Raw genomic sequence first — 66402 nt, 5'->3', positions numbered from 1 at the left:
AAATCTGGGAATGTCCTCAGGTTCCCACAACTTGCGGCAGGGACTGTGGCTGAGATCCTGGCAGAGTTCCATCCAAGAAGGGCACACCAACAAGTGCAACCCAGAGGTGGGTTTAAGCCTGCCCCTTTTCCTGAGACGGGGACCCAACCGACCTGTACTGCTGGCAGCTTTTGGCTGGCAAGGGCATGACAGAGCTAGAAATTTACCCCAACTCCCAGCCATCTTTCACGGGTACTCACCAATGAGATTGGCTTTAGGTGCTCCTGGCCAGGAGAAGGCTGAGACCTCTACCCCCGCCTTGTGGCAGGGAGTGTGGCCGAGACCCAGGCAGGGTTTTAGCTGGCAGGGGCGACACTGACAGGGTCCCACTTGTGATCGGATTAAGCCTGCCCCTTGCCTAGAGACTGAGACACACCCGGCCTTGTTTAGGAAACCTGCAGCTGTTGGATTTCTGGGGGAAGGGCAGAGGGAGGAATTTACCCCAGCTCCCAGTCATCCTTCATGGGTACTCACGCAGGAGAGGGCCTTTAGGTGCTCCTGGGCCACGAGAAGGCCAAGGCCTATGACCCCGCCTTGCTGCAGGGACTGTGGGGGAGACACACTGTGTTCCGTCCAGGAGGTGCGCCCCGACAAGTACCACCTTGAGGGTGTTCTTCCTGCCAGTTGCCCTGAGACTGGGACCCTCCCTACCTGTCCTGCTGGCAGCTTTTGGCTGGCATGGGCAGGGCAGAGCTAGGAAATTACCCCAGTTCCCAGCCATCTCTCAGGTGCACTCACCCATGAGAGGGGCTTTAGGTGCTCCTGGCCAGAAGAAGGCCGAGGCCTCTGCCACCGCCTTGCGGCAGGGACTATGGCCGAGACCCCAGCGGTGTTCTGCCCAGGTGGGGCGCCCCCGAAAATTGCCACCTTGAGGTAGATTAAGCCTGCCGCTTGCCCTGAGGCTGGGCCACAGTAGACCTGTCCTGCTGCCAGCTTTTGGCTGAAAGGGGCAGCAAAGAACGAGAAATTTACCCCAGCTCCCAGCCATCTCTCACGGGCACTCACGAATCAGAGGGGCTTTAGGTGCTCCTGGCCAGGAGATGGCCGAGGCATCAGCACCCGCCTTTCTGCAGGGACTGTGGCCAAGAACCCGGCGGTGTTCTGTCAGGCAAGTGTGCCCCAGACAAGTGCCACCTTGACGGGGGTTAAGCCTGCCCCTTGCCCTGAGACTGGGACCCACCCAACGTGTCCTCCTGGTAGCTTTTGAGTGGCCGGATGCTGGGCAGAGATAGGAATTTACCCCAGCTCCCTGCTCTATCTCACGGGCACTCACCCATGAGAGCGGCTTTAGGTGCTCCTGGCCAGGAGAAGGCCGAGGCCATTGCCCCCGCCTTGCAGCAGGGACTGTGGCCGAGACCCCAGCAGCGGTGTTCAGGCTGTCAGCGTTGTCCCCGAAAAGTGCCACCTTGAGGGTGGGTAATGCCTGACACTTGCCCTGAGACTGGGACCCACCAGACCTGTACTGCTGCCGCTTTTGGCTGGCAGGGGCAGGACAGAGCTAGGAATTTACCCCAGCTCCCAGCCATCTCTCACGGGTACTCACCCATGAGAGGGGCTTTAGGTGCTCCTGGCCAGGAGACGGCCGAGGCCTTTGCCCCTGCCTTGCGGCAGGGACTGTGGCCGAGACCCCAGCAGGGTTCCGTCCAGGAGGGGCGCTTCCGACAAGTGCCACCTTGAGGGGGGTTCTTCCTGCCCCTTGCCCTGAGACTGGGACCCAGCAGACCTGTCCTGCTGGCAGCTTTTGGCTGGCATGAGAAGGACAGAGCTAGGAAATTACCCCAGCTCCCAGCCATCTCTCACTTGCACTCACCCATGAGAGGGGCTTTAGGTGCTCCTGGCCAGGAGAAGGCCGAGGCCTCTGCCCCGGCTTTTCTGCAGGGACTGTGGCCGAGACCGTGGCGCTGTTCCGTCCAGGAGGGGCGGCCCCGACAAGTGCCACCTTGAGGCGGGGTTCTTCCTGCCCCTTGCCCTGAGACGGGGCCACCGCAGACCTGTCCTGCTAGCCGCTTTTCGCCAGCAAGAGCATGACAGAGCTAGAAATTTACCCCAGCTCCCAGCCATCTCTCATGGGCACTCACCCATGAGAGGGGCTTTAGGTGCTCCTGGCCAGGAGAAGGCCGAGGCCTCAACCCACGCCTTACAACAGGTACTGTGGCCGAGACCCCAGCAGGGTTCCGTCCAGGAGGGGCACCCCCGACAAGTGCCACCTTGAGGGGGGTTCTTCCGGACCCTTGCCCTGAGACTGGGACCCTCCCGACCTGTCCTGCTGGCAGCTTTTGGCTGGCAAGTGCAGGACAGAGCTAGGAAATTACCCCAGCTCCCAGCCATCTCTCACATGTTTGCACCCATGAGAGGGGCTTTAGGTGCTCCTGGCCAGGAGAAGGCCGAGGCCTCAGCCCCCGCCTTGCGGCAGGGACTGTGGCCAACACCCTGGCAGGGTTCTGTCCGGCAGGTGCGCCCCCGACAAGTGCCACCTTGAGGGGGGTTCTTCCTGCCCCTTGCCCTGAGACTGGGCCCCACCAGACCTGTCCTGCTGGCAGCTTTTGGCTGGCAGGCGCAGGGCAGAGCTAGGAATTTACCCCAGCTCCCAGCCATCTCTCACAGGTACACACCCATGAGAGGGGCTTTAGGTGCTCCTGGCCAGGAGAAGGCCGAGGCCTCTGCCCCAGCCTTGCGGCAGGGACTGTGGCCGAGACCCCAGCAGGGTTCCGTCCAGGAGGAGCGCCCCCGACAAGTGCCACCTTGAGGGGTTTTCATCCTGCCCCTTGCCCTGAGACTGGGACCCACCAGACCTGTCCTGCTGGCAGCTTTTGGCTGGCAGGGGCAGGGCAGAGCTAGGAATTTACCCCAGCTCCCAGCCATCTCTCACGAGTTTGTACCCATGAGAGGGGCTTTAGGTGCTCCTGGCCAGGAGAAGGCCTAGGACTCCGCCCCCGCCATGAGGCAGGGACTGTGGTAGAGACCCCAGCAGGGTTCTATCCAGGAGGGGGGCCCCCGACTAGTGCCACCTTGAGGGGGTTAGGCCTGCCCCTTGCCCTGAGACTGGGGCCTAGCAGACCTGTCCTGCTGGCAGCTTTTTCCTGGCGGGAAGCAGTGCTAAGCTAGGAATTTACCCCAGCTCCCAGCCATCTCTCACGGGTACTCACCCATGAGAGGGGCTTTAGGTGCTCCTGGCCAGGAGAAGGCCGAGGCCTCTGCCCACACCTTGCAGCAGGGACTGTGGCAGAGACCCCAGCAGGGTTCCATCCAGTAGGGGTGCCCATGAGATGTGCCACCTTGAGGGGGGTTAAGCCTGCCCCTTGCCCTGAGACTGGGACCCACCAGACCTGTCCTGCTGGCAGCTTCTGGATTGGAAGGGCAGGACAGAGCTAGGAAATTACACCAGCTCCCAGCCATCTCTCACGGGTTTGCACCCATGAGATGGGCTTTAGGTGCTCCTGGCCAGGAGAAGGCCAAGGCCTCAGTCCCTGCCTTGTGACACGCACTGTAGCCCAGACCGCAGCAGTGTTCCGTCCAGTTCGGTGGCCCCCGAAAGGGCTAACTTGAGGTGGGTTGTGTCTGCCCCTTGCCCTAAGACTGGGACCCACCAGACCCGTCCTGTTGGCAGCTTTTGGCTGGCATAGGCAGGGCAGAGCTAGGAAATTACCCAAGCTTCCAGCCATCTTTCACGGGATTGAGGGGGGTTAAACCTGCCCCTTGCCCTGAGACTGCAATCCACCACCTCTCCTGCTAGCAGGTTTTGGCTGGCAGAGGCAGGGTAGAGCTAGGAATTTACCCCAGCTCCCAGCCATCTCTCATGAATACTCACCCATGAGAGGGGCTTTAGGTGCCATTGGGCCAAGAGAAGGCGAAGTACTCTGCCCCAGCCTTTCGGCAGGGACTGTGGCCGAGACCCCAGCATGGTTCTGTCCAGGAGGGGCGCCCCGACAAGTGCCACCTTGAGGGGGGTTCTTCCTGCCCCTTGCCCTGAGACTGGGACCCACCCGACCTGTCCTGCTGGCAGCTTTTGGCTGGCAGGATGCAAGGCAGAGAAAGGTAATTACCCCAGCTCCCAGCCATCTCTCAAGGGCACTCACCCATGAGAGGGGCTTTGGTGCTACTGGCCAGGAGAAGGCCGACGCCTTTGCACACCCCTTGCAGCAGGGACTGTGGCCAAGACGGTAGCAGCGGTGTTCCGGCTGTCATGGTTATACCCGACAGGTGCCACCTTGAGGGGTGGCTATGCCTGCCCCTTGCCCTGAGACTGGGACCCTCCCGACCTGTCTGCGACCACCTTTTGGCTGGCAGGGGCAGCGCAGAGCTAGGAATTTACCCCAGCTCCCAGCCATCTCTCACGGGCACTCACCAATGAGAGGGGCTTTAGGTGCTCCTGGCCAGGAGAAGGCCGAGGCCTCTGCCCCAGCATTTCTGCAGGAACAGTGGCCGAGAGACAGGCGTTGTTCAATCCAGGAGTGGCGTAACCGACAAATGCCACCTTGACGGGGGGTTTTAGCCTGCCCCTTGCCCTGAGACTGGGACCCACCAGACCTGTCCTGCTGGCAGCTTTTGGCTGGCATGGACATGGCAGAGCTAGGAAATTACCCCAGCTCCCAGCCATCTCTCACGGGTTTGCACCCATGAGAGGGGCTTTAGGTGCTCCTGGCCAGGAGAAGGCCGAGGCCTCTGCCCCCGCCTTGCGGCAGGGAGTGTGGCAGAGACCCCAGCAGGGTTCCGTCCAGGAGGGGCACCCCAGAAAAGTGCCACCTTGAGGGGGTTCTTCCTGCCCCTTGACCTGAGCCTGAGACCCACCAGAACTCTCCTGCTGATAGCTTTTTGATGGCAGGGGCAGGTCAGAGCTAGGAATTAACCCCAGCTCCCAGGATTCTCTCACACGTATTAACCATGAGAGTGGCTTTAGGTGCTCCTGGGATAGGAGAAGGCCCAGGCTTCAGCATCCGACTTGCTAAAGGGACTGTGGCCGAGACTCCGGCGGGGTTCGGTCCAGGAGGGGCGCCCCGACATGTGCCACTTTGAGGCGGGTCCTTACTGCCAGTTGCCCTGAGACTGAGACCCTCCCGACCTGTCCTGCTGGTAGCTTTTGGCTGCTTTTGTCTGGCAAGGGCAGGACAGAGCTAGGAAATTACCCCAGCTCCCAGCCATCTCTCACGGGCACTCACAAATCAGAGGGGCTTTAGGTGCTCCTGGCCAGGAGAAGGCCGAGGCCTCTGCCCCCGCCTTGCGGCGGGGATTGTGGCCGAGACCCTAGCGAGGTTCTGCCCAGGTGGTGTGCCCTCGACAATTGCCACCTTGAGGTGGATTAAGCCTGCTCCTTGCCCTGACACTGGGCCCCAGTAGACCTGTCGTGCTGGCAGCTTTTTGCTGGCAGGAGCAGTGCAGAGCGAGGAATTTACCCCAGCTCCGAGCCATCTCTCACGGGTTTGCACCATGAGAGGGCTTTGGCCAAGAACCCGGCAGGGTTCCGTTCAGGAGGGGTGCCTCTGACAAGTCCCACCTTGAGTGGGGTTAAGCCTGCCCCTTGCCCTGAGACTGGGACCCACCCGACCTGTCCTCCTGGTAGCATTGGGCTGGCCGGATGCAGGGCAGAGATAGGAATTTACCCCAGCTCCCAGCCATCTCTCACGGGCACTCACCCATGAGAGGGGCTTTAGGTGCTACTGGCCAGGAGAAGGCCGAGGCCTTTGCACCTGCCTTGCAGCAGGGACTGTGGCCGAGACCCCAGCGGTGGTGTTCCGGCTGTCAGGATTGTCCCCGACAAGTGCCACCTTGAGGGTGTTGTTCCTGCCCCTTGCCCTGAGACTGGAACCCACTAGACCTGTACTCCTGACGCTTTTGGCTGCTAGAGGCAGGACAGAGCTAGGAATTTACCCCAGCTCCCAGCCATCTCTCACGTGGGTCACCCATGAGAGGGGCTTTAGGTGCTCCTGGCCAGGAGAAGGCCGAGGCCTCTGCCCCCACCTTGCAGCAGGGACTGTGGCCGAGACCCCAGAGGGATTCCGTCCAGGAGGGGTGCCCCGACAAGTGCCAACTTGAGGGGGGTTCTTCCTGCCCCTTGCCCTGAGACTGGGCCCCAGTAGACCTGTCCTGCTGGCAGCTTTTGCTGGCAGGGGCAGGACAGAGCCAGGAAATTACACGAGCTCCCACCCATCTCTCACAGGTTTGCCCCCATGAGAGGGGCTTTCGGTGCTAATGGCCAGGAGACGACCAATGCCTCTGCCCCCTCATTACGACAGGGACTGTGCCCAAGACCCCAGCAGGGTTCCGTCCAGGAGGGGCGCCCCCGAAAAGTGCAATCTTGAGGATGGGTTCTTCCGGACCCTTGCACTGAGTCTGGGCCCCTGCAAGCCTGTCCTGCTGGCAGCTTTTACTGGCAGGGGCAGGACAGTGCTAGGAATTTACCCTAGCTCCCAGCCATCTCTCACGTGTTTGCACCCATGAAAGGCGCTTTAGGTGCGACTGGACAGGATAAGGCCGAGTCTACTGCCCCCGTCTTTCTGCAAGGACTGTGGCAGAGACCAGAGAGGGGTTCCATCCAGGAGGGGTGCTCCCGACAAGTGCCACCTTGAGGCGGGGTTGTTTCTGCCCCTTGCCCTGAGACTGGGACCCACCAGACCTGTCCTGCTGCCAGCTTTTGGCAGGTAGGGGCAGGACAGAGCTAGGAATTTACCCCAGCTCCCAGCCATCTCTCACGTGGGTCACCCATGAGAGGGGCTTTAGGTGCTCCTGGCCAGGAGACAGCCAAGGCCTCTGCCCCCACCTTGCCGAAGGTGCTATGGCCAATACCTCAGCAAGGTTCAGTCCAGGAGTGGCAGCCCCGACAAGTGCCACCTTGATTGGGGTTGTTTCTGCCCCTTGCCCTTAGTCTGGGAACCACCAGACCTCTCATGCTGGCAGCATTTGGGTAGCTGGATGCTGGGGAGAGTTAGGAAGTTACCCCAGCTCCCAGCCATCGCTCATGGGTTTGCACCCATGAGAGGGGCTTTAGGTGCTCCTGGACAGAAGAAGGCCGAGGCCTCAGCCCCTGCCTTTCGACAGGGACTGTGGCCGAGACCCCGGCGGTGTTCTGTGCAGGAGGGGCGCCCCTGACAAGTGCCACCTTGAGGGGGGTTAAGCCTGCCCCTTGCCCTGAGACTGGGACCCTCCCGACCTGTCCTGCCACCAGCTTTTGGCTGGCAAGGGCAGGACAGAGCTAGGAAATTACACGAACTCCCAGCCATCTCTCACGGTTTGCACCCATGAGAGGGAATTTAGGTGCTAATGGCCAGGAGAAGGCCCAGCCCTAAGCCCCCGCCTTGCGGCAGGGACTGTGCCCGAGACCCCAGTAAGTTTCCCTAGGAGGGGCACACTCGACAATTGCCACCTTTAGGGAGGTGCTTCCGGACCCTTGCACTGAGTCTGGGCCCCAGCAGACCTGTCCTGCCGCCAGCTTTTGGCTGTCCTGGGCAGCGCAGAGCGAGGAATTTACCCCAGCCCACAGCCATCTCTCACGTGGGTCACCCATGAGAGTAACATTAGGTGCTCCTGGTCAGGAGACGGCCAAGGCCTCTGCCCCCACCTTGCAGCATGGACTATGGCCGAGACCCCAGAGGGGTTCCATCTAGAAGGGGCGCCCCCGACAAGTGCCACCTTGAGGCGGGGTTCTTCCTGCCCCTTGCCCAGAGACTAGGACTCATGCGACATGTCCTGCTGGCAGCTTTTGGCTCACAAGGGCAGGACAGAGCTAGAAAATTACACCAGCTCCCAGCCATCTTTCTCTGGTTCGTCCCCATGAGAGGGGCTTTAGTTGCTCCTGGCCAGGAGACGGCCAAGGCCTCTGCCCCCACCTTGCAGCAGGTACTGTGCGCAAGACCCCAGAGGGGTTCCGTCTTGTAGGGGTGCCCCCGAAAAGTGCCACCTTGTGGTGGGTTGTTTCTGCCCCTTGCCCTGAGACTGGGCCCCAAAAAAGCTGTCCTGCCACAAACTTTTGTCTGGCAGGTAAGGACAGAGCTAGGAATTGACCCCAGCTCCCAGCCATCTCTCACGTGGGTCACCCATGAGAGGGGCTTTAGGTGCTCCTGGCCAGGAGACGGCCGAGGCCTCTGCCCCCACCTTGAAGCCTGGACTATGGCCCGAACCCCAGAGGAGTTCCATCTAGGAGGGGCACCCCCAACATGTGCTACCTTGAGGGTGGTTTTTCTTGCCCCTTGCCCTGAGACTGGGCCCCAGCAGTCCTGTCCTGCTGGCAGCTTTTGGCTGGCAAGTGCAGGATAGAGCTAGGAATTGACCCCAGCTCCCAGCCATCTCTCACGGGTTTGCACCCATGAGAGGGGCTTTAGGTGCTCCTGGGCAGGAGAAGGCCAAGGCCTCAGCCCCCTCCTTGCAGCAGAAAATGTGGCCGAGACCCCAGCGCCAGAGTTCCGGCTGTCAGGGTTGTCTGCGACAAGTGCCACCCTGAGGGTGGGTTCTTCCTGCCCCTTACCCTGAGACTGGGACCCACCAGACCTGTCGTGCTGGCAGCTTTTAGCCGGAAGGGGCAGGACAGAGCCTGGAAATGAACCCAGCTCCCAGCCATCTCTCACGGTTTGCACCCATGAGAGGGGCTTTAAGTGCTAATGGCCAGGAGAAGGCCGAGGCATTTGCCCCTGCTTTGCAGCAGGGACTGTGGCCGAGACCCCAGCGGCGGTGTTCCGGTTGTCAGGTTGTCCCCGACAAGTGCCACCTTTAGGGTCGGATATGCCTGACACTTTCCCTGGGACTGAGAACCACCAGACCTGTACCGTTGCCGCTTTGGCTGGTAGGGGCAGGACAGAGTTAGGAAGTTACCCCAGCTCCCTGCCATCTCTCACGGTTTGCACCCATGAGAGGGGCTTTAAGTGCTCCTTGACAGGAGAAGGCCAAGGCCTTTGCCTTGCCTTGCGGCAGGGACTGTGGCTGAGACCCCAGCGAGGTTCTGCCCAGGTGGTGTGACCCCAACAATTGCCACCTTTAGGGGGGTTCTTCTGGACCCTTGCACTGAGACTGGTACCTATGCGACCAGTCTTGCCGCCAGCTTTTGGCTGTCCTGGGCAGCGCAGAGCGAGGATTTTACCCCAGCCCACAGCCGTCTCTCACGTGGGTCACCCATGAGAGAGACTTTAGGTGCTCCTGGCCAGGAGAAGGCCAGGGCCTCTGGCCTCACCTTGAAGCAGGGACTGTGGCTGAGACATCAGCAGAGTTCCGTCCAGGAGGGGCGGCCCTGACAAGTACCACCTTGTGGGGGGTTAAGCCTGCCCCTTGCCCTGAGACTGGGACCCTCCCGACCTGTCCTGCCACCAGCTTTTCTGGCTGGGTGCAGGGTGGATATAGGAATTTATCCCAGCTCCCAGCCCCGCCTTATGGCAGGGACTGTAGCGGAGACACCGGCAGTGTTCTGTCCAGGAGGGGCGCCCCGAACAAGTTCCACCTTGAGGAATGGGTTAAGTCTGCCCTTTGCCCTGAGACTGGGACCTAGCAGACCTGTACTGCTAGCAGCTTTTGGCTGGCAAGGGCAGGACAGAGCTAGGAATTTACCCCAGCTCCCAGCCATCTCTCACGGGTTTGCACCCATGAGAGGGGCTTTAGGTGCTCCTGGCCAAAAGAAGGCCGAGGCCTTTGCCCCCTCCTTGCAGCAGAAAATGTGGCCGAGACCCCAGCGGTGGTATTCCGGCTGTCAGGGTTGTCTGCGACAAGTGCCACCTTGAGGATGGGTTCTTCCTGCCCCTTGCCCTGAGACTGGGGCCACAGTAGACCTGTCCTGCTGGCAGCTTTTGGCTGGAAGAGGCAGGACAGAGCTAGGAAATTACACGAACTCCCAGCCATCTCTCACGGTTTGCACCCTTGAGAGGGAATTTAGGTGCTAATGGCCAGGAGAAGGCCGCGGCATTTGCCCCCGCCTTGCGGCAGGGACTGTGCCAGAGACACCAGTAAGTTTCCCTCAGGAGGGGCACACTCGACAATTGCCACCTTTAGGGGGATTCTTCCGGACCCTTGCTCTGAGTCTGGGCCCCAGCAGACCTGTCCTGCCGCCAGCTTTTGGCTGTCCTGGGCAGCGCAGAGCGAGGAATTTACCCCAGCCCACAGCCATCTCTCACGCGTGTCACCCATGAGAGGGACTTTAGGTGCTCCTGGCCAGGAGACGGCCAGGGATCTGCCCCCACCTTGCAGCATGGACTGTGGCTGAGACCCCAGAGGGGTTCCATCCAGGAGGGGCAACCTTGACAAGTGCCACCTTGAGGAGGGTTGTTTCTGCCCCTAACCCTGAGACTGGGACTCATGCGACCTGTCATGCTTGCAGCTTTTGGCTGGCAGGGGCAGGACAGAGCTAGGAATTTACCCCAACTCCAGCCATCTTTCTCTGGTTCGCCCCCATGAGAGGGGCTTTAGGTGCTCCTGGACAGGAGACGGCCAAGGCCTTTGCCCACACCTTGCAGCATGCATGATGGACGAGACCCCAGAGGGGTTCCATCTAGAAGGGGCGCCCCGACAAGTGCCACCTTGAGGTGGGGTTCTATCCTGCCCCTTTCCCTGATTCTGGGACACACCAGACCTGTCATGCTTGCAGCTTTGGCTGGCAAGGACAGGACAGAGCTAGGAAATTACACCAGCTCCCAGCCATCTTTCTCTGGTTCGCCCCCATGAGAGGGGCTGTTGGTGCTACTGGCCAGGAGACGGCCAATGCCTCTGTCCCCACCTTGCAGCAGGGACTGTGGCCGAGACCCCAGAGGGGTTCCGTCTTGGAGGGGTGCTCCCGACAAGTGCCACCTTGAGGGGGGTTAAGCCTGCCCCTTGCCCTGAGACTGGGACCCCTGCGACCTGTCCTGCTGGCAGCTTTTGGCTGGCAAGTGCAGGATAGAGCTAGGAATTGACCCCAGCTCCCAGCCATCTCTCACGAGTTTGCACCCATGAGAGGGGCTTTAGGTGCTCCTGGCCAGGAGAATGCCGAGGCCTCAGCCCCCGCCTTGCAGCAGGGACTGTGGCCGAGACCCCAGCGGCGGTGTTCCGGCTGTCAGGGTTGTCTCCGACAAGTGCCACCTTGAGGGTGGGTTATGCCTGACACTTGCCCTGAGACTGGGACCCACCAGACCTGTACCTCTGCCGCTTTTGGCTGGTAGGGGCAGGACAGAGCTAGGAAATTACACCAGCTCCCAGCCATCTCTCACGTGGACTCACCCATGGGAGGGGCTTTAGGTGCTCCTGGCCAGGAGAAGGCCAGGCCTCTGCCCCAACCTTGCAGCAGGGACTGTGGCTGAGACCCAGAGGGGTTCTGTCTAGGACGGGCCCACCCGAAAAGTGCCACCTTGAGGCGGGGTTTTTCGTGCCCCTTGCCCTGAGACTGGGACCCAGCAGACCTGTCGTGTGGCAGTTTTTGGCCGGAAAGGCAGAACAGAGCTAGGAAATGAACCCAGCTCCCAACCATCTCTCACGGTTTGCATCCCTGAGAGGGGCTTTAGGTGCTCATGGCCAGGAGAAGGCCGAGGCATTTGCCCCCTCCTTGCAGCAGGGACTGTGGCCGAGACCCCAGCGGCGGTGTTCCGATCCAGGAGGGGCACCCTGACAAGTGCCACCTTGAGGGTGCGTTAAGCCTGATACTATCCCTGAGACTGGAACCCACCCAAACTGTCCTGCAGGCAGCTTTTGGCTGGCAGGGGCAGGACAGAGCTGGGAATTTACCCCAACTCCCAGCCATCTCTCACAGTTTGCACCCATGATAGGAGATTTAGGTGCTAATGTCCTGGAGAAGGCCGAGGCCTCAGCCCCCGCCTTGCGGCAGGGACTGTGGCCGAGACCCTGGCGGGGTTCCGTCCAGGAAGGGCACACCCGACAAGTGCCACCTTGAGGCGGGGTTTTTCTTGCCCCTTGCCCTGAGACTGCAGCCCAGCAGACCTGGACTGCTGGCAGCTTTTGGCTGTCAAGGGCAGGACAGAGCTAGGAAATTACCCCAGCTCCCAGCCATCTCTCACGGTTTGCAACCATGAGAGGGGCTTTAGGTGCTACTGGCCATAAGAAGGCCGAGGCCTCAGCTCACGCCTTGCGACAGGGACTGTGGCCGAGACCCCAGCAGTGTTCCGTCCAGGTCGGGGGCCCCCGAAAAGGGCCACCTTGATGGGGGTTCTTCCTTCCCCTTATCCTGAGACTGGGAACCACCGGAACTGTCCTGCTGACAGCTTTTGGCTGGTAGGGGAAGGACATAGCTAGGAATTTACCCCAGCCCCCAGCCATTTCTCACGAGTACTCACCCATGAGAGTGTCTTTAGGTGTTCCTGGGCCAGGAGAACGCCAAGGCCTCTGCCCCCGCCTTGCGAAGGGACTGTGGCCGAGACCCCAGAGCAGTTCCGTCTGGCAGGTGCCCCCACGACAAATGCCACTTTGAGGGGATTCAGCCTGCCCCTTGCCCTGACACTGGGAACTACCCGAACTCTCCTGTTGGCAGCTTTTGGCTGGTGTTATGCAGTGCAGAGCTAGAAATTTACCACAGCAACCAGCCATCTCTCACGGGTACTCACCCATGAGAGGGCCTTTAGATGCTCCTGGCCAGGAGAAGGCCGAGTCCTCTGCCCACGCCTTGCCGCAGGGACTGTGGCCGAGACCCCAGCAGGGTTCCGTCCAGGAAGGGCGACCCTGACTATTCCCACCTTGAGGGGGGTTAAGCCTGCCCCTTGTCCTGAGACTGGGACCCATCCGTCCTGTCCTGCTGGCAGCTTTTGGCTGGCCTGATTCATGACAGAGCTAGGAATTTACCCCAGCTCCCAGCCATCTCTCACGGGTACTCACCCATGAGAGGGGCTTTAGGTGCTCCTGGCCAGGAGAAGGCCGAGGCCTCTGCCCCCGCCTTGTGGCAGGGACTGTGGCTGAGACCCCAGCAGCGGTGTTTAGGCTGTCAGGGTTGTCCTCGACAGGTGCCACCTTGAGAATGGGTTATGCCTGCTCCTTGTCCTGAGACTGGGACAGAACCGAACGGTCCTGCTGGCAGCTTTTGGCTGGCAGGGGCAGGGCAGAGCTAGGAATTTACCCCAGCTCCCTTCCATCTCTCACGGGTGCTCACCCATTAGAGTGCCTTTAGGTGCTCCTGGCCAGGAGAAGGCCGAGCCATCAGCCCCTGCCTTGCAGCAGGGACTGTGTCCGAGACCCCAGCGGAGTTCTGTCCAGGTGATGCACCCCCGACAAGTGCCACCTTGATTGGGGGTTAATCCTGCACCTTGCCCTGACACTGGAACTGACCCGACGTGTCCTGCTGCCAGCTTTTGGCTGGAGGGGGGCATTGCTGAGCTAGGAATTGACCCCATCTCCCAGCCATCTCTCACGCGTACTCACCCATGAGAGGGGCTTTAGGTGCTCCTGGCCAAGAGAAGTCCGAGGCCTCTGCACCTGCTTTGCGCAGGGACTGTGGCCGAGACCCCAGCGGCGGACTTCCAAATGGCAGGGGCGACCCCACAAAGTGCAATCTTGATGGGGCTAAGCTTGCCCCTTGCCTGAGACTGGAACCTCAAGACCTGTCCTGCTGGCAGCTTTGCAGTGGCAGGCTGGAGCATCACAGAGCTAGGAATTTACCCCAGCTCCCAGGATTCTGTCACTGGTAGTCACACGTGAGAGGGCCTTTAGGTGCTCTTGGCCAGGAGAAGGCCGAGTCCTCTGCCCCCGCCTTGCGGCAGGGACTGTGGCTGAGACCCAAGCAGGTTTCTGTCCAGGTGGTGCGCCCCCGACAAGTGCCACCATGAGGGGGGGTTAAGCCTGCCCCTTGCCCTGACACTGGGACCCACCCGACCTGTCCTGCCGCCAGCTTTTGGCTGGAGGGGGGCATCGCAGAGCTAGGAATTGACCCCAGCTCCCAGGATTCTCTCATGGGTTCGCACACATGTGTTTGGCTTTAGGAGTTCCTGGGCCCGGAGAAGGCCAAGGCCTCTGCCCCCGCCTTACGGCATAGAGTGTGGCCAAGACCACAGCGGGTTTCCGTCCAGGAGTGTTGTCCCCGACAAGTGCCACCTTAAGGGGGTTTAGGCCTGCCCCTTGCCCTGAGACTTGACCCACCTGACCTGTCCTGCCACCAGCTTTTCGCTGGAGTGCGGCAGCACTGAGCTAGGAATTTACCCCAGCTCCCAGCCATCTCTCACGGGTACTCACCCATGAGAGGGCCTTTAGGTGTTCCTGGGCCAAGAGAAGGCCGAGGCCTCTGCCCCAGCCTTGCGGCAGGGACTGTGGCCGAGACCCCGGTGGGGTTCAGTCTGGCAAGGGCGCCCCCGACCGAGTCTGTTTTCTTTTCTCTTTTTTCTTTTTAAGATTTATTTTTATTATTTTTTCATTGGAAATGCGGATATTCAGTTTTGAGAGACAGAGAGGACGATTTTCCGTCCGATGATTCACTCCCCAAGTGAGCTCAACGACCTATACTATGCCGATCCGAACCCAGGAGCCTCTTCCTGGTCTCCCTTGCGGGTTCAGGGTTCCAAAGCTTTGGGCCGTCCCTGACTGCTTTCCCGGCCACAGGCAGGGAGCTGGATGGGAAGCGGGTTTGCTGGGGTAGAACCGGTGCCCATATGGGATCCCGAGTGTGCAAGGCGAGAACCTTAACCATTGCCCCTCTGCATGGGCCCCGAGTCTGTTTTCTGAAGACTGAGAATTTCAGAACAGATGCCCTGACAAACAGGCCCCTTATGTGCAGATTTGCATGTTGGTAGTTGATTTGGGAAGAGCCCTCAGAAAAGACACCTGCAATGGAACAGCTGCATTAAACCTGGGCAAAAATGTGCTTGTCACAGGAGTCTTGGCTACATGAGAGTCTGACGTGGCTCTTCAGAGATATCCTTCATATAGCCCTGGGACAAACCCTGTACTTTCCAGACAAACCAGTCCTTTTCTGAGGCTGTCTCAGAATGTAACTGAACATTTGAACAGCAGTGCTGGATGTTAGATAATGAAGCCATAGCTAAGAATTGTTCATCAACTTAAAGGGAAAAAAAATGAATTCTTCTGGATATATTAAAGTTTTTTTTAAAATCATTCTTATGTGCATCCTTAAGGAAATGTTTTAAGAAACTGTTTCAATATACAGAGTAGAAAGATATAAGATTTCAACCCAAAAACATATCAAAGAAAATTCAGAAGTGATGGACGAGCCACTGTGTACACTGACTGGGTTTTACATACCTGTGATTTTTCCAGCTCCCTCTTGCCCATCAGAAGGACCAATCAAAACTTAAATAAAATGTTCATTATCTGTACATATTTATTAAACTTAATAAACACTTCTTTTACTGGAAACATAAACATCATAAGGAAAAAACAGCCAAAAGTATACAAAAGAGGACATCCAAATGTTTGTTAATAATAAAATGTTAAAACTTATCAGTATTGAAGAAGTCTAAATTTTGAAAAAACAAGTTCCATCCAGAGTCTATCACTTTTAAACATGAAAAAGATTGTAACACTTAGCATCGTGCATTGGTGTGATATGGGCATTCTCAGGCAGTGATGATGAGATTACAATTTGTTTTATTAAACCTAGAGAACCATCATTAACACAAAGCAAAACTTTTGGGTGCTGGTTCATGTTCTGGTTGCTCTACTTTCAATCCATCTCCATGCTAACAGTCTGAGAAAGCTGAGGATGAAAGCCTTGGTACCCGGGCATATTTCACCCCTCTTGGAGAACCATAAGTATCCCCTGGCTGTGGCTTTGGCCTAATCCTGTGCCAGCCATTGCAGCTATATGGGAAGTGAACCAGCAAACGAAAGATTTCACTCTCCCCCTCTCTTTCTGACTCTGACTTTCAAAATAAACAAATATGTTTTAAGAAAGAAATCAGTAAATGAAATTTTATGTTGGTAATCTGTTGTAAGAAAGAATAATGTGGTAATATTTTAGTACTGCAGTTTCAAGTGCTAAGTGGGAATTTAAAAGTTAGATAGTAAGACAATAATGCAAAATTGTGATTCTATCTCACTTCCCACTTCCATACCAATCACAATTATTTCTTCCCAACCAAGCAATTGTTTATATTCAATGGCAGAAAATATTCTTATCTCGCACTGCTTATATTTTTCTATATTAAAGGATATCTATTCACCAAATTGAACTGAGAGAAGTCCCAATAAACTTGAACATTTGAAAGGAAAAATGACTCATAAAAGAAGTTAGGAAGAAAGGAGCAACTGAAATAAACAGTTGATAATTTAGGTATGAACTAATTTAATTCACTTGCAAAAGGCAATGTGAAAACCTGAATTTAAAACAAAAAAAATGTTGGGCCCAACACAATGGCCTGGTGGCCAGGATGCCATTTAGACGCCAGTTTATGTCCTAGTGGCTGCCCCACTTTTCATCCAGCTCCCTGCTTGTGGCCTTGGAAAGCAGTCGAGGCTGGCCCAAAGCCTTGGGACCCTGCATCCACATAGGAAAATCAGTAGAAGCTCCTGGCTCCTGGCTTCGTATTGGCTCAGCTCCAGCCATTGCGGCCACTTGGGGAATGAACCAGCGGACGGAAGATCTTTCCCTCTGCCTCTCCTTCTTTCTGTAAATCTTCCTTTCCAACTAAAAAAAAAATCTTTTTAAAACATGTTTTTTAAAGTTTTATTTTTTTGGTGGGGAAGAATTAAATATAAAAGATGTTGTGATTTGTTTGGAGGAAGCAACTTGACACACTTGCCCTGAGGTACACCATGGTGTGCAGACTGCAGAAGTCCATTCTGCTCATGCAAGGACACAGCCTGACTTTGCTATCCTTATGATTATCAACTCCATTTATTTATGAATTCAATTCATAAGCATTTATTGAGCAATGACTTCATTATACTGTTTTTGCTACTGATGCTTTTTCTACTCTTTATACAAAAGAGATGTCTAAAAGGGAAAAATTAATGTGTAATTAAATTACATATATGCTTTTTTCTATTGATTATAGTCACACACGTTCTTAAATGCTACTTAATATCTTGTAATGCACATATACCACACCATGATACATATGATGAAGAAAAATAAATCAGAGAAAGAATGTGTGGTCATAAAGAGACTAATTTAGTTGGGATGGTCTGATACAGAGAAATGTCATGAGAGTTGAATGACGAGAAGGCATAGCCTGAGATACCTGGAGGCCAGCGTGCTAATCTGAGGGGTAAGTGCAAACTGTCGGGGGGCAGAGCACATCACAGTTGGACTCACCATAGAGCAACCCTGCTAAGGTGCAAAAACATGAAAAGGGTAATCCAGAGGCAGATGTAATCACAGGCTGACCTCAGGCAGAGTCAAGGACATGAGGCCACTCAAGGCCTATCCAAAGCAAGCGACGGGATCCAATCAGGCTCCTTAAGGTCTTGGTTTTGCTAAATAGGAAACAGGGGTATGGGCTAAGCAGCAATGGATACAGTCCAGAAGTAATAGTACATTGCCTAAGAAAAGCCAGGTTTTCTTATAAATGAAATTTATCTCATGAAGGGAAAACTGTGACAACAACCCAGATTTCGGCTGTCGTCACCAGAAAGCAGAGCACTGAAAGAACCCCCATGGCCTAGTCACCTACATTTTCATGAAGGATGCTATTACCAGCAGCATTTCTTTTTTAAAAAGATTCGTTTTTGTTGTTGTTGCTATTATTATTATTATTATTATTATTATTAAGGCAGATATACAGAAAGAACAAGACACAGAGAGAATGATCTGCCTGTTTGTTCACTCCCCAAGTAGCTGCAACAACCGAAGCAGTGCCGATCTGAAGCCAGGACCCAAAGCTCTGGGCCATCCTTTACTGCTTTCCACAGGCAGGGAGCTAGATGGAAGTGATGTCACTGGAACATGAAGCAGCGCCCGTATGGAATCCCGGTGAATGCAAGGCAAGGGTCTAGCCACTAGGCCACCTCACCAAGACCACAGCAGCATTTCTAAACCAAGGCCCAGACACCCACTCATCACGTATGGAGAAGAAAATGTAGTAGATGCAATTGCTTCCTGGTGACCAACTGGCATTCTAACAATTCTTAAGAAGCTCCTTGATACAATTAAAAACTGAGGCTTTTGAAGAAGGGATTCAAGTCCTATAGTCCAGCTTATAGATAACTGCATAGGTAGATAGATAAATGTTTGGATGAATGATGGACGGATGAAAGAAAGATTCCAGAGAAGCAAAGGAAAGGTAATATGTTCACAAATTTACAAAAAGCAGAAAGGAAATGTGTATGTCACAAAATGTTAATATTGCGTGATTTCCACTTAACATTTTTTGCCGGTGAATGAGTATGTTAGAAAAACATACTCAGGGAAAGCAGGAGAAATCTTCATGATTCTTAGAGCACAAATGAGACAGCCAGAGAAGAGTGACTGTGAAGTGCCTCTTCATCCAAAGTTAAGGTGAAGAAAACCGAAATCTCAGCCAAAGAAACACTTAAATCTAGTACCACCCACTCCAGTCCTGAACAAATGGGTAAGGAACCGCTTGGATGTACCCAAAACCAAGAACTGTCTCCTGGCCTCTCATACTCAAAACCATTAAGCCTTCCCTACAGAACAGACTGAGCATCCTTATTCCAAATAGTCAGAAATTGGATGTATTCCAAAATCTGAAATATTTTGAGTAGTAACATAACCCCAAAAGGGGAATATTCTCCATCTGATTTCATGTGATCGTTCAGTCAAAACAAGGTCATACTAAATATGCTATGTAAAATTGTGCTGAGGACTCATTATCAGGCCCATGCAAAACATGAGCTCCATACTCAGATGTGAGTCTCAACCTCAAGACAGCCATTATGTTTAAGGCAACCATTAAAAAATCTGAAAAAAGCCAAATCCTAAACCCTACTATTCCCTGACTTTGCAGATAAAGAATACTCTGCATGTCCTCTGTGATCTCACTAAATACAAAATGCGACTTTCATTCACATTAAGAATGTGTCTGAGGGCTTCAAGTTGATTCAGTGAATCCTTCTCCACCAGTACAAATCCGCCGGTTAATGATTAGCTCTGCCTGTAGAAAGTCGAAAGTGCTTCTTTTTATCCGTTCTGCATTTACATACCTTTCCACGTCTATCAGAAGTCTCTTCTTGGTTCGTTCCTGGTAGTAGGACGAGTAACATTTTCAGCTTCTCATCTGTAGGAAGAAAATTTCCACAAGTTGAAGGGTTCATCTGATATTGAAATTGATGCCATCGTCTTGGTTATTTAAAACGATGCAAATCTTTCCACAATGTAACATGTAAATGTATTTTAAAAGAGCAAATACATAATATTCTAAGTAGTTGGTCAGATTTAACTGAAATTTGACCATTATTTTAGCATTGAGTTTGTAGTTTTAATAATGGATTCTAAATTTCTGTAGTCTGTTTTAAGTGCTTATCTTTGTCTGCCAAAGCAATAATCCAAAAAGACAAAAGTAATCTAAGTTTTGCTCAAATAACTATCTATATTCATTAACTGCTGAAAAAAAGTAACCTTTTCAAGATATTATTTCATGGTGAAGGGGAAGTATAAGTTAATTTGATGAATTAGTTAAAATACTCAATATTTATTTGAAGTATAATGGATGTTCCTCATCTTCCATACATTAACCCATGTTAAGTGTCCTCAACACTTACTAGTATGCTGTATTGATTAGTTTCCCAATAAATGATAACTTAGCAACACGAGAGACTGGGTGATGAGTGTGGAAGGGAACATAACAAAACTGTGAGCTTTTCTTTTTAGGAATGACTGATGAGGAACGATGACAAGCACTTGTGAGTCCACGAAACAGTACAGTTTTTAGAGTGCTATTTTTCTGTCAGTTTTACTAAACAAGATGGTAAAAATCAAAACCAATGAATCAAAGCCCTTAGTCCCATTTCAGCAACTCCTTAGTCTCCAAGGATATCAAGAGAATGTCAAAGTAATTGTTCAATATGAGCTATAATTACATTAAATGAGTAATGTAATAAAAGAGAGTGTCTGGTTTTAACAACAAATAATAATTAACAGGAGAGTCCAAATCAAATGCTGTTCTTAGCCATAAATCAGAAGACAGGAAGGAGGAAAGGGGAAGAGAGAGCAGAGGACCTTCTCTGGGGAAATACAAAAACAGCCCTACTGGTGAGGAAAAGAATTACGGTGATAGGAAACTATATTTTCACAGTTGCGAGTTAAAGTTTAAACAGTTCAAAACCATCTAAGACCATCTTTTTCTCTCCTTGTAGGAAAATACAACAAAACTAAATGTTCCTTCTTCATAAAATGCATTCTAACCTTGAGATTTCACGGTATTTTACAGAAGGCAATGAGTGTTGATGGAGTTAACATACACTATTTAGAGATTTTAGAATCTCAAAAACGATTGTTCCTCTGGGAACAGTACCTCCTAAATGAATGAACCAGCATTTAATTCAAAACAGAAAATTCCACAAAATTCCAGCAAACTTGCTCCTCTGGATACACTTGCCCGCATGTTGTTCCCACACACTCGGCAGGCCCTCGGTACCATGTGCGCGCCTGTTTCATTTCCTCCCTTGCACACGCTTGAGTCATAAACCCAGACATTCAAAGTTCGAAGTCTGATGCTTTTAGGAATAGCTTCTTTGTTTCCAGGCACAGCAGATGAGTGAAGGTGGGAATTCGAATTGTGAAACCAAAGTATAATACTGATTACTTCATATGCAAACTTCATATTTTCATCCCAAACAAAAAGTATGTAAGTCCTGTAGTGAATTGTGATCTAACAGCAGATGATCCGTCATAGAGAAATAAGGATATGTAAAAGGTCGCACATTGACAATGGGTGTAAGACCTATCGCTTGCTCTTTTCAGTGAGAGGTTACGAAACGAAGCAAAGAAAACATCAAGTTTTACATTTTTAAAAGACTGACTTATTTATTTTGCTTGACAGGCATAGTGATAGGAAAGAGGAATTGACAGAGAAAGAGAGAACTTTCTCCCTACTGGTTCATTGTGTAAATGATGGCAACAGTCTCGGTTGGATCAGGCTAAAAGCTGTGCTTATCTGATGCCCCTGGAAAGTCTAGAGTGGCTTTTCCCTCCTGTTGTATGTTGCAAAGACAGCTGAGGCTCTCTGTGCATCTCTGTCTGTGTCACCCAATGCTACTCTGGCCTTGCCCCAAACCTGGCTGTCTCAGGATAGTGGTGCTTTCTATACACAGAACAGCTTCCCCCCAAAACAAACTTCACAAGAGCAAGATGACCCAGCCTTTGAAATTCTGGAATAAATGCTTCCTCCACAAACTATTGGTCAACCAATCAATAACCAAAGGTCAGATTCAAGACTATCTATCTCAAAAATAATAATGAACCTATTTTATCTGCCATATAATAATCCCATATACTGTTGCTTTAAAATTAAAGAGTATTTTTAAAAGCTGTGGCATAATAAACCAAAACTTCCTCTCCTCCCTTTGAAGTACTATCTTAGCCTGCTGGTTCCATTAAAATGCAAAAGAGAGTTATTGATAAGTTTAGTTGTCAACAATTTGCTTAATTTATGAGAATTATAAACACCATGCACTGTAAGAATGAAGTGTATAAATCTAGTATAATTTAATACACTTAAAAAGGAGTTTTTCGTAAAGTGATCATGACCTCCCAACTGTCTACATTTTCCTTCATTCAAAATACAGTAGGCTTTTGTAGCAAAAAGGTCTCAAATTTCTATTATGAAAGATCTAAATGTGCTACAATAAAAGGTGTTCTATTTAACTGTATCTGTGAATTTTGCAATTTGGTGCTTATGAACTTTGCTAACATGTAAAAGCATGCACTGAGCTTTTTAGTCTGTGCCAGCAAATACCTTAAGCACTTAATACCTATTAACACATTCAAATTTCCAAATGGCCCTGGGAGGTTAATAGTAATATTATCCCCATTTAATAAATAGAACGTCTGAAGCAAAAACCCTGTAGACTCTCAGAAGGCCAACAAAATGTAGGGCTGAGATCCAAAGTCACACACCTGGCTTTGTCTAATGCTTCAACCACTTTGGTGTTCGGCATAAATGGGTTGAATATTCATAGAAGTAACAGCTGGAGCCACAATTACGTTGTCTAATGTATCTGTGATATTTTTCCTGTACACGAAACACTTGAGAAACAAATCCTTTATGTCATAAACTAAAACCCTATCAATCACAGACTGAAAATACAATTGGAGAAACAAATGAAATATGGAGTACATTCTGTACTATTTCTAAGTAGGACAATATTAAGACATGTATTAGAACCTAGTGTTGTCATCTGCAATTGGGCCAGTTGGCTTGGTAGGCTAATCATCATTACTTGTGTACAATTTTTTTCAAATAAATTGCTCTCCAACAAGCGTCATAAACAAGCGTTGAGGATTTTAAGAATCTACACCTTTTGCACTCTTTGTTGACATGCACATAAACAACATATGGAGGTCGCAAGTGTGAACTAAAAGTACGGGTAGACATTTAACACCTCTGTATCTACTACAGTTACCATGAGTAGTCCAAACATAAAGACAGCAAAGTAGTAAATGGATGATCTTTATGCAAAATTCAGCCAAATACAGTTTAGGCTAGACAAAGCAACTATCAGCATCAGGTTAGACCTTTAAGCAGGCACCAAAGCACATTGTCACATCTGAGAAGACACAAGAAAAGCAACAGCAGAGAATGAAAAACCTGAAAGATAATTTAGATGGATTAAAAAAACAAAAGCAGTTTAGATGGATAACTGGCCAGAGACAGAATTAGATGCCAAAGAAACCTATCACAGGTCACAGAGCCCAGGGAAAACGAGCAAGCCATTCTCAGGCAGGGTTTCTTTTGAGAACAGGAGGTCCTCCACCATCGTAATTCCTATCAACACAGCCCCTTTATGATAAAACAATCGGGGTTTTCCCAACCTCAAAACTTCTTGAAATCAATGGCTCTGGAACTATGCACTTCCAAGAATCCAGTGGGGCAGCTAAGAGAATCCAGCTGTACTGCCAGAAGTACAATTTTATCATTTAAAAAAAAAAACAAAACTTAATCTCAGACATCTTGAAATTAGTAATTTTGATTTCTAGCAAGTACATATCTTCAATAAAAAATACATAACCTGATACAAATATCTAAGAACTTTCCCTTCTAGGTCAAAGACCTTGTGGGTAAAAAATAACTCTCCAACATTTCCTTCTGAGGTGGCAATTCTCTTTTCTAACCGTTTTTCTTACCGTTTCACTAATTGGAACCTTTTGCAGTTCCAGAACTTTCCTATCCAAATCCTATTCTGTTTGTGGTTGAGGAGTGAACAGGAGTTTTTTTTTTTTTTTAAAGATTTATTTTTATTATTTTTTCATTGGAAAGGCGGATATACAGAGAGGAGAGACAGAGAGGAAGATGAACACAACGGCCGATACTATGCCGATCCGAAGCCAGGAGTCTCTTCTGGGTCTCCCACGTGGGTGCAGGGTCCCAAAGCCTTGGGCCGTCCTCGACTGCTTTCCCGGGCCACAGGTAGGGAGCTGGAAGGGAAGCGGGGCTGCCGGGATTAGAACCGGCGCCCATATGGGATCCCGGGCGTGCAAGGCGAGGACCTTTAACCACTTGCGCCACCACGCCGGGCCCTGAACAGGAGTTTAAAGTCACCTATCACAAATTCACTTTGCACTGCAATCTGTAAAACTAGAGTCTCCTTTAGGAACGTATGACAGCAGAATGCATCCTTTTCCCTTTCTGCCTTTTATTTTCTGAGTTTTAAAAAACATCCTTTTCCTTTTATATGCTCTCATATTAGCCACTAAGATAACTGAACTATTTTTTTTGCCCCTTTATTAAAGCCAATGGGGCATTGCAAATTATCATTATACTACTGAGTCAGTAAGAGCCATAGAGTTCTTAAAAAGTATTATTGAAAGAACTAATTTAAATGCACATCAACTACTTATCTCATTTGAATAATACAGTCATGTAATTTTTTCAACTGCATTAAAAATGCCCAGTTTAAATTACAGAATACAGTTCCTGATGTGGGTCCCTAATGTGGGTTTTCTGGCAGCAAGTATTGATTTAATATTTTTATAATGCTTCTAAATAAATCACAAAGAAAATGATTAATAAATTTTGAAACAAGGTTTTCATTACAGGTTCTGATTGAATTGCCTTTGAAATTATGATATTTCAAATACAGACATAATTTTCTATTTAATTATATAGGAGTAATGAGGAAGATTCAGTCTTTTTGCTTCAATATTCCAACAATTCCAAAATATGGGAAAGTAATAATAACTAACATTTTTAAGCGAATTTAAATGAGTGACTATATGCTGTAGACCAAAAACATCTCATCTAATCTTCCAAGGAACCTTGAAATAAAAGGTATTATTTGTACTTCTGTTTTATAATGATGAGATTATCAAAACTCCCTGTATTCATTCTTAACACAACTTTGAAAGCTCAGATAGCTTAAACACTATTCAGGATTATAACTAGTATTTTGTCAGAATAGCATACCAATTATTTTCAGGTTTACTAAAATGACATACTGTGTTGAGTTAAGAAATAAGCAACATTTTCACATCTGAAAGAATGTCTGACATTGGGGCACTAAACTTAGAACACAATACAAGCTTACCATAAATTCCCAATCAAACATTGAACCAGAATAGGCAGGAAATTTTCCAGGGTTCAGCTGATGAAATTTCCCAAAGCTTCTAGCTCTTCACAGATCCTTAACCATGGTCTTCTGCCAAGGGAACACAACTCAGGACCGAGCTCCCTCGCAGCTGAATCATGCTCTGTGATGACATCTGTAAGTTGTGGGAAAAGAATGGAATTGCTAAATATTGTTTCTGATGTTTTCTGTGATAATCACATTAGCTTGATTTAGTAAGTACTCCAGAGTCTGCTGACTGGCTTGCTGTAATTCAAAAGCTTTCTTAGAGTTAGCTCATTTCTGAACTCTTTGGGTCTGCTGTAATGACAAGTGAGGAGCTGACAAGAAGTAGCATCATATTTTTCCTAGAGTATCCCATCAGATGTGAGAAATATGGGGACATGGTGCCAGGCAGCAAGAAAGAGTCCTTTCTTTCTTTCTTTCTCTCATGGTATTTTAGGTACAGCATGCAAAAGATACTGGTGGCATACAGAAATCATGAGCTCTCATCCATAAAAGACATTGGTTTTCGTTTAGAACCATAATTTTATAGTTTACACATATGTAACCCAGGCTTAATAACATCTGTATCAATGAAAAATACAGAATACCAGACATGTTACTTATTATGTTTTCTAAATATCTCAAAACCAGAATAAAATAACCATCAAACAATGCTTCATGTACTAGGGAATGACTTCAACTCCGGAAATACAATAAAATCATGTTTTAATTTTAAAAATGAACAAGGTCCTGCCCTTGGCAATTATCTCAGAATCTTGGAGGGCAGGAACTGTGCTCAGGAAAGTGTCATTTCAGCACCACATTGTACATGGTTAGTGTGGCATTTTAGTTTTGTTACGCCACAGCCCTGCTCTGTTCTATCACTGATGCAAGAAAAACATTCAGAAATACCTCATTTTTCCTCTACAGGCATTCCTCTCTTTGTTAGCACATGCTTCAATAAGGGAAATCTACCTAATTTAATTTTTTGAATGATTGTTCAGTTGCAAGTAAAAGGAGCAGATAAGATCACCAGCTATTATTTTGGGAAGGATGGAGTTGGCCGAAAAAATGGCAGTAATGGAAACTGCCCCACGCGGCCTCTGGGACCTTTGAAGGGTTTCTCATTTCTCACTGACTCATGTTTCACCGTCTGTAAAAAAAGAGGCAACATTTGCCTCTGACCAGCCACAAGAATGATCTGAGTGAAAATGTAATTAAATATGTGAGCTCCTCGGAGTCCTTTTTGTAAGAAAAGTATGATGTAAAATTAAGATATCATGATAGTTACCATGGCTGTCACTACTGCTGTTACTTCATGGTCGCATTACAATATCCCTGTCACCTAGTAACGATCTTCTTGGACCAAAAGTGACAGGTGTAAAACGATTTTTTTTTTAATGTCATACTTGCTTTGTGTTGTAAAGTCTGTGAGAACCTCAGAGGACAAAAACGCAGCATTCCTGTGAGTCAGGTTTCTCTAACCCCAGATGTACTGCACACACTCATTATCTTAGCCCTCCCACCATTTAATTATCATACCTTTTCATCCAAATATAATGCAAAGCTTCAGCTGATCTGAGTAGTGTTATAAAACACTGGGGAAGCTGTCTTTAAAGCATTATGCTGTGCCAACATTCCTTGAATCTGACCTTGTTGGACAGCAGAACTATTTCTATTTCTAGAGGAGAAACTAATTTTAGATGTCCCTCTTGCTGACTTTCTAGTTTTTGAAATGAATAATGATAGATGTGTGTAGGGCCCAATGGCTTGCTGGGCAAAAATAGTGCATTTCAAATTTCCATGCCCCCCCCGGGAAAAAGCATCTTAGGCATTTTTTTCAGGAGAGAGAAATATTTCCACCACATCATTTTAGAAGACCTAAGTCTAGAAATATCCGGGAGTAGTTTCTTATTTCCTGAGGGCTGCAACTCAAGACTGAAGAAACAGTGATAAAGTCACCTCCTCATTCCAGCAAGATCACCTGTCCCATATATCCGTACGTGTTATGTGCATGTCTCCATAAACACACACACACATACACATCCATGTAATGCCAACTCGACAATGAGACAAATATTTCATGTTCTGCTCTTGTTTCCTTGATAGAAATTCTCCATTTTAGTAATTTTTTTTTAAATTTCAAATAAATTTTTTGAGTCACATCTTGCTAAATACCAGTTAAAAGACCAGAATGCTTTTTACAGAGTTATGGACTATGTAGAACCCGAGAGACTGCTCCTTTAAGAGCTCCCTGAGGGTCAGGTGTGGTAGCCTACTGGCTAAAGCCCTCACCTTATAACCACCAGGATCCCATATGGGCACTGGTTTTTGTCCCAGCCATTCCATTTCCCATTTAGCTCCCTACTTGTGGCCTGGGAAATCAGCAGAGGACAGCCCAAAGTCTTGAGACCCTGCTTCTGCTTGGGAGACCTGGAAGAGGCTCCTGGCTCCTGATCAGCTTAGCCCTGATCGTTGGAGCAACTTGGGGAGTGAAGCAGTGGACAGCAAACATATGTTGTTTACCTTCAGGAAAGGTGCTGCCCTCCCAGGTAAGGATGTGTGCAGACAATGAGGACCTCTCATGACTCTGTAAGCAGTTCCGGTGTGATATGCCTGATGTGCTCTTCTCAAAGACACTGCTGACGGCATAACCGCAGTGCGGTGTGGTGATCTTGTTGATCTTTTGGGGCAGTTTCACTAGGATCTTTCGACACTTAGCGGATCCCCCTCACTGTCTTGTTCTCTTTCTTTTCTCAGGCTCTGTGATACAGCACCAGGCATGCAGCTTGACATTCCAAAAGACCTTATGTTTTAGCTTACACTTGACAAAGCTTAGGCACCGTACAGGGGCAGACACACAAGTTTTCCCTTTTCATAACCCAGTAGTCTTGCAAAACACAGATAGGCCAAGAATAGGGCCTACATACAACAGTAACCGATTTTGTTCAAAAGTTGTTATAGAATTTAATTGCATACAAATGAGATTTTTTAAAATCATTATGATTATATTAATAATAAAAATATTAGTTATAAATGGTAGTCCATTGGCCAGAATGATTTCAGCATATGTACATGCCCACACGCACAAACACATACTCATAAACACTTATCAAGAAGTGTTTCCTGGTTACAATGAAACCTGAAACCTGGAGTGGGTTTGTGGCACAGCAGGCTAAACAACCACTTGGGACACACATACCCCATATCTGACAGCTAGTTTGAGTCCCAGCTCCTTTGTCCCCAATCTAGCTTCCTGCCCATGTGCCTGCAGGGCGATGTGTGGTGACTCAGCACTCAGACATCAGGCCTCCACAGGGAAACTGACAGAGCTGCAGACTCAGGCATTTATGAAGTGAAAAGCAGACAGAAGACTCTCCTTCCAGTCACTGGTTCATTCCCCACATGGCCACAACAACCAGAGCTGAGCCGTCCCAAATCCAGGAGCCAGGAGCTACTTTCCAGGTCTCCCACATGCATTCACAGGCCCAAAGACGTGGACCATTCTCTGCTGCTTTCCCAGGTTATAAACAGGGAGAGGAATCAGAGGTGTAGTAGCCCAGCCACGAAGTGTGACCATATGAGATGCTGGCACTCCAGGTGAAGGATGCGTCTGCTTTGCTACTTACCAGCCCCACAAAACCTGTATGCCTAGTTTAATTTTCAATGCTCAATAATGGCTCTGAAGAAATCTAAATAAACTAAATCACACACATCAAGAAACAGAGAAAAGAAAGGTTTGAAATAAATATAATTTCTTGGTGAGGTTTACAAGGCTCCAGAATATAAAATCAAGCAAAGACTGTAACTGATTTCATTGATTAGTTTCGCTAACACAGAGAGAATAAAAAGTGTATTTTAAAATTTAGTTTGCTAGTCTTGAAAAGTTATTTTATCAATTTAGAGCAAAAACACAGGTGGCATTATTTAAAGTAGTTGTTTTCCATTTTTTGCAACTGAAGGAATGTAAAAAGTGTCTCAGAATTTTAAGAGTCTAAAATTATATAAAAATAGATACAGACATTTATACCTAAACAGCCTGTTAGCTATTAGTCCACCTTTACTTTTCACCCCAGTAAACAAATCTGTGGCCTGACTTGCTTCGCACAGAGCAGAAGGGACGAAGGCAGGCACTTGGTAGCTAGCGCAGTTGCTGCTTGGCACACCACTCCCATAGCGATGTGCCTGGTAGGAGTCCTGCCTGCTCCACTTGCATCCCAGTTTCCTACTAATAATCACCTTGGAAGGCAGCAGGTAATGGTTCAATTATTTGTATCTTATCACCACACAAAAAGCTTAAACTGAGCCCCTGGCCCCTGACTCCTGCCTTCTGGCTACTGGCCCCTGGCTCCTGGCCCCTGGTCCTTGGCCCCTGGCTCCTTGTTCCTGGCCCCTGACTCCTGCCTTCTGGCTCCTGGCCCCTGGCCCCTGGCCCTTGGCCCCTGACTCCTGGCCCCTGGCCCCTGACTCCTTGCTCCTGGCCCCGGGCCCCCGGCATCTGCCCCATTCTTGACTACTATGTGTATCTGCGGAAACAAACCAGTGAATGGAAGATCCCTCTCCCTTTCTTTTCTCTTCCTAATAAATCTTTTTTAAAGATTTACATTATTTAGTTCAAAGGAAGAATGAAAGGGAGGGGATGGAGAGAGGGGGACAGAAGGAATGGGCTATGTGCCGATTCACTGTCCAGATGCCAGCAGCCTGGAACTCCATCTGGGTCTCCCACACAGGTGGCAGGAATGCAAGCACTTGGGCCATCTTCTGTGGCCTTCCCAGGCACATCTGCAGGGAGCTGGATCAGAAGTGCAGCACCTGGTGTCAGAGTGAGATGCTGGCATTGCAGGCAGCTATCAGCCAGCTGTTGATTCATCCCTTAAGTGGCTGCAACGGCTGGAGCTGAGCCAATCTGAACCCAGGAGCCAGGAGCTTCTTTCACATCTCCCACACAGGTGCAGGGTCCCACGTCACTGGGATGTCCTCTACTGCTTTCCCAGGCCACAAGCAGGGATCTGGGTGGGAGGTACAGCAGCTGGAACATGAGCCTGCACCCTTATGAGATTTCAGCAGTTGCAAGGCAAGAATGTAGCCACTGAACCATCACCACAAGCCATGACACATTTTTGTTGTTGTTTTAAAGCAGAAGACATGGGCAGCCACCACTGAACCACAGCCGTGGCCTGCAATGCTGTCATCCCATAGCAGCATCAGTAAGTCCTGGCTGTTCCACTTCCAATCCAGCTCCCTGGGAAAGCACCTGTGAATGCAGCAGTTGATGATCCTGGGAACCCCTGCACCCATGGAGGAGATCCAGATGGAGTTCCTGGTTCCTGGCTTCAACTCCTGGCCACTGTGGCCACCGGGGAGTAAACCAGTAATTGAAGACTCTGTCTCACTCTCACCATCCCCACTCAGCCTTTCCCTGTAACTCTGCCCTTCAGGCAAATTAAATCTTTTGAAAAAGAGGGAAGGGCCATTTAGGTATCACAAATTATGCTATAACCCTGTATCTGTGGAATTTAAAACTGCAATTGTTTTTGACAATTGCATTATATGATTTGAATTCTGTTTAAGGAATCAACCAGTACACACCAAAGCCAAAAAAATCAATCAATAATTTTTTTTTTTCTTATTTTAAAAAAGAGCAAACTAGGGCCCGGCGCCATAGTGTAGAGGTTAAGGTCCTCACCTTGAAAGCGCCAGAATCCCATATGGGCGCCGGTTCTAATCCTGGCGGCCCTGCTTCCCATCCAGCTCCCTGCCTGTGGCCTGGGAAGGCAGTCGAGGACGGCCCAAAGCCTTGGGACCCTGCACCAGCATGGGAGACCCGGAAGAGCTAGTGGCTTTGGATTGGCTCCAGCTGTTGCAGCCACTTGGGGAGTGAACCATCGGACGGAAGATCTTCCTCCTTGTCTCTCCTCACTGTATACCTGCCTTTCCAATAAAAAATAAACCTAAAAAAAGAGCAAAACTAATTGTGGAAAACAAGTCTTCCTTCTGCTACAGCATACAGTTTGTGCATGCATTCCTGTTTAAATTCACCTTTAAATGACGACGATCTTGCTTTGTCAGTTAGCTGCTTCCACAAATAATCTCTGAGTGGTGGCTATTTTACCTGGCGCCCTTAGCATCTCGACCAGGAATGCTAACAGCCTTTGTACCTGCACCTTAGGTAGCTTGCAGATTCTAGTGTTAAAGAAAACAAAACTTGTGTTATTACAGGCTTGTATCATTGCTCTCTATCCTTTCTGCCAATGGCCATTTGGATATTTATAACATCATTTGTAGGCCATACAAAATGATCAACTTAAAAATTAGCCTGCTACACATGCTGAATCTCACCTCCGTTTTTTTGACTGTTGAATCCCTGCTACAGACTTATTGAAAAGTGAGTCCTACCTACTGATGCCCTGACAGGGCCACACCACATTATTCTGTGTACCTTAAATGGCCCTGCCTTGGGGCCTGACAGTCCCCATCTCTGACTGCCTAAAACAGGATGCAAGCTCCACCAAGCACATTCAAAGCTTCATTCCATTCATTTTTTAATACCCCACCCTCTCCCTGCTCCCCCAAGCAACAGTACAATTAGCAGGCTGGAGCACTGAGTGGTTCCTGATGGGGAGCTTCCACCCTGCCTCAGCAGAAAGAGAAGAGAAAGCCTCCGAAACATCATGTGGCCATAAACCACACAGCCAGCTGCTGCCGCCATGTGGCAACTGAGCAGTATTCAGGAGAGAGTACGCATTGTTCTAAGAAGCGAGACTGCTATTAGTCATAATCCTGTCAGTCCAAAGTACTGATGCTGAATTAAAGGCTCTTTGTTTTCTCCAGTGAGGATGAGTTACAGGGGAAGAATTCCTGATAGTAAGATGCAGACTCCATCTTCAGGTCGCATGGCCTGAGGTCACAGAGGTGAAGGAAGCAAACAGCTCTCATTCAGCAATAATGGATTTGCAAGAATTTGAAACAAAACTTTCCTTCCAGCTACTGCTTTCATGTCAGAGGAATAAAACACATGGGCAAGATTTAAAGCTTTGTGTGTCTAACCCTTTCTGACCCCTTTACATTCAGTTATTAATAATAACTATGATAATAATGCTTATGCCCGGGACTAGATTAGGGTTAATTAGTTAATATTTATAAGGCTTTCTGGAAATGAAAAGTACTATTTAAACAGAAAGTATAGTTTTTCTCCTTTCACTCCCTGCATTCAATTCTTTCTTTATCCCTAATTAGTTATTCCTCCTTCCATCTGGCTCACACTGTCTCGGTTCTTGGCCTGACTTCCATGATGCTGGTCCACCTCACGTCAACCCTGTGCTGGCTCTCTTTCTCCTCAATGCCTTACGTGCCTCTTCCTTTAGTCTTCCTCTAACTACTCCTTACTACCTTCCATCTTTTAGCTAGACATTTGTCTTTTTTCATTTTCCTCATTTTTTGATCTTTCCTAAAATACTGAAACTTATGTACTTTGTTTTCAGTTTTATCTCCCACATAAGGACTCTGAAACTAAGAACTGGATAAGCCAAATGACATGCCCCCTTTCCTTCCCGACTATATCATAAACTCCTTCAATTCATACATGTGCTGATTCAGAATAGTTTCTCCCTGGTACATAGTAAAATCTCAACAAATCATTTTTTAAATCATTACCTCTATTGGGTAACATCCTGATTTACCTGTTCATTGTCAAAAAACTGTTAATATTATCGGTTTCCCTAAAGCTTATAATAGGGCATGCTCACAGCATCTGGCATTAACCAGTCCCACAAGCACACTTCCTGTTGTGTATACAATTTCTAAGGACTCATTAATCACCAATAAAATGATTGGGATTCACCAACTTATCATTCATTCCCTAAAAGAAAAAATGCTAAAATAATAAGCTGTCCTGTGACACCTATACAACAACTTTAATTGTAGTCACAAATATTAAGCACGTTTAAATTCTATATCCCAAAGAGATGTCTTAAGAGAGTCTATTATCAGCCTGACAAACTCCTTCACATTTTACAAACAGGACATCATATATGAAGTCCCAATCATTCTAGAAGTTCAAGGTTTAACTCTTTCCTAACTTTCTTATTCGTCCGCGTCTTTGTTTCTTTCTTCACGTATTGTCACCTAGATAACGGCTCAGATGCAATCGGGATCTTCCAGTTTCTTACGAAGTTCAAAGTTTACAGAAAACAATCTGCTCATCACTCCTAGCTCTACCTGAGTAGAAGTGAACATGTAATATATGCAGAAAACATTCTATTGTTAAATGCAGTTGCACCGCACTTTCCCATGCGTATCTCCCCGTGGAGAGCTCTGAGGGAGCAGGCGTTGTAGCTAAAGCTCAAGCACGCGGCAGAACTTGGCTTGCGTCCTCTCTGCAGCCGCACCTTCCTCCAAAGGCTTTCTACCATGTGCTCCTACAACATCCTCTGCACTTCCTCATCTGGGAAATGTGCTTCACCAAACATCTTGGATTGTTTTTTTAATGCTTTCTGAAGAAACTTTAAATATCTCTCATCCGATGATAATTATTGTCCTAACTCTTGTTTTTCTGATTAATGAAATACAGCTTTGTTACGTTTACTCCATAGATACACACTAAGCCCCTATGCAAACAGGAATCACTCTACGTTTTCTGTGACTTAGTTGTTACATGAGAAGATATTTATCTTGGTGTGGACATAAACAAGGAATAAGGTGACCTATCACAGTAAAGGCCATCTACTAAACATTATGGGAGTACAGTTTTAGCAGATAGAAGCAGGTAGGGAACAGCATGGCAGCTAGTATATTATTTAATGGATAGAGAAGGCTAAAGGCTATTTTAAGATGTTTTAGCTATCTATTACATGTAACATAAAATCTCAGAATTTAATGGCTTAAAATTAAAAAAAAAAAAACTTCATTTGTTATCCTGCAATTTTAATGAAAAAAGAATCTGAGTGAATGGAAAGGGGTAAAGCAAGAGAAACCAGAGAGGAAGGAGAGAAGGGGGAGGGACAGAGAGGGAGTGAGAGAGAGTGGGGGAGGGACAGAGAGGGAGTGAGAGAGAGTGGGGGAGGGACAGAGAGGGAGTGAGAGAGAGTGGGGGAGGGACAGAGAGGGGTGAGAGAGAGTGGGGGAGGGACAGAGAGGGAGTGAGAGAGAGTGGGGGAGGGACAGAGAGGGAGTGAGAGAGAGTGGGGGAGGGACAGAGAGGGAGTGAGAGAGAGTGGGGAGGGACAGAGAGGGAGTGAGAGAGAGTGGGGGAGGGACAGAGAGGGAGTGAGAGAGAGTGGGGGAGGGACAGAGAGGGAGTGAGAGAGAGTGGGGGAGGGACAGAGAGGGAGTGAGAGAGAGTGGGGGAGGGACAGAGAGGGAGTGAGAGAGAGTGGGGGAGGGACAGAGAGGGAGTGAGAGAGAGTGGGGGAGGGACAGAGAGAGAGAGAGAGTGGGGGAGGGACAGAGAGGGAGAGAGAGAGTGGGGGAGGGACAGAGAGGGGGTGAGAGAGAGTGGGGGAGGGACAGAGAGGGAGTGAGAGAGAGTGGGGGAGGGACAGAGAGGGAGTGAGAGAGAGTGGGGGAGGGACAGAGAGGGAGTGAGAGAGAGTGGGGGAGGGACAGAGAGGGAGTGAGAGAGAGTGGGGAGGGACAGAGAGGGAGTGAGAGAGAGCAGGGGAGGGACAGAGAGGGAGTGAGAGAGAGTGGGGGAGGGACAGAGAGGGAGTGAGAGAGAGTGGGGGAGGGACAGAGAGGGAGTGAGAGAGAGAAGGGGAGGGACAGAGAGGGAGTGAGAGAGAGTGGGGGAGGGACAGAGAGGGAGTGAGAGAGAGTGGGGGAGGGACAGAGAGGGAGTGAGAGAGAGCAGGGGAGGGACAGAGAGGGAGTGAGAGAGAGTGGGGGAGGGACAGAGAGGGAGTGAGAGAGAGAGGGGGAGGGACAGAGAGGGAGTGAGAGAGAGAGGGGAGGGACAGAGAGGGAGTGAGAGAGAGCAGGGGAGGGACAGAGAGGGAGTGAGAGAGAGTGGGGGAGGGACAGAGAGGGAGTGAGAGAGAGAGGGGGAGGGACAGAGAGGGAGTGAGAGAGAGCAGGGGAGGGACAGAGAGGGGGTGAGAGAGAGCAGGGGAGGGACAGAGAGGGAGTGAGAGAGAGCAGGGGAGGGACAGAGAGGGAGTGAGAGAGAGTGGGGAGGGACAGAGAGGGAGTGAGAGAGAGTGGGGGAGGGACAGAGAGGGGGTGAGAGAGAGCAGGGGAGGGACAGAGAGGGAGTGAGAGAGAGGGGGGAGGGACAGAGAGGGAGTGAGAGAGAGCAGGGGAGGGACAGAGAGGGAGTGAGAGAGAGCAGGGGAGGGACAGAGAGGGAGTGAGAGAGACAAGGGGAGGGACAGAGAGGGAGTGAGAGAGAGCAGGGGAGGGACAGAGAGGGAGTGAGAGAGAGCAGGGGAGGGACAGAGAGGGAGTGAGAGAGAGAGGGGGAGGGACAGAGAGGGGGTGAGAGAGAGTGGGGGAGGGACAGAGAGGGAGTGAGAGAGAGAGGGGGAGGGACAGAGAGGGGGTGAGAGAGAGTGGGGGAGGGACAGAGAGGGGGTGAGAGAGACAAGGGGAGGGACAGAGAGGGAGTGAGAGAGAGCAGGGGAGGGACAGAGAGGGGGTGAGAGAGAGCAGGGGAGGGACAGAGAGGGAGTGAGAGAGACAAGGGGAGGGACAGAGAGGGAGTGAGAGAGAGCAGGGGAGGGACAGAGAGGGAGTGAGAGAGAGCAGGGGAGGGACAGAGAGGGAGTGAGAGAGAGCGGGGGAGGGACAGAGAGGGGGTGAGAGAGAGCAGGGGAGGGACAGAGAGGGGTGAGAGAGAGCAGGGGAGGGACAGAGAGGGGGTGAGAGAGAGAGGGGAGGGACAGAGAGGGGTGAGAGAGAGCAGGGGAGGGACAGAGAGGGGGTGAGAGAGAGCAGGGGAGGGACAGAGAGGGAGTGAGAGAGAGCAGGGGAGGGACAGAGAGGGAGTGAGAGAGAGCAGGGGAGGGACAGAGAGGGGGGGAGAGAGAGAGGGGGAGGGACAGAGAGGGGTGAGAGAGAGCAGGGGAGGGACAGAGAGGGAGTGAGAGAGAGCAGGGGAGGGACAGAGAGGGAGTGAGAGAGAGCAGGGGAGGGACAGAGAGGGGGTGAGAGAGAGTGGGGGAGGGACAGAGAGGGAGTGAGAGAGAGAGGGGAGGGACAGAGAGGGAGTGAGAGAGAGCAGGGGAGGGACAGAGAGGGGTGAGAGAGAGCAGGGGAGGGACAGAGAGGGAGTGAGAGAGAGGGGGGAGGGACAGAGAGGGGTGAGAGAGAGCAGGGGAGGGACAGAGAGGGGGTGAGAGAGACAAGGGGAGGGACAGAGAGGGAGTGAGAGAGACAGGGGAGGGACAGAGAGGGGTGAGAGAGACAGGGGAGGGACAGAGAGGGAGTGAGAGAGACAAGGGGAGGGACAGAGAGGGAGTGAGAGAGAGCAGGGGAGGGACAGAGAGGGGGTGAGAGAGAGCAGGGGAGGGACAGAGAGGGAGTGAGAGAGAGCAGGGGAGGGACAGAGAGGGGGTGAGAGAGAGCAGGGGAGGGACAGAGAGGGGTGAGAGAGAGGGGGAGGGACAGAGAGGGGGTGAGAGAGAGCAGGGGAGGGACAGAGAGGGGGTGAGAGAGAGTGGGGGAGGGACAGAGAGGGGGTGAGAGAGAGCAGGGGAGGGACAGAGAGGGGGTGAGAGAGAGAAGGGGAGGGACAGAGGGGGTGTGAGAGAGAGAGCAGGGGAGGGACAGGGGTGGGGAAGAGAGAGATCTTTCTAAAAGTATTACTACACGGAAGGCAGTGTAGACCCTAATGACGCTGAACACACACAGAGAAGTAAAAGTTCTTAGATTAGACTTTATCTCCAGGAAGCTTATTGGTCCTGAAAAAAAAAAAAAAAAGGAAAGTATGAGAGTAGCCAGGAAAACTGGATAAAATAAGGGGGAAAAATACTCTAAAAAACATTTTTTTTTTTTTTTGGCTAAATGGAAGCAGTTGGTACAAAGGAAAAGAATTTAAAGACATGTGAAAAGAAGAAAGATTTTATGGTTCTAAATCCCAGAACAGACAGAAAGGAATGAGAGTTAAAAAAAAAAATCTACAGATGGTGGCATTAATCCTGGAAAGACATTGGAACAAGTCTTCCTCTGAAAGACAGGAGGAAACGTGGATTATATGTGAGAAAATGGTTTTGCTTCACAAAATTCCATCACAAGGTTTCTGCTATCAGAATGTCCAAAAATATGATAAGGTTCAGGTCATCTTCTGCTCTGCTGCTCACAAATAAATGTCATCTAATGAATCCACAACAGTCTCACTCATTTATTATTTTTCTTTTTATACATTTGCCTGTTAGACTCACGGAAAAATGACTTACACAAAATAAATCAAATGATAATCCAGTTTTCTGTTAAGATTTGGCCAACTAACTTTTAAGAAATCTCTCTCCTAGGTCAGTAAGAATTCTATTTAATGAATATCTGAATTCTCGTGTCAAGTCACAAGAGGGAGGAGAGACAACAGCAAGAACAGACTTTTTACCTTTGAACAGGAAATGGTAGAGCAAGCAGTGTGACAACACACAAATTCCGTCTGGACGGACAAGATGACATGGCATTGTCTCCAAACAAGTACATTGGATCTCACAGGTGGAGCAAAGGTGGCATCCAGGTATTGTTATCAGGAAGTCTGGATGAAAGAGACTGACAACTACCAGCTGGATCTGAAGTTCAAGAGGAACAGTGAAAAGAACACTGTAGGTTGAGGCAACACATGAATGCAGCCAGGGAAGTGAGATGATGTCATACGTTTAGTGAAAAGCAAAAATTTGGGGTCAGCACCAATAGTGCATCCATGTGGGTGCCAGTTTGATCACCAGCTGCTCCACATCTGATCCAGCTTTCTACTAATATACCTGCAAAAGCAATGGTAGAGGAATCAAATGGCTCGTCAGCCATGTGGGAGACACAGAGAAATCCCTGAGCTCTTAACTTCACTATGGCCCAGCGTTGGTCATTGTGGCAGCTGGAGTGAACTAGAAGACAGCAGATGTTTCTCTCTCCCACTCTCTTTCTCTGTCTTCTCCAACTTTCAAAGAAACTTTAAAAAAATATTTAGGGTCTGGCACGGTGGCCTGGCAGTTAAAGTCCTCGCCTTGCACATGCTGCCCCGGTATCCCATATAGTCATCAGTTCTGGTCCCAGTGGCCCCGCTTCCCATCCAGCTCCCTGCTTGTGACCAGCAGTTGAGGATGGCCCAAAGCCTTGGGACCCTGCACCTGTATGGGAGACCTACAAGAAGCTCCTGGCTCCTGGCTTTGGATAGCTTAATTCTGGCCGTGTGGTCATTTGGGGAGTGGATCATTAGATGGAAGATCTTTCTCTGTCTCTTCTCTTCTAGGTACATCGGATTTTGCAGTAAAAATAAATAAATCTTTAAAAATATTTTAAAATGTATTTAAATTTAAAAAGCAAAGAACCCAATTACACACATGAGAATAGGAGTTAGAGATAAGCCTAGAAAATCTGGTGCAGCAATAAATGATGCTTTAATCAGTGGGCCAATAAATTCAGATCTGTCATAAAACTCTGTCTAGGAGTGATATGAATAGGAATTGGCAGAAAAAGATGAGGAGAACTTGGTTAGGCCCCTGTTGTGGTACTCTGCACAAGTGATGGGAACTTAAATGCGAAGCATCACTGCGATGTGTAAGCCAGTGGAATAGAAAATTAAAAGCAAAAGCATGTGAGTGGCTAGGAGGATGATGCAGACACAGGAATGACTCTCAGGGTTTTCAGGTTTGTTAGTCTTACTACCAAAAGTCCTTACAGGTTAGAAAATGGAGGTGTCCAAGAATGAGGGCAGAGCCCAATGGTTTTTGTGTATTTCAGAAATCTTCCTCCCTGAGCCCAAAATATATAAGATGGCCTAAGTGAATGGCACGACCTACAAGCTTAAACACCTACAACAGTCAAAGCCAACAGAACTACTTAGAATATGTGCTATATTAAAAGTTCATTAGAGGGGGAGGTGGCTGATAACGTTATAATAGTACTATACTACAGATACCATAACTAACAGAATGGCAGAGCTACAAAATCAAACCATGTACAGTAGATTCCAACAGCCAAGCTTCTTCAAGAAATAAAAACTCAATCCTTGCCAAGTCTCCTTACAGCATCCATTCCTCAGTAAAGTATTCCTCAGGCCTTAAGTTATTAAATCTTCAGAATGAATCAGCTTCCTGAGATATATCAAAATATCTTTTAGCTAGTTCCTCATCATGGAAGAACAGAGAAGAGCAGAATGGCGTAAACACACTTGCAATGATAACAGGCACATCAGCCGATCAAGTTAAGATGCCTTGTTTATCTCTCTGGTAAAAGATGCAGCAAATAGATGTTCTGTCTTGTCATTCTGTACTTTGAAGAGGCCCTAAGTTCTTCTTAATTCTATTTTCTTTATTTTCACAAATAGGAACAATCCACAGTCTTACTAATATTAGAGCTCCATGTCTCTTAATCCAGTAGGATATGAATTATGGCTTATGTACAAACAGGCACTGAAAGCACCTTTACAGCAACATATGGCAATCCCCACTCTACTATCCCAAGAGAGCAGGATAAGCCAGCCATTATGTTTGTGAATTCAGAGAATACTACCCCAGTGTTCAGAGGCAGCGTGTATTTAATTGTCTCTTTGATGTTTGTTTTTTAATGTGAAACCTCAGACACGCTCAAGGAGAGCGTGCCACTATTATATCCACATATTGGCTAATCATAAATCTTGTGTATTTGGGACATGCATAAATGACGCAAGGCCCTTATTCGTCTCTGATGGTTGCTTCCTCTGACACAATAGTAGTCTACGAAACTACAGCGCTTCTCTCCTTGATACAGTTCCACACAAACCACTTTCCATACTCCAACCTATCAAGGAAACTGAGGTATAGTTTGGAAGGCAGTTTAATACTAATTGTTCTGGGTAAACTAATTTGGATCAACTAAGGAAGAAAAATTACCTTAGGTATTTGTAAGTACAAAAGTGCTACCTACATGTTTCTAGACTTTGGTTGTTTTCTAGGAGCAAATGAAAGATCTTCCAAATTCTTCAGATATTTGATTGAATCTTTGTTGGGCATTCATTAGTTCCATAGCATTCTGTCCCTGCTGGTTTACAGAAAACTAGTTAAAATGACAAATCTGTCATACAACAAAGAAGGCATTTGCCTCCATTCTGACCAGAAAAATCTATCATTAAAAAGAGGTTGAATATTCAGAGTTAAAGTTCATTCCTCTTCCTCATGAGAACACAGATGTACACATTAGTCAAATTACTAGTAGAATGAATAGGAAATGTTTATTCAGCACTCTTTTAATTGGTACTTCTAAGATAAACATGTAGATACTTTCAGTTTCTTGAATACACCAAACAAAATCGACTCATTTAATATGCCAAGCAACTCAGTAAAAACCATCTTCCTAAACACATGTTCCACTTTAATTTGTTAAAAGTGTAACTAGAAAATACAAGGTGAAATAATGTAATGTCATAACTTCTGATTTTTCCCAGAATCATAATAAAATGAATTATAATTTCACAGAATTACGATGCCCATCCAGAATAATTGCTCTTATCATCATTCACATATTTCTATCACTTCTGTTTCTCAAATGTTTGTTGCATGTTGAAATAATCACTGCTTTTACTTTCAAGTAGTAGATACTAGTTTTGACTGATTTAAAATAAAACAATTGTAGTGGGATGTTATGTGGAAGTTCATGAAATCGATGGACCAATTAGAAATTAAGCTGAGTGTGATTATATTACAAAAAGTAGCCAGACCTTTATTACAACTCTGCACTCAGTTCCTCAACAGGCTCCATACCTTCAAATCGCCCCCTAGATCTTAACTCTTAATCTAGAGCATCAAACATTAGCACTGCAGACATGCAGCCATGCCCCTGTCTTCACTCGCTGAGAATGGAAAGGTGCTGAACCTTACAGTGCATTTGGGAAGAAGGGCATTGGCCTGCCAAGACTCAAGCCAAAAGATTCATTCACTGTGCTCTTTTAGCCCTACTCCCCACGTAAGCAAAACAAACAAGAAAAAAAAATGAATAATCCAAAACAACACACTCCACACATCACATAATCTCCACAATAAGCATATGTAATTCATTTTTTGAAATGTGCAGAATGAGATCAAGGGAAATATATTTACCTTTATCCAGTTTGAAACTTAGTTTATCAATAAGATGTAGATAAATATTTTTCCATTCTGGAAGAGTTGAAACAGGAGAATATTTCTCTGAATCATTTTCTTTTTCTTTCTTTTTTTTTTTTTTTTGAGAGTTGTAATTTTTATTCACAAGGTTTGCAAGAATATTTAAAATCCAAAGCCAATTTGTAGGTCTCCCTTAGTTGCTTATAATTCCATTCCCTTATATTAAACATACCATTTCCTAAAATATGAACTACCAAGAAACAGGTCAAACCTGTGAAAACTCTGGTTCACATTCAAAATCAGTTTCTATGATGCAAAGATTTTTTTTTTAAAACACTCCATGGATACATCGACTTATTTTGTTATAGCAGCATGGTTTAGTTTAAATTCAGAGATGTAATAAACTGATTAAGAAAAAGATAAAATCTGCCTCACTCAAGAGTGGTCCATATGCTGATTGAATAGAATCCTGATTGGCTAAAACTTCAAAACCAAAAGCCCCAATTACACAAATACATGAAATTTTTAAATGCTAAAAATAATAAGCATGTTATTTCTGAGAAATACTTTGTCAGAGATATCTACTTCTGTGTAGCATTTCTGGCACGACATCTGGTACTTTTGTCATAATTATGACAGCAGTCCAAGTTTTCTGCAGATATTTGCATTTTTATGGGCAAAGCAGTTATTAAAAATCGACTTTTACTAATAAGCCAAATGTGCTTATATGTAACCTCTTCCCAAAAAGTTTTGGAAATTTTGATGTTTTGATCTGTCCTTACCATTTCTGCAGTCTCAGCAGTAAAACTACAGACTGACCACTGGAAGGCAGGCCAGGAGAGCAAGGTCCTCAGTGCCTGGCCGCTGGGTGCCAGCTCCACTGCCCGCTCACACTGCTTCAACACTGACTGTTCATGGCTTACAACTAGAAAGATACCTACCCACATGAGTTTAAAAATTGATCTGCACAAAAGAAATTTAAAAAACTATATACAACAAATTGGTTTTTAAAGATACAAAAATAACTTCTGTCATGCTGACAATCTGACATTATATACATGCAGGAGAAGCTCTGATTTAGGCCCCTGGACAACTGTGGTTTCTGTTCTCCGATCCACACCATCAGTGAGCTCTCACTCTGACAGAAGAGACGTGTATTCAAAATTCAAAATAATTCATGTACTAAATACTGCAACAGTCTTTGTATAAATGCCAGAGAGAGTTCTATTTAGTTAAAAGAATGTCTTAAGCAAGCTAATGTTAACTGCACTAAAACCCACATCTAGCTATGACCTTATATAAAGAAATCAAAAATTTACAAAATACAACTATGAAAGCAGGGAACAATTACTGCCATGCACGAGTTTTTAACTAAAACCTGCATAGAAATGCAATTTAAAACGGCAAACTCAATTTTACGTGACACTCAAGACAGTAAAAGGTCAGCAGTTTAGTTGTGCCAACAATACTTAGCAAGGATTTAGAAAAGGAGTTACATTCTCTTTGCTGGTATAATGGTACAAATCAGATCTTCAGATGGATGGGAATACATCCGCTGCCTCTTCCTCTATCACATCTCAAGAGATTAGTTCTTTATCAGTTGTTTTTATGAAATCTTTTCTTTCGGTTAAGTCATAAGCAGGGTAACTTTCACACACCTCTTTACAGATTTGCTTCATCGTGACTTCCTCCAAGTTAGCGTTGGCCAACCATTTCTTTATTGTTTCCTTTAGCTCTTCATCTGTAGGTGGTTTCTGCAATTTTCTAATTAGAGGTTCTTCATCCGAACTATCCTCAGATTCGCTTTCTTTCTTGGAACTGTTCTGGTTCTTCTTGGTGGTGCTGCTATCTGCTTTCTTCACATTAGCACTTTTTACAGATTTTTTACTTTTAGCAGCAGCTTTCTGCTTAGGTTTTTCTTTTTTCGATGTCTTTTTTGGTGGCGCCTCTTCACTTTCTTTATCTTCATCCTCTGAAGACTCTTCCTTGCTTTTCTTTTCATCTTCATCACTACTCGACTCATCTGACAGAATCTCGGGGTATTTGGTTCGTTTCGCTTTGCTTGCCGTTCCAGAACTGTTGCGTTCCTTTTTACTGCCTTTGCTAGGAGTCTTCTTAGCCTTTGGTAGTGGTTCGCCAGAAGGCTTTGGATGCATTAGGAAGTTGAAGATCCTCTTCACTAGCTCACTGTTCACACCCGATCTCTCCACATCAAGCACTTCGCAGATGCTCTTCAACACGGCACTTCTAAACTTTTTCAACATTTCTTCCTTCTTTTTATACTGGGTACTTCCTTTCTCAAACGGAAAGCCACTGAACTGACCCACATTCTTCTTTAATGAGGACACTGTGCCTGGTCTATTGTAAAGTAGTTTGCGAAGATTTCTAAGTTCATCAGTTTTCTTCTTACTCAGAAAGAAATGTATCCTTTCAATTTCACAAAGTTTCTGTCCCTTTCCCTGTGCAATGGTAAATGGCTCCCTCTGCAAGGAAGAGACTTGCATGGTCAACCTCTCTACTTTTGTCTTTTCCCTCTTGCCTTCCACGATGAGACTCTTCTTTCTCTTCCTCCTCCTCCTCCTCCTCGTCGTCATCTTCCTCCTCCTCCTCCTCCTCGCTCTCCGCTTTCGGGCCGGCATGTCGGGCTCCTTCTCGGATGCGCTGGGCGGTGGTGTCCTCTTCCTCCGCAGTGGGGGCCGGCGAGGACATCTTGAGGACCTACGGGCGGGCACAGGCCGGGCGGCTCGGTCCCCTTCGCTCCCGCGAGCAGAGCCTGGCGGCCACCACCGTCCCCGCGCGACGTGGGGCAGCCGGGCGGGGAGCGGGCTGCAGCGCTCCATTGCAGGGGGACGACTTCTGGCCCGTCCGTCCGGAGAGACTCCCGAGCCGGGAAGCCGAGCGGCCTGGCTCTCTGAATCATTGTCAACCAACTCTCTTTATGAAGCGTTTCAATACTTACTCAAAAAAGCTATTTTAACTCCGACACAATAAAGCTATTGCTATGCATAATTATTTTTATACTAAGCATTGTCCTCATTTTCTTTATGGAACTTGTTTTATTTAATAGAAATTCTAAAAGTTTCTGCAACCACTTTGAGAAATATGTTATCTAAACTTCAGGTAAAGTTACTAGCAACAATAAAACTTCTTAACTGATAAAAGAACCTAGAACTGTAAATATGAAATGTTATTTTTCTTAAATATCTGTATCATTTTCTGAAAAACTAAAGGGACCACTCTTACTCACTAGGACCTGTTTGTTACTCCAATTTAAACACAATTGTAACACAACAAAAAAATGTGCAATTTTTCAAAATTAAGCATTCTTGGTAAATTTACAGCTGGTAACTCTTAAAAAAATCCAACTTTGAAATTCTTAGGACAGGATGATTAATAGGCTAAAATTATGGATAAATTTTTCATAATCAAAATTATGCTAAATAATTTTATTCCTTGAATTGTCCACAGTTTATAATAAAGAAAATGCAAATTGTATGTAATCTCAAGGCAGAGGGCACTGGTTGCTACACAATATCCGTGATTTCTTTCCCTAGAGAACTCCAGTAATACACCTGGCTTAACAAAACACTACACAGCCTCAAAATAAATTATATAAAATCAGCAAACCTAGAATAATGTGCTAAGAAAATGATTTACAAAGTGTTCTTCTTTTTTAATTTTTCCTTTCATAGTCTTTTTCTTAGGTTCTATGTCCACCATTTTACCTACCACCTACCTGGAATGCAGGCATAGTAGGTGGTTCTTTGACAACTTCATGTTAATAGGTGGCACTGAGGATTGAACATTCGAATCAAAGCTAGCACAGCACATAGGAGGCTGGGTCCCTGAACACAGGATGAAAATCCTACCTACCTCGTAGTACTGCCTTTGTTCTTTCATATAAATTCCATCTAAGTTGGGTTAGTACCATTTGGATTTTCTGTTATGGTACAAACATAATCATAAATAGTATAGATCTGTTATCTTTTGATATATTCAATAAATATATCATAAACAGCATATACAAAAGTTCTAGTAATGGTGTCATGATTATTTTGAATAATCTAATATTTACCTAGCAATATCTCACTAAAATACATTTTACCTCTTTTTGTAAGGAATAACTGAGAAGAGGTAATGTCAGATGAAGTGATCACCATTTTATAGATGGTGAAATGGTTACAGATGCTACCTAACTTACTCAGGGTCCTAAAACAAGAGGGTAGAACATATCTGATTGGCTTCACATCCTTAAACTCAGATTGCATCTCTTTGTACTAACCACACTGTCACATGCAACAGATCCAATAGATCCCCTCACCCACAGTATTACATTTCTTAGAACATACAATGAGGTTTTTGGTCCATAACAAACATATTCCCTTATTCATTGTATTAATAATTTCAATTCAGTGAAAAAGCATTCGATTCACAGCTGCATGGCTGATCAGAAGTTGCTTCATTGAGTGGCCCAAAGTCATCATGAAATCCCTTTTAGACAACTTCAGGAACAAGCACCTGTCACTGTGATCCAAAAGAAGTCAAAGAATTACAGCATGAATGTATGGAGACAATTCAATGCAGGGAAACAGCACTCTCTTAATTTTTACAGCCTATTGGAAATGTAGGTACTACTATACGGAAAGTGAGAGGGAAAAAAGCTGTTGGGATATTAAGTAACAGTGAGATTTGATTATAGTTATTTGCATAATTAACCATGTAGTATAAGCTTACAAACTTTTATTTTCATTTTACCCACATGAATAAACTATAACACATGGAAGCACGAGCTGTGCAGTTTATAAATCCATGTACTGATTAGTAAAACACTAATATTATCCTGTTACAGAACCTGTGACAACCAGCTGAACTCATTATTTTTCTGTACATATTGAGAACCCAAGAAATCGAAAGTTAATAGAGTAATGCAGACCTACCATGATAACATGTATACATGAATCTTGAAAGAAATATAAAGAATTTATTGTACTAGATCAATCAAGGGTTGGGATTTAGATGAAGATTTATGTCGAGAAGACATACAGTCTTAATTTAGTCCCCAACTCTCTCTATGATCTTAGGTAGAAGACAACATCTTTAATTCTTGGTTTGGTTTCATTTCCTGTCAAATGAGAATGACAAGATTGTCTCAACAAAAACATTGTTAAGTAGTAAAGGGAATAATATATGCAGGATAATAAGTGGAATAAGTGCTTTAAAAATACATTATCATTTTATAAGTAGATAATACTTAAAATTTTCTTTCCTGATTCCTCAAAATGTTTCTTCATGCCTTTTGAATCAATGAGGGTGTGAATTATTCCAAGATATTTCCAAATATAATTACTGTCATCAACTTGTTTCTATATGAACACAGAGTATACACACAAACATGCCCAAAGCATCTTGACCAAAAGTTATGCAGATTATTCTTATTTTTAAATATATCTGTTGATATATATGGTATACCAAAAACAGACTATATTCTTATCTTTTTTTTAAATCGACAAATTATTTGAGGCACAAGTAGGATGAAGTTCTTTACCTAAAATCCATCCTGTTGAATCATAATCTCCTGACGTGTAAGAAAGAATGATTTGGTATCATCAATAGCTTTAAAGATAAAGAAGAATGAGATCACATTCAGAATCCTAAGAGGAACAATTTCATCTTCCATCTGTCTGGATTTCAACAGAGCTAGAGAACATCATATCTGAGATCAGAAAATACAGAAAACATTCTCCATTCTTTGTTTATCAAATACAGAACTGTGTGTGCACTTTAGGGAGGAAACAAATGAAAACGTATAATGGCATGTAAAACACCCTTCATCAATGGTTAGAGTCTCACAAGGTGTGATGATACAACCTGACTGACACGTCATCTATTCCGTCAAGAGTCTCCAAGTACAGAAGCTATTTCCCGGATCCTCTCTTAAGTTTCTCACTGGTTCTCTTTCTAATGCCTTGCTCCCTACCTCTGCAAAACACAAGGATGTGGCTGTCTCCAAGAAGCACTTCACAACACAGCAACTACACATTGTAGGCTTAGAAGCAATGGAATTCAAATGAAAACAAGATTGAAAATTAGGACTCTTTAATTCTGGATACACTCTTGCTCAGCATGAGGCAGTTTGGGAAAACAGGATATATGAGACTGCTTTTGTGGCACAGTAGGTTAAACTGCCACCTTTGATGCTGACATTCCATGTGACATGACAGAGGGTTTAAGTCCCAGCTGCTCCAGTTTCCATGCAGCTCCCTGCCAATGTGCCTGGGAAAGCAATGGAAAATGGTTCAAGTGCTGAGCCCCTCTCACCTCTTCGGAGACCTAAATGGGTTTCTGTTATCTGGGTTCAGCCTAGCACAGCCTCCCAGTGCTGAGACCATTTGGAGAGTTAAGCAGCAGCTCAAAGATTTTTCTCTGTCTCTCCCAATCTCAATATATCATGATTTTTCAAAAAAAATTATATTTGTGGGGGTTTTTAAAAGATGTATTTATTTTAATTGGAAATGCAGATTTACAGAGAGAAGGAGAGATAGAGAGAAAAATCTGTCTGCTGTTTCACCCCCCAAGTGGCCACAATGCACAGAGTTGAGCCAATCCAAAGCCAGGAATCACAGGAGTCTTCTGGGTCTCCCACACGGGTGCAGGATCCCAAACCATTGGGCCGGTCTCTATTGCTTTCCCAGGCCACAGGCTGGGAGCTGGATGAGAAGTGGAGCAGCTGGGACATGAACCAGCACCCATATGGAATCCCAGTGCATGCAAGGCAAGGATTTAGCTACTGAGTCATTGTGCTAGGCCTAAATAAATAAATATTTGTTAAAAAGAAAGTTGACCACAGAAATTAATATTGCCAACAAGAGGGAAAGGGAACTAGATATCCAAGAGAATAATTTATGCCTAGTTACAAATATTTTAAATATATTCTTTAAATTCTTTTTGAGAATCCTTCAAATACTATAAATAGCCTAACTTGATATCTCATATTCTCACAGATACAAAAACAAAAGTCTTTAAAAATATTTTATAATTAAGACTATTATTTCCCAAGTTATGAATATAATTTGATAATTCTTAAACAGCAACAGATAAGAAAATTCTTTTATTACAGATAAAACCCTAAATTTCACATATTTGGAAGTGCATATTGAGTTCCATGCAAACAATCCGCTCACCTATACCTGTGCACAGACATGCACACCCACTGAAGCATACATATACACAAACACACATATATGCACAACATGCTGCTTGATTCATTCACTGAATTAAAAATAAATCAGGGTCAAATAATCCCTTAAAAAACTGAATGTGGGGCCCAGTGCGGTGGCGCAAGTGGTTAAAGGTCCTCACCTTGCACGCCCGGGATCCCATATGGGCGCCAGTTCTAATCCCGGCAGCCCCGCTTCCCTTCCAGCTCCCTGCCTGTGGCCTGGGAAAGCAGTCGAGGACGGCCCAAGGCTTTGGGACCCTGCACCCGCGTGGGAGACCCGGAAAAAGCTCCTGGCTTCGGATTGGCATAGTATCGGCCCGTTGCGCTCACTTGGGGAGTGAATCCTTGGATGGAAGATCTTCCTCTCTGTCTCTCCTCTCTGTATATCCGCCTTTCCAATGAAAAAAATAATAAAAATAAATCTTAAAAAAAAAAACTGAATGTGAATACCAAAAAATATGATATTGGCAAAAACAAACAAACCAACAAAAACAGACAAGGGGCTTCAACTAGAATAAACATATATTGTAGCCAAGAAGATCTTGTAAACATTTTGGTAGGTTTCTATAAAATATGTACTGGGAAGGCAAGTTCACCCTTCTCTGAATAACACTGGGAGAGCTAACCACATAACCTAAAGACTCAGAATCCGGAACTCAGTCTGAAGGGCAGGAAAGGACCACAAATTCCAGAGACCTCTTTTCTTGTATTTTGGTGTTTTCCTTTTGTATATGGTATCGATGAGTGTGTCGTGTGTTTATTGAGAAACCAGCCCTCACTAATGTTCAGGGCTCTTCATTCTGAGTGCAGACTGTACTGGAAATTAATTGCTTCAGTGCAATCTGAACCACATCATAAATGTCATGTAGAAGTCGCAGGGAGTGAGGGGGCAGTGACAGCTCAATCCGCAGTTTCATTTAAAGGTGGGTAAAACACACTGCGACACAAGTGCTCTTCATCAATAATTTAGTCCGCAGTGTAAAGCCAAGCCGTGCCAAAGATGCCAGGGGAGCCGCTGCCTCCCTGGTTTTAATGACACCAGCAGGGAGGGGTTGAGGGGCCAGCTCAAATCAACATTCACTGCACATCTGGGCATGTCGGCAGATGAAGATATCAAGGACTGAGCTGACAGGACAAAGGGTTGAAAAAAGAAGTGTAACCTAGAAAACCTTGACTTTGCATTCTTTGTATAAATTCAAGGGAAATGACAGTTCCTAAGGTCATCTTATATAATAAAACTTCAGTGTTCTACATAGAACATTTAACCCTTTCCATCAGGTAATCAAAGAAGAGGAAAGTTTAGTTTCTTACGTACCCTTTACAACTCTAAAAAATATTCCCATTTGTTGCCACCCCCTCCCAAAGAAGCTACTGTAATGAGCCAAATGCTAAGAGAGCTGCCCTGCTTCGACTTTTGCAGCCAAATTCCAGCTTTTCAGAGGGTTCAATACACCTGGAGGTCGCCAAGCTCTTCTTAATCCCGGGGAATTTATTATTTTGGCTATTTCACAAACTGTTTGCCTGAAACTCCAAATTTAGTTTGAGAACTGCTATTTTGTTGTAAAATAAGTCTTGCAAATTGGCATAAACATTCTTCTTTTGTTGTCTTTTCTTTAAAAAAATAAAACGATACATACGTGTGTTTATTAACTGAAGGGTGCTGTTTCTGAGGTTTTAATATAAACGTTTAGGTAGAGAGTTTGAAAAATAAGAAATGTATGAATTACACACACAGCAATCATTTCTCATCTTCTGAGGACAGTGTGTATTCCCAGGTTGTACTATTCTTGAAACTCCAGAGAAAAAAAATGCAATTAACTACTCCTATGTTTTGTATGTTTGGAGAACATCATAGCTTTACTAGGGGCTGACTGCATCCCCACATCCAGGAGACTCGGTCCTCACCAAAGGAGTATCACTAAGTTCCCATTTTCCCCAATGATTTTTTCACCCCAACATCTGAAATGAGTAACATTCTCAATGCTGATTAGAATTTAAAAAAAAACAGCAAAACATCAAAATATTTGGCTGCATAATGAAGATTCAATCACAAGATATGTGATTTAGTAAGAAAACGTGAGCAAAAATAGGGAATAAGATTCATTTCTGATTTAATATTCTGGTAATACTTAGTCCCTTTCAGATAACCAGTATTCATATAACTATTATCAAATATCTAAAATGTGTGAGGAAGCAGTGGCCACAATACTTTTATAAAGTATGAGTCCCCGGGGAGGCTATACCCTTAAAAGCTGATAAATCTAAATTCCTAGGTATTCCTAGGTATGGTCAGTCCATCCTGAAAATATACAATACAATTGCAAATACAGCTTTAAAATGCTTATTAGAATCAGTACATCTATTGGCAGTGATGATATTCAAAAATATAACCCAAAAAAGACTTAGTCCTGTAGATTATTATGCCTCTCATCAAATTCCTGGTACCTAGAAAATGTTATGGATCTCATCATTAGTCTGTCAGTTTCTTCTACAAACTCAAGCACTGCGAACTAGGCCAAAGATAACAGGTGGCAATCACGTAGGATTTCACAGGCTTTAGCCAGTGCAATCTACTCCAACCCTTAGGATGGTCTTCCCTGCACAAGAAAATCTCACGGAGTCTCGTGAAGAGTTTTATCAAACAAAACGTGACGTTGATATGCAATCCTCATCAAAAGTACATAGTAGAGAATCTGTAATCAGGTAGATATTTGACAATGTAGAAACTTTGTGAACCCATAAATATGCCATTTGGTGGCTGATAAAATAGACACAATTAATGAAAGTCTTATTTTTCAGGTCCTAGTATTTTTGGCTTTTCTTACTTGCACTGCCATAGTTAAGATACAATCAAATGATTTAGCTCCCTTTAAAACTATATTTATTTATTTATTCATTAATAAGAAACCAAGGTCACAGGGAAGGGGGGAGAGAAAGACATCTTCATTCATTGGTTCACTCGCTAGCCTGGCTGCAAAGGCCAAAGACTGGGCCAAGCCAAAGTCACGAATTAGCAGCTTCCTCCAGAGATCTCACCTGGGAAGCAATGGGCCCACACACTTGGGTCATTTCTGCTGCTTTTCCAAGGCCATCAGCAGGTAGCTGGCTCAGAAGCAAAACGGCCAGGGCACGAACCAGCACCCTTATAGAATGCTGGCATCACAAGCAGCAGCTTTTAATCACTATGCCACAATGCTACCCTTTGATGTCATTTCATTTTTTTTTTAAATTGTAAAGCCTTTATTTTCATGTTAAGAGCAGCATCTGGAAAATAAAACCTATCTGCCCATGCTTTAGAACTCTTCAAATCTGCAACATTTACATATAGTCATGTAGAGTACAGGTGGATTGTCTTGACATTGAACGAGATTTTTTGTTTTGGAGAAGTAGGCCAGTCAGCCGGGGGAAGATTTATAAAACACACGTTAATACATTTAATTAATATATATTATCTATCCAAAAAACCCAAGCCTTTGCTCTTTCTTAATTAATAAAAAGCACCTGCCAAAAGCGTGCCCAGAAGCTGGTAGATTCATCGCATCATTGGATTATAAAAGCCACCATTGCTCCCTGTGCTGCTTGGGGTGCAGCATGAGACCTTCAACACAGCCTCAGCCAACCAAGCTGCACTTCAGGCTTGCAGCGGGCAATTGTGCTACCAAAGCAAAACAAAAACAAAAACCCAAAAAGCCCTGCACGTGCCCAGCTCCCAGCCTCTCCAGGCTCCTGGAGCCACTCCCAACTTCCCAGTCTATAAGCTTCTTGGTGCTGGTTCCCCCCATTCCTCGCCCTCCCTCTCCGGCAGACAGAGATCAAGGCTGGGTGGATGAACAAGTTCTCTAGGAGAAGCAGGTTAACAGCAGCGGCTGAGTCCCAAAGCGATTCTAATAACCAGGCATGAAAAGATTTGTGCTTACAACAAGCGGTTCTGATCACAGAAGCGCTTTTCCTGGGGGCTTTTCTCCCTGTCACACCAGAGGTGCCTTTGAACTTTGTACTTAGACCTTGCTCCACATGGAGCGGGTAGAGGTGGGGGACTGCAGGATAGCCACAGTCCCATGGCACAGCTGTTCCTGGTGGGCTTGGGGTGAAGTCCTTGGACAAACAGCCATCTTCCCCCTTTGTCCCTCCTGCCTTTGCCTGCCTGCCCCAGTAACTCTCCTCCAACTATGCTGAAGGCGTTCAGCCTGGTCTTGACCTTGACACCAAAATAAAACAAACCCCCAAAGTGCAATAACCTACCAGATTTTTGTTTTTTAAGTGTCTCCTTATGCAGGGAGCTTGCCAGTCCTCCATGGTGGTTGTTTCTATGGGGTGGAGGTGGAGTGGTGGGAGGGAGATGAGGTTGTCTCTCCTCCTACCATTTATGCTCTTCGCACCTTCAACATGTGGACAACACAGAACTTAGAGTTAACGACCGGGTGAACTGCTCCCTTCTGCAGGAGTGGGGAGGGCGGGGGCTCCTGCACACCAAGTCACTCCAAAGGACTCCAGAGTGCGGGGGTGGGCAGTCACGTCCTGGCATGAGAAGGCGCAAGGCTGTCGTCTCTTACCAGACTGGACCCAGGCAGGGCAGCGCGCCTGGGGTCTGTCTGCATGCACCCACCCTGCCCCCCTGCCTTCCCCTCCAGGATGACCCCCAGCTCAGTAGCCCAGAGTAGAGGGTGGGACACAAATTGTCTAGAAAGCAAGCACACGCTCTGGGTGAGGTGGTGGTCCGGTGCCCTTCATGGTGGGAAACAAAAGGGAGGGTCCCCCTGGGGTGGTCTGTCTGGTCGTGTTGCCCCCACCCCCAGTGTTCTCCACAGATAGGAGTACAGAGGGCGGTGGGGTAGAGGGGGAATAGTAAGGATGGGGGCTGAGAAAAATCAGGCTTATTAAATCATGCCCAGCTTGGATGGCTGGGTTCATACCTCCTCCACTGACACTCCCCTTTCTCAGTGTCTTGAAGGGTTAAAGGCTTACTTAGAGAAAGCAACGCAGCCACCATCAGGCCTATGCCAAAGAACCCACCCCCACCACTACCTTCCGTGTCTTCTGCTGGCAATTATGCTGGCCAAACAGTGCCAAGAACACGGTGTTAAGGGGGTGGAGGTGAGGGGCTCTGAACAGCTGAGATGTGGGTGAGGCCAAGGAGCAAAGGAATGACTTGCTGAGGATGGATGGAAACCAAGGCAGAAACAATGGACTTGGTAGAAAACCAGGGCAGAAATGTATGTTCCCTCCCTCATTGCCTCCTCCGGAAGCAAGCTCTCACCTGACCCACTCCACCTGCCAGCTCTCCCAAGGTCAACAGAGAAGACCCGGGAAGTCAGTGCCACTGTAGAGGACAAGCCCTGAGAGGCTCCAAGGTGTGATGTCATTCAAATAACATCATCCTGCTGCTTCCCACCCAACTTTCTAGCCTGCCCCCTGGATGGGGCTTCGGGCTGGTGGCCTCCCACCTGAGTGCCAAGGGAGTAACACGGGTCAGAGAGATGCTTTTTCTCTGGAACTTAAAAAGTCTTTCACCAGTGGTGTCTTCCAGTGTGAGATGGCGGAGCGGTGGGGATAGTGCCCCCGTTGAGGACCACGGCCATCTCGGTCGGCTGGTACACGTTGCTTCTGAATGGAGCGCTGGGTCTGTGCCCCAAGCCTGCGCCATGCTTCTTGCCCACGTCGCCGCCACTGCCTCCGCCACCACCGCCACCCTCCCCGCCAGCGTGCTTCTTGCCCACGCTGCTGCTGCCGCTGCTGGTCTTCCTCCCCAAGCTGCCACTGCGTTTCTTCCCTATGCTGCCACTGTGCTTTTTCCCCAAGCTGCCATTGGAAAATCTTGCTGAACGGCGAGCTGAGCTTTGCTCGTCCATTGAGAAGGCTTTGTTCTCCATATATGTGCGTGGCAGGTGCATGTCATCGAATGCTGTCTGTCGCATCCTTGAGTGTGCTGTGTCAAAATAGTTGGGTGGGTTTTCCTGCAGGGGTGGCAGGAGGGTGCAGTGGACCTCAGGGATGTCATGGAAGACGACAAAGATCCAGCCGCTGGCCACCAGTGTGATGGCCAAGGTCGGATCGTTCCAGGCCTCTTCCTGGTGCAGCATGGTGTTGCCAAGGAGGTACATGGACATCCAGGCCACCCAGATGAGCACTGAGAGGAAGGAGGTGATGAGGAGGAAGGCCCCATTGAGCTTCCACCGGTGGAACTTGCCACACAGCGTGAAGAGGGACTGCCCAGGGCCGCGGCCAGCAGCACCATGTCGTAAATGAGGGCCGTGACGAAGTCCATGGGCTCGTATGCACAGGACGGCTTCGTGTCCCGCAGCACAGTCAGCACCAGCCACTCAGTGGCGATGATGACCTGCACCATCATCAGGCACAGCGCCAGGCTCACCAGCTGCCACCCTGCCGGGCTCGAGCCCTGGCGTACCAGCCTCCGCACGTGCCATGTCAGGCTGAGCAGGCAGGAGAAGCACAGGGCGAACAGCACGCCCCAGAGGAAGCGGCGCACGGAGCAGATAGTCTCGTCCATGCGGATGATAAAGGCGAAGGTCAGTCCGAAGAGGCCCAGGGTGCCCAGGAGGAAGAGAAACAGCAGGCAAGCCGGCTTCCTCTTCTCCTTGTCCCGGACGCACGGCAGCCGCACCATCAGGATGAACATCAGGAGCAGTGTGATCAGGGCACCCGCCCCGGCCACTGCCTCCACCACGATGCCCCAGACAGCATCCAGGTCACACAGGGACACATACTGAGGGAGAAGGTCCAGCCCGCAGCCCCGGGATGTGCTGGCATTTTCCGAGGCCACAGAGGTGGCCATCAGGAGCAGGAGGCAGGCGAGCACCTGGTGGGTCCTCATCTTTCTTCCTGACGCCAGGAACGTGCGACCCCAGCGGCTCCGCAGCGCGCCGGCGCTCCTGCTGGCCCGGGTCCAGTCACATCCCTGCAGCGCGGCTCCTCCGCCAGCCGCTCCCGCCTCACTGCCCGGCCCTCCGAGCCGCCTGAGGCGTCCCCTGGCCGCCCGCCCATTTTTAAAAAACACAAAAAACAATCTCATTTCCTAAGAAGATACAAAAGTGGCTAATGAGTCAGGAAGTATTAAGTTAAACATTATGAAACTGCTGACACTTTATTGTATTTTTTTAACCTACAAAAGTGCAATTTCATATGACTCACCATAGTTCTCCACTTTTTTAATAGTTGAATTAAGTAACTCTAGGGTAGTAGAATATTTGTTAAACCATCTATTCAATCATTAGATATTTTGAAGCCTAATCTAGAAACCATGATTTTTGGCTCTAGATCTTTTTTAAGGCATCTGGGAGTAAGACTGCTTGATTCTTATGGATAAATTAAGAGAGATCAAGAAATGGGTAAGACTAATGTTAAGACTTTTAATTTAAAAAAATTATTTAATATAAAGAGTTTTTTTTAGTAATATAAATTTTTTGTTTTTTATGTTAAAATGCTAATATATTCAAATTTCTATTAAAAGATACTTCATTCTATGAATGGACAAACAGGATCTTTAACTTTATCTTAAAGAAAATAAAATATGGGTGATTGCTTTTCTACTTTTGTGCTTTTAGTGTCCAGTGAAACAGAATCATGATGCTGCCTCATGTTGAAAACTGCTACAACTCACCAGCAGTAAGACCTGAGGACAGACTTGCTGTGAAGGCTTGTAAACAAAAAAATCAGATTAATGTCCATTTTGTGAACAAAAGATGCTCCACTGTCTTTTCATTTACAGAAGAGCGAGTCCCCTGAACTCCAGACCAAAGCAGACTTTCTGATTGTCATCAGATTGTTTGAGTCTTAAATGACAATGGGAAAACTCATGATCCACAGGGTACCTGCTGTTACAAAGTTCACTAACTGGGCCCAGCACGGCAGCCTAGCGGCTAAAGTCCTTGTCTTGCAAGCATCAGGATCCCATGTGGGTGCTGGTTCTAATCCCGGCGGCCCTGCTTCCCATCCAGCTCCCTGCTTGTGGCCTGGGAAAGCAGTCCAGGAAAGCCCAAAGCCTTGGGACCCTGCACCCACGTGGAAAACCTGGAAGAGGTTCCTGGCTCCTGGCTTTGGATTGGCTCAGCTGCAGCCGTTGAGGCAGCTTGGGGAGTTAATCAGCAGATGGAAGATTTTCCTCTCTGTGTATCTGACTTTCCAATTAAAAGAAATATTTTTCAAAAAATTTTCACTACCTAGTATGATTCAATTGAAATACTAGCATTATCAAAAGGTGCTTGACCAGGTCAAGTGAATCTCTTGCTTTGTAAGTACTTGAAGGTATCGGAAGCATGAGCCATTTCAAACAACTTTGAAGTATTTTCTTTTTCATTGTGAAGCTTAACAACAATACCTGCAACTGATGAGAATGCACATGGATTGTACTGGAGGTCTACCCTACCACTATGCATGTGTCAAAATGAAAACTCAGTAATACCAGTAGTCAACGGAGTAAGGCCCAGGCCACAGGTAAGTCTCCTGACTATACCTGTGTAGAGATGTAGCTAACTACCAAGAGTATCAATTTCCCAGTGGAGAAGTCACAGCTGAAAACATGTAATCATTACAACATCACTAGTGCACGTTATATAGATATTGTTCAAGATACAGAACAACTCAATACCGACAGCAGCAGCTATCTTTTCAATCAAGTCATGTTTTATTAAGAACACCATGAAGCATTCTACTGTTTTTGTCCCAGAAAAATAAGGGCATTTGCTTTGTTTTCCTTGGATTCTTACAACTGAGGTGACTGACTAGCCAGAATATCCCTCTCTTCCACTATTCGGAATTAGGCAGGAAGCTGTCATCCGGACCAAGCCTTCCTGTGTTCTTGCTGAAGTGCATTAGAGAGTAAAAAACAGTAGATGGATTCTTTTTCTTCAGTTGATTTTTTAGGACTGAAATCACAAATTTTACAATACTGGAAGAAAAAATTAATTAAAAAGCTAAAACTTTATCTTATGTTTGTATTCTGTTTCTTCAAAGAAATTACAAATTCAGTCTAACTCTCATTACCCCTGAAGGTAAAAGAGACCTTAACTCTAGAGATTACATTTTTACAGTAATTATTACATATTACATCAAGTGTACAGGTATTACAATTACTGCAGGTGTCATAATGTGTGCAATGAAATACTAGAAAGAGAAGTAATTCAAAACCAGTAACAATTACAAATTCCATCCAAAGAAATATCCCAATGAATAAGAATTTTTAAAAGCAATATCTTTGGAAATATAGGTATTTTTTGTCAGTAAGTTGAACACGCTGAAGAAACTACTTGGGCAAAACTGGATGAATTCAACAAACACCTCATTCTAAGAATTCAACCCTTTCATCATGGAATCTGAACCTGCAGGTACAGTCACAACTCAAGTAGGAGGAAACTACCAGTGATGAGAATTATCGCTTCTCTGGTCCCATCCATCCTCCATGCCAGAATGGTGAATCTGTCATGAAGTCAAATACTGCCCACAAGAGGGAACCATTTGCCGGGGCATTTATTCTTGCATCTTCCTTTGTAACCATGGTGTGAAACAGCAATAAACACTCGTGGCTACATGGGGCTGTGTTGGGGTGAGGAAACAGATATTTTACTAGGAAAAGGATGGAATGTGTAATTAAAGATGGCAAACATCTAACATCTCAGCTACCTTCAGCTGTTTTTGAGACCCTGAAGGAAAGCAGGTCCATCAGCGATCTGCAGGAAGGTTGGAGGGTGTGACGTTGGCAAAGGGGTAGAAGGACTTTTAGAAGAGACAGGGAGACAACATTCCAAATGGACTTTTTTTTAAAAAAAGATTTCTTTTTATTATTTTCTTATTGGAAAGGCAGATATAAAGAGAGGAGAGACAGAGAGGAAGATCTTCCGTCCAAGGATTCACTCCCCAAGTGAGCGCAATGGCCAATGCTATGCCGATCTGAAGCCAGGAGCCTCTTCCAGGTCTCCCACGCGGGTGCAGGGTCCCAAAGCTTTGGGCCGTGCTCTGCTGCTTTCCCGGGCCACAGGCAGGGAGCTGGATGAGAAGTGGAGCAGCTGGGACATGAACCGGCGCCCACATGGGATCCCGGGCGTGCAAGGTGAGGACCTTAACCAGTTGCGCCACCGCGCCGGGCCCTCCAAATGGACTTTTTAAAATTCACTTGGGCTTGCACAATATGTTTCTTGAAAGAGTTTGAAGCCCAATATATAAAAAGGTGACTATTTATATATTTGATTGCTTAAAAGCAATTAGGAATACAAAGCAGATGGTCCAGCATTGTAGATTTCCCTTTTCATATTGCTTAAACACTAGAGATCAATAAGTCTAATATAAACAGATGATTTCCAGAGCAGGGTTTATAACTAGCTGACACTGAATGTGTCCAAACTCTAAAATAATTAGCAGAAGCATGTGGCACACCATTAAAACTTTGTGGCTTGCCTGCATTTACATTTATACTTATTAAAGTTAATTATGATGCTTGTGGTGTGGTTCCAAGCTCCTTTACAACTTAGATTAAACATTTTTTAATCCCATAAGTTCTTTTCTAACCTTTCTTCAGTCTCTAGAAAACAGTTAAATCAAACCAGATTAGGAATGTGTAGCTGCAACTTCTTGCTCCACAGAATTAAAATATGACTTTATCAGGAAAGATAGGCTCTTCTCAAAGAACTTGCAGCTCTTGGTACTGATAACAACATTTCGATCTTGAATTTTAATTTGCCCATACTGCCGTGCATAGGCAGAATAACAATGCTTGCAAGTCTTGGCAGTGAAAGCTGTCATTTTGAGAACTAAATGAATGGCACGTTGGTACCAACCTATCTCCTCAATTTATTACATAGCAGTAGAGAAACTAAAATAACATTCTTACATAATGTCCGTGAGTTAAAGTATAAATAAAAACTGTGTATTTTATAATGTGGGTAGTATTTTACAGGAGAAGGAGTCCGTTACTTTAAAAGTTCATATCTCCTGAAAAGGTATTTAGCCAACCCTCCCCTGCACAAGGCATTTTTAAAATGTTCAAAGGAAATACTTGTTATGAAAAAACTATACCAGGATTTCATTTTCTTGGAACCCAAATAAATCTGCTTTTTCATCCTACTTTTCTATGAACTTGCTTAAGTTCCCTTCTGTTGACGGCCCTGGACACAACAAAAGGTAAAACACAGATCCTGCCTTCTCAGCCACAACCATGAGTGTCTCCAACACACCCATGGTCCCCTGACCACAAGAACACTTTTCTTTAAATCCACATCAAGAAATACAACATGTTTTTGTAGGTACAATACTTAGATGTAGTCTGTCATCTTAACTGGTCAATGTTCTCAATACAGATCTCATTAAATCTGAAGGTCTTTTATATGTGATCAAGAACATTTGATGAACATCTGCAGGTAATACCCTGCGTAGTACACCAGGCCAAATTTAAACATGGATCCTTTAACAGAGGTTGTAAGTCAATGCATCACAAAAGGGATATGAAATACCTAATTTTCCTCATTCTGCTCACAATTATCTCTCCTATTGTATTCAAGTTATCTTTGCTCAACAAACGTAATAAATGTGTTTCCTTTAGAAAGTCCCGTTGGCTTGAACAGTTTAATTTGTTAGTATTTTATTTTGTGGTGCATTGTATTTGTTGATAATTTATATAAATTTCACATACAGTTAGTATCTTGGGTAAAAAATATATTTTTATCCTTTTGGCTTTCCACACAATTTCTAACAGAGTTATATGTCAGTTTAAATATATTTCCCTCATCTACCTACAAACTACAAAAGACATCTCTTAAATACATAATTTCCAGCCTGCTTTTCTGACAAAGAAACATGTTAACCAAAAATGACCACACTGTTCATCATAAAAAATCTTTTTTCATTGCTTCTCCCTGTTGCACCATTTAGAAATAAAAATATTCTTCATTGAAACTATTAAAATAAAAGAAATTCATGTTGCTTTCAATACTAATGAAATATTTACAGACACAAAGACACTCTCATCTTAATGTGGTAGACTAAAAGGAAATGAGGTAATATCAGCAGCACGATTTTAAATTATTTCTTATTTTAATAAATCTGTTAAATAATTATTTCCAATGAAATTGTAAAGTCTTACAAAAGAACTTGATTGGCCATAGAGAAGAAAAAAACAAGATGAAGAAAAGAAGAGACAAAATGAGATAGATCACACACACACACACACACACACACACAACCCTCTAGACTGGAGGAAAAAAAAGACAAAGGAAATGAAGTACTGGAAAGAGTCTGGGAGAAGAAGACTACAGAATCCACAAACTAGAAAAACCAGTCTGCTGCAAGAGACCAAGTGTTCCCCCTTGACCAGTCAAACCAGGGAAGTCTTCAAGCGTCAATGCAAGAATTATTCCACCAAAGTACATTTTATTAATACAACGCACATTGTATCTCCACAATAAAATGAATAGGTTTTAAGAAACAGCAAAAAAACTATACATAAAATCAACAAATCAAAAAGTTGGTTTTTGAGAAAATAAACAAAATAGACACTCCACTGGCCCGATTGACCAAAAAAAAACAAGAGAAAGTGAGAATCAATAGCATTAAAGATGAAAAAGGCAACATAACAACAGACACTGCAATCATTAAGAAAATAATTAGAAATTACTACAAAGAACTGTACTCCCACAAATTTGAGGACCACCAAGAAATAGAAAAGTTCTTGGACTCCCACCACTTACCAAAACTCAGTCCGGAGGCAACTGCAGAATTAAATAAACCCATAACCGAGGCAGAGATTGAAACAGTCATCAAAGATCTCCCAACGAAAAAAAGCCCAGGCCCAGACGGCTTCACTACAGAATTCTACAAAACATTCCGAACAGAACTAACCCCAATCCTCTACAAGCTCTTCAAAACAATAGAGGAGGAAGCAACCCTCCCAAACTCATTCTATGAAGCTAACATCACCTTAATCCCAAAACCGGACAGAGAACCATCAGAGAAGGAAAACTACAGACCTATTTCTCTGATGAACATTGATGCTAAAATTCTCAACAAAATCCTAGCCAATAGAATTCAAAAAATCATCAGACAGATCATTCATCCGGATCAAGTAGGATTCATCCCTGGAATGCAGGGATGGTTCAACATTCGGAAATCCATAAATGTTATAAACCACATCCAAAAACTGCAAAATAAGAATCACATAATAGTTTCAATAGATGCAGAAAAAGCTTTCGACAAAATCCAACACCTCTTCATGCTAAAAACTCTAGCCAAAGTAGGCATAGATGGGAAAATCCACAACATAATCAAAGCAATTTATGAAAAACCCAATGCCAGTATCATACTGAATGGAGAAAAGCTAGAACCCTTCCCACTGCGATCTGGAACAAGACAAGGGTGCCCGCTATCACCACTGCTATTCAACATAGTCCTAGAGGTACTTGCAGAGGCCATAAGACAAGAAAAAGAAATCAAAGGCATACGTATAGGAAACGAAGAAGTCAAGCTTTCACTATATGCAGATGACATAATCCTGTACATAGAAAAACCAGGAGACTCAATACAGAAACTGCTAGAACTTATACGAGAGTTTGGCAGAGTGGCGGGGTACAAAATTAACGAACGAAAATCAACAGCCATAGTGTACGCAAATAACACCAAGATGGAAGAAGATCTAACCAACAGGATACCATTCAAAATAGCAGAGAGAAGTATGAAGTATTTGGGAATAAATTTAACCAAAAGCGTAGGAGACCTATTCGAAGAAAACTACAAACTATTTAAAAAGGAAATTGAACAAAACCTCAAAAGATGGAATAACATCCCGTGCTCCTGGATAGGCAAAATCAATATCATTAAAATGTCTATACTACCACAAGCAATATACATTTTCAACGCAATTCCAATCAAATTGCCCAAAACATTCTTCACGGAACTGGATACAATGATTCAAGAGTTCATCTGGAAACACAAAAAACCACGAATAGCTAGAACCATCCTGAAAAATAAGAAGTTAGCAGGGGGAATCACAATCCCGGACCTCTGGACATACTATAGAGCAGTGGTTATCAAAACAGCCTGGTACTGGCACAAAGACAGAAAGGAAGATCAATGGAATAGAATAGAAGCACCAAAAGGGAACCCACACAAATACAGCCAATTAATCTTTGACAAAAAGACCAATGACAACTCAAGCAAGTGGGAAGGCCTCTTTAGTAAATGTTGTTGGGACAACTGGCTGATAGCCTGTAGAAACAAAAAGATAGACCCACATCTATCACCATACACTAAGATCCAATCTACATGGATAAAAGACCTAAACCTACATCCAGAAACCTTCAAACTCTTGCAGGAAAATGTAGGAAATACCCTGCAAGACCTAGGAGTAGGTTCCGACTTTCTAAGAAGGACACCAAAAGCAATAGCAGTTGAGAACAGAATAAACAAATGGGACCTCATCAAACTAAGAAGCTTCTGTACAGCAAGGGAAACAATCAACAAAGTAAAAAAGCAACCCACAGATTGGGAGAAGATCTTTGCACACGATATAGGCGATAGGGGGCTAATTTCCAGGATATACAAAGAACTTCAAAACAACCAAAAAACCAAAACAAACAAACCACTCAAGAAATGGGCACGGGAAATGGGCAAACATTTCACAAAGGAACAAGTCCAAATGGCAAACAAACATATGAAAAAATGTTCCAGCTCCCTAGCAATAAGGGAAATCCAAATTAAAACATCGATGAGGTACCACCTAACACCAGTAAGATTGGCCCACATAAACAAGAACACCAACGACGCTTGCTGGCGAGGATGCGGGGAAAAGGGAACCCTACTCCACTGCTGGTGGAGCTGCAAATTGGTACAGCCTTTATGGAAATCAGTCTGGAGAACACTCAAACAACTCAAAATCTGCATACCATATGACCCAGCAATAGCACTCCTAGGAATATATCCAAAACACCTGTTTTACGACAAACCAACATGCATCCCTATGTTCATTGCAGCACAATCAGTAATTGCAAAAACATGGAAGCAACCGAAATGCCCATCAGCAGAAGATTGGATAAGAAAGCTTTGGTTCATCTACTCCATGGAATACTACTCAGCTATTAAAAAAAACAAAATGCAGTTCTTTGTGGCTAAATGGGCACAACTGGAAACTATAATGCTAAGGGAAATGAGTGAATCCCAAAAGATTAGATACCACATGTTTGCCTTGATTTAACCTGTAATTTTTTGTTTGGTTGTTGGTTATTTTCTGAACCTGTCATTGATACTGTCTCAACCCAGATGTTTCGAAGAATGGAACTTGCATTATTTTTAACATATTGTCTACCCATTACTATGTCAATTAATTCCATAATGTTGTATATTGACACTGAGGCCTTGTTGGGGCTTTTAACTGACCGGATCTCTACTCTGTTAGACCTATCTTCAGACCATAGAAGGTCTCCCCAAGAGGCCACTGAACTTATCTGGACAATAAGACGCTGAACTTTATGCTAGGCATGTGTTTGCAAGCAATGAATCTCAACTGAACTTGAACTATGGTTATGCAACAAGGTGGAGGAATCCACCATGGGGGGAGGGTTATGGGAGGGGTGGGGGGAATCCCCAGCGCCTATAAAACTGTACTACATAATACAATGTAAGCAACAATAAAAAAAAAAAAAAAAAGAGTAAAAAAAAAAAAAAAAAAAAAAAAAAAAAAAAAAAAAAAAAGAAACAGCGTGTTTGGGCCAGCAGTTTATCATAGAAGGTAATTCCAGCATTGCACATGAGCACTGGTTGGACTCCTCACTGCTCTACTTCCAAACCAGCTCCCTGGTAATGTGGCTGGCAAAGCGGCAGGAGATGGCACAGTATGTGGGATCCTGCACTCATGTGGGAGACCCACAAGAAGCTACTGGCTCCTGGCTTTGGCCCAAACCATCTCTGGCAGTTGTGGCCCTTTAGAGAATGAACCAACAGATGCAAGATCTCTCTCTTTCTCTCTCTCTCTATGTGTGTGTGTACATGTTCGTTTCCCTCTCTCTCTCTCTGTAACTCTCCATTTCAAATAAATAAACATTTTAAAATGTGATATTAAGACCTTATATTCCCTACAAATATCCATGTCTTCATTCACTCAGTTACAGAAACATGAACTGCCACATTCCTGGTTGCTATTACTAATACCTAATGCCAGGTGTCTAGTGTGTTTAAAGCAGTTTTTTGGGTGTTAAAGTCATTAAGATTAACCTCAAATGACCCATTGATCCTCTGGGTACAGGCAAAATGACCCGATTAATAACCAGGCAGGCCTACTCAAAATATTTAGAAAACAGTTACCCAGGAAGTCCTTACTAAAAAAAAGAAGAAGAAAATAAAAGAAACTTAAGTATGCTTTCATACAACTTAGGACATCAAAAGACTGAGTCTGCAATACTGGAGTTTCCAAGACTACCCCCACCTCCAGATAGGTTGAGGTTAAGGTCAAGGCACAGAATATATTCAGAGAAGAAAACATAAAATAAATTAAGTCAGCTTAGAGAAACAGGGATTTCTAAAGTGCTTGTATTTCAACCTCCAGTCAGTAAAAATACTTTGAAATTTTGACTGGGACAAGCCCTGTCCTCATAATATACATTAACAAAAAAGCCAGTGTAACTTTTCACTCTATTTTGTCCATGTTCATGTACTGTTGGTCTACAGAGAACAACACTGAGATCACAGCCTCCCCTAAGCCCAGGTGTTTTATCCACACTCCTTTCTCAGAAAGCCCACATTTTGCTTGCAGACTAGTGAAGTCTACTCCATGTCCATCACACACTTCAGTTTCCTCTGGCTCAGGCCAGACCAGGAGATGTCTGAAATGTGACAAGGTAGTATGAGCCTGCCAGCTCCACTCTGTTAGCAAATTTATTTTCTTCGCTTAGACGGATGATAAAAATGTCACGGTGTGAGTCTTTGCAGGCCCAGGAGCTCCCACCTACAGCTGTGGGCCTTGAACGGGACCTGAAGCCAAGAATGCCATAAGGAGCACAGACAGCAACTCCACCATCACTGCCTCTCCTGCATTGCTCATTCTCCTGCTAAATGATGCAGTGGGACCCCCTCAGGGGTTCCGAGTCTGATCATGTTTTTCTTGCTATTTTTTCACTTCCATCTTCTCTTCACCAAAGCTTCTCAAACTGCTGAATTTTTCATGAAACAGATAATATCACTGTACACAAGATAATGGCATTCAAATATATCCATCCATCTGCTTGTTAGCTATGACTACATTGATTATAATACCACTGACAGAGTATTATAAAAATTATTTTTTCTGCTTTTACAGTATTAAAAATGCACATGTTCATAAGGTTACTACTCTATCCCTCTATAGAGGAACTTGTATGTATACATTAGCCAAGAGTGAAAAATGTACTGAAAAATTGAGCAGTTGTCTCCAGGGTTCATCCAAGAACAGCAGTTCACTTTTTTGCAAAGATGGATTTGAAATCCAGGTGAGTTTTATTACTCAATAATCTTGCCCTTCCATCAACTGAAGAATGGGTGGTAGAAAACGGAGTTTCATTTTGATATGCTAGCAGGACCCAGACTATTCCCCAAAGGATGGAAAATACAGAGTCGTGTCAGTCACCAAATGAGTATCTGAAGTAAAAGTGACTGAATGGAATGAATGGGAAAACAAGTTTTCTTCCCTGGGCTTCCCGTGGTCCTGGTGGATGTCAGAATGATACAAGAAGCAAGTGGAAGATCAGAATAGACACGAAAGGGAAAATCCTCCTGCTCTGAATTTTCATGCCTTTGCATTTGGTCTCTGACTCTGGGAGAGATAACTATTAATCTGATACAAACAAGTGGAGTTCACTGATGGCTTTCACATCTCATCTGGAAAGCAAAATTTGTCTCTACCATGAAAGATTACTCAACAACATCTCAACGCTACTGACCTCTATCTTCTTATTCATGAGAGATGTACTTATTCATTTATATGCTTTGCTATTCTAATTGCCATTCTTAAATTAAAAGTCAAAAGAAAAATTAACTCAGGATGTTAGTATATGTGTAACCACTATGTCATAAGATGTTGTTTCACCATACTTTTTATTTTGTAGTATTCAACCACAGTCATGTCACATTAACTGATTTGGATTCTTATTTGAATAATTGCTAAGACATTTTCTAACTGCCATGAGAGTTTTAATTGAATGTTCAATTAATTCAATTACCGCTAGCTTCCTTAAATTCTAGAAAATTACCCCTAGCATCCTTAGATTCCAGAGTTGTTTTATCTAGCATGTAATTGAGAGTTTATTATACTCCATAATATCTTCAACTTGCCAAATAAGCAAAAAGAAGATACACTGCTCTTAACCTAAACATTTTCCA

At 45.7% G+C, this 66402-nt stretch overlaps 1 protein-coding gene, 1 long non-coding RNA gene and 1 pseudogene across 3 annotated transcripts; all 3 read right to left on the bottom strand.

The window, feature by feature from the left end:
- Positions 1–14495: 14495 nt before the first annotated feature.
- On the bottom strand, positions 14496–24756 carry LOC121164593. 2 transcript variants are annotated; one of them, XR_005885135.1, is made up of 4 exons: positions 24577–24756; positions 19036–19109; positions 15175–15222; positions 14496–14522 (listed from the first exon to the last, which is right to left on the bottom strand). It is a non-coding gene; the product is annotated as an uncharacterized LOC121164593 (long non-coding RNA). The 2 variants fall into 2 exon arrangements; XR_005885136.1 differs by lacking the exons at positions 14496–14522; positions 15175–15222 and adding an exon at positions 16590–17349.
- A 16189-nt stretch (positions 24757–40945) lies between these two features.
- On the bottom strand, positions 40946–43625 carry LOC121164594 (annotated as a pseudogene).
- Positions 43626–51308: 7683 nt separating this feature from the next.
- LOC121164596 (G-protein coupled receptor family C group 5 member B-like) lies at positions 51309–55087 on the bottom strand. Its single transcript, XM_040992729.1, is given in 4 exon segments — positions 51309–52575; positions 53601–53692; positions 53789–54268; positions 54271–55087. Coding segments are annotated over 4 exon segments (1497 nt in total). The 3' UTR covers positions 51309–52467.
- Between the last annotated feature and the right edge of the window lie 11315 nt (positions 55088–66402).

This window comes from Ochotona curzoniae, unplaced genomic scaffold (genome assembly GCF_017591425.1).
Source record: "Ochotona curzoniae isolate NIBS_2020 unplaced genomic scaffold, NIBS_Ocur_1.0 contig_873, whole genome shotgun sequence".
Taxonomy (NCBI): Eukaryota; Metazoa; Chordata; class Mammalia; order Lagomorpha; family Ochotonidae; genus Ochotona; species Ochotona curzoniae.
Note: the sequence above shows the minus strand (reverse complement) of the source record. Positions and strands in the feature narration are given on the sequence as shown.